The sequence below is a fragment of the Hordeum vulgare genome, chromosome 6H, assembly GCF_904849725.1.
Source record: "Hordeum vulgare subsp. vulgare chromosome 6H, MorexV3_pseudomolecules_assembly, whole genome shotgun sequence".
NCBI classification, from domain to species: Eukaryota; Viridiplantae; Streptophyta; class Magnoliopsida; order Poales; family Poaceae; genus Hordeum; species Hordeum vulgare.
The window spans coordinates 129049982-129122070 of record NC_058523.1 but is presented as its reverse complement, the minus strand read 5'-3'; the positions used below and the strand labels follow the sequence as shown (position 1 = coordinate 129122070).

The 72089-nt window shown below is 45.0% G+C and overlaps 2 pseudogenes; one reads left to right on the top strand and one right to left on the bottom strand.

Moving 5' to 3' along the window:
* Positions 1-22546: 22546 nt before the first annotated feature.
* LOC123405213 lies at positions 22547-60854 on the top strand (annotated as a pseudogene).
* On the bottom strand, positions 57672-58714 carry LOC123402632 (annotated as a pseudogene).
* Positions 60855-72089: the final 11235 nt, after the last annotated feature.

Genomic DNA, 72089 nt, shown 5'->3' with positions numbered 1-72089 from the left:
CCGTCGAGCATCAGGGGGAGATGTTTCATGGCGACATGGTCATCTCCGCCACCGATCTGGACCGCCACTCTGTAGTCGTCCAACCAAGTTTCTGGTTTGGACTCTCCTGTGAACTTGCTGATTCCCGTCGCCAATCGGAAGTTGGGAGGGATGTCAGCTGAGCGGATGGCGCGACTGAAGCACTCGGGGCCAGAGACAACGGTCCTGCTCCCACTCGGACGGTCTCTATCGTGACCATCACGGTGGGCTCGACTTCCGTCGACCTTCTTCTGGGCGATGTACCCTCTTGCATCAGGCCTTGGATCATGCGCGTCACCGCCCGAACGACGATCATCGTGATGCCGGGGCCCGTAAGGCACACCCCGCGGAGGAGTGCGGGAACGGCGACGATCTTCGGGGTGAGACTGAATGGGAAGCGGATTCCGACTCCGGTCCCTGGAACAGTTGCCCCCTCTGCGTCGCTGATGAGAGTCGGAACTGAAAACCGACCGATGCATGTTCGGGTGAACAGAACTGTTGTGGATCCTGTTGTGCGACTGGGAGACCGCCGAATTTTGCTGCTGCGCCGTATGCAACAGGGCACGGATTTGCTCGATTCCTCTACCAGCCTCTGAATCAGTCGGCTGGAGAGAATCGGCTATCCTGGCAGCCGCAGCCAAGTTGAGGATGGGTGTGCGGAACACCTCGACGTTGCTCTGGCGAGTGCGTCGACTGGAAGAACGATGGTGGTGACGACGAACGCCGGATGATTCTCCGAACTCACACACGTTCCGACCAGTCCCGAGGGGCCTTTCATGGGAATCGGCCATGAGAACTTCCGCTGCAGGCCCGCGACCCGGATACTCGGAAGGTAGCTCAGTCGGAACTGACTCCAAGCACTGGGATGGCAGCGGGACCACAACCGATTCGAGGACCACCACTTGAGAGGATGCGCTCTGTCGCGCTTGGGCGTGTCGCACCCAACGCAAGAGCCGCGGACGATGGGATCGCTTCTTGCGGCGCGCGACGGAGGCGAAGATCGACACCGGGGTCGATGGCTGGAGAAGAAGAACACCGCGGGTACTGGCCCGGAAGTGCGTAGCCCCGCGACTGGGAAGCGCCTCGACGTCGAGGGGCGCATCCCGAAGCCGTGCCGAATCATCGGCGATGAAGGAGAGGGCACCGACGAGGATCTGATGACCCACGCACAGATTTCCACCGGACGACATGACGAAAGTATGAAATCGCAAACTCGCCGGAAGTCGCTTAGACGCCTGCCCCAAGGTGGGCGCCAACTGTCGTGGGTTTAAGTCTGACAGTAGAAGTGTAGGGTACGAAAGGATGGGCAGAGCCTTAGCTACGGCGAGGATGTATGAGTTCAGGCCCCTCTACGGTGGAGGTAAAAGCCCTACGTCTCAGTGCTCTTGGGAGCTTTGTGTCGAGTGGATTATAGGATTACAGCAAGTGCCAACCCTTGCACCAGTGGGGAAGGGCAGCTTATATAGAGTGCGCTGCCCTTCATAATGGCCCGGTGGACAAGGGTGGAATAGTGGTGAATAAATGCCTATGTTACAGGTAACGTAAGCTTTAAATTCTAATGACGGTGTATGAAAACGTATGACCGTTGCCCTCCTGGGAGGTTACGATGTACAGAGTGGATTCCAGTCAGTACGCTAGATATGCTCCGAGTGGATCGTCGCCGACTGGATGATGGGGGCGTCCTTAGTTTAGTCGGAACTGTCTAAGGGCCTTGTCTTCTATGAAGGGTAGTCCTTGGGTAGGACCTATAGGGCAGACCTATTACCCTACCCTGGGACTATAACCCCATCAGATGGGCTTCCTCAAAATTGCCCTAGGTCTCCGTGAGCAAGCAAGTTGGATGCACACCCACTAGTTCTCCTTTTGAGCTTTCACACACTTATAGCTCTAAGTGCATCCGTTGCATGGTAATCCCTACTCATTCACATTGATATCTATTGATGGGCATGTCCATAGCCCTTTGATACGTCGAGTCATTGTGACCATCTCCTCCTTTTTGCCTCACAACCTCCACCACACTCTATTTCTGTTGGGGAACGTCGCATGGGAAACAAAAAATTTCCTACGCGCACGAAGACCTATCATGGTGATGTCCATCTACGAGAGGGGATGAGTGATCTACGTACCCTTGTAGACCGTACAGCAGAAGCGTTAGTGAACGCGGTTGATGTAGTGGAATGTCCTCACGTCCCCCGATCCGCCCCGCGAACAATCCCGCGATCTGTCCCACGATCTAGTACCGAACGGACGTCACCTCCGCGTTCAGCACACGTACAGCTCGACGATGATCTCGGCCTTCTTGATCCAGCAAGAGAGACGGAGAGGTAGAAGAGTTCTCCGGCAGCGTGACGGCGCTCCGGAGGTTGGTGATGACCTTGTCTCAGCAGGGCTCCGCCCGAGCTCCGCAGAAACGCGATCTAGAGGAAAAACCGTGGAGGTATGTGGTCGGGCTGCCGTGGAAAAGTCATCTCAAATCAGCCCTAAAACCTCCGTATATATAGGTGGGAGAGAGGGGACCTTGCCTTGGGGCTGAAGGAGCCCCAAGGGGGTCGGCCGAGCCAAGGGGGGAAGGTCTCCCCCCCCCAAACCGAGTTGGACTTGGTTTGGTGGGTGGGAGTCCTTCCTTCCCTTCCCACCTCCTCTTTTTTTTTCTTTCTCTTTGATTTTTCTTCCAATGCGCATAGGGCCCTTTTGGGCTGTCCCACCAGCCCACTAAGGGCTGGTGCGCCACCCTCAAGGCCTATGGGCTTCCCCGGGGTGGGTTGCCCCCCCCCCCTGGTGAACTCCCGGAACCCATTCGTCATTCCTGGTACATTCCCGGTAACTCCGAAAACCTTCCGGTAATCAAATGAGGTCATCCTATATATCAATCTTCGTTTCCGGACCATTTTGGAAACCCTCGTGACGTCCGTGATCTCATCCTGGACTCCGAACAACATTCGGTAACCAACCATATAACTCAAATACGCATAAAACAACGTTGAACCTTAAGTGTGCAGACCCTGCGGGTTCGAGAACTATGTAGACATGACCCGAGAGACTCCTCGGTCAATATCCAATAGTGGGACCTGGATGCCCATATTGGATCCTACATATTCTACGAAGAACTTATCGTTTGAACCTCAGTGTCAAGGATTCATATAATCCCGTATGTCATTCCCTTTGTCCTTCGGTATGTTACTTGCCCGAGATTCGATCGTTAGTATCCGCATACCTATTTCAATCTCGTTTACCGGCAAGTCTCTTTACTCATTCCGTAATACAAGTTCCCGTAACTTACACTAAGTCACATTGCTTGCAAGGCTTGTGTGTGATGTTGTATTACCGAGTGGGCCCCGAGATACCTCTCCGTCACACGGAGTGACAAATCCCAGTCTTGATCCATACTAACTCAACTAACACCTTCGGAGATACCTGTAGAGCATCTTTATAGTCACCGAGTTACGTTGCGATGTTTGATACACACAAAGTATTCCTCCGGTGTCAGTGAGTTATATGATCTCATGGTCATAGGAACAAATACTTGACACGCAGAAAACAGTAGCAACAAAATGACACGATCAACATGCTACGTCTATTAGTTTGGGTCTAGTCCATCACGTGATTCTCCTAATGACGTGATCCAGTTATCAAGCAACAACACCTTGTTCATAATCAGAAGAGACTGACTATCTTTGATCAACTGGCTAGCCAACTAGAGGCTTGCTAGGGACAGTGTTTTGTCTATGTATCCACACATGTAAATGAGTCTTCATTCAATACAATTATAGCATGGATAATAAACGATTATCTTGATACAGGAAGTATAATAATAACTATATTTATTATTGCCTCTAGGGCATAATTACAACAGTCTCCCACTTGCACTAGAGTCAATAATCTAGCCCTCACATCATCATGTGAATTACATTGTAATAAATCTAACACCCATACAGTTCTTGTGTTGATCATGCTTTGGCCGTGGAAGAGGTTTAGTCAGCGGGTCTGCTACATTCAAATCTGTGTGCAGTTTGCAGATATTTACGTCCTCTCCTTCGACGTAGTCGCGGATGAGGTTGAAGCGTCGTTTGATGTGTCTGGACTTCTTGTGAAACCGTGGTTCCTTTGCTAAGGCAATGGCACCCGTGTTGTCACAGAACAAGGTTATTGGATTCAGTGCGCTTGGCACCACTCCAAGATCCGTCATGAACTGCTTCATCCAGACACCCTCCTTAGCCACCTCCGAGGCAGCCATGTACTCCGCTTCACATGTAGAATCTGCTACGACGCTTTGCTTGGAACTGCACCAGCTTATCGCATCCCCATTAAGAATAAATACGTATCTGGTTTCTGACTTAGAGTCGTCCGGATCTGTGTCAAAGCTTGCATCGACGTAACCTTTTATGGCGAGCTCTTCGTCACCTCCATACACGAGAAACATCTCCTTAGTCCTTTTCAGGTACTTCCGGATATTCTTGACCGCTGTCCAGTGATCCACTCCTGGATTACTCTGGAACCTACCTGCCATACTTATGGCCAGGCTAACATCCAGTCTAGTGCACAGCATTGCATACATGATAGAACCTATGGCTGAAGCATAGGGGACGGAGTGCATATGCTCTCTATCTTCATCAGTTGCTGGGCACTGAGTCTTACTCAATCTCGTACCTTGTAAAACTGGCAAGAACCCTTTCTTGGACTGTTCCATTTTGAACCTCTTCAAAACTTTATCAAGGTATGTGCTTTGTGAAAGTCCTATCAGGCGTTTTGATCTATCCCTATAGATCTTAATGCCTAGAATGTAAGCAGCTTCTCCTAGGTCCTTCATAGAGAAACTTTTATTCAAGTAATCCTTTATGCTCTCCAAAAACTCCACGTTGTTTCCAATCAGCAATATGTCATCCACATATAATATTAGAAACGCCACAGAGCTCCCACTCACTTTCTTGTAAATACAAGATTCTCCAACCACTTGTATAAACCCAAATGCTTTGATCACCTCATCGAAGCGTTTGTTCCAACTCCGAGATGCTTGCACCAGTCCATAAATGGATCGCTGGAGCTTGCACACCTTGTTAGCATTCTTAGGATCGACAAATCCTTCGAGTTGCATCATATACAATTCTTCCTTAAGGAAACCGTTAAGGAACGCCGTTTTGACATCCATCTGCCAGATTTCATAATCGAAAAATGCAGCTATTGCTAACATGATTATGACGGACTTAAGCATCGCTACGGGTGAGAATGTCTCATCGTAGTCAACTCCTTGAACTTGTGAAAAACCCTTTGCCACAAGTCGAGCTTTATAAACGGTTACATTGCCGTCAGCGTCCGTCTTCCTCTTAAAGATCCATTTGTTCTGAATAGCCTTGCGGCCCTCAGGCAGTACCTCCAAAGTCCACACTTTGTTCTCATACATGGATCCTATCTCGTACTTCATGGCTTCTAGCCATTTGTTGGAATCCGGGCCCACCATTGCTTCTTCATAATTTGCAGGTTCATTGTTGTCCAACAACATGATTGATAAGACGGGATTGCCGTACCACTCTGGAGCAGCACGTGGTCTCGTCGACCTGCGTGGTTCGACAGAAACTTGAACTGGAGTTTCATGATCACCATCATTAACTTCCTCCTCAGTCGGCGTCGCAACGACAGAGGTTTCCCCTTGCCCTGTGCCACCATCCAGAGGGATGAGAGGTTCGACAACCTCGTCAAGTTCTATCTTCCTCCCACTCAATTCTCTCGAGAGAAACTCCTTCTCGAGAAAAGCTTCGTTTTTAGCAACAAACACTTTGCCCTCGGATTTGAGATAGAAGGTGTACCCAACTGTCTCCTTTGGGTAACCTATGAAGACGCGCTTTTCCGCTTTGGGTTCCAGCTTTTCAGGCTGAAGCTTTTTGACATAAGCATCACATCCCCAAACTTAAGAAATGACAACTTTGGCCTTTTGCCATACCATAGTTCATATGGCGTCGTCTCAACGGATTTTGATGGTGCCCTATTTAAAGTGAATGCTGCTGTTTCTAATGCATAACCCCAAAATGATAACGGCAAATCGGTAAGAGACATCATAGATCGCACCATCTCTAATAAAGTACGATTACGACGTTTGGACACACCATTACGCTGTGGTGTTCTAGGCGTTGTTAACTGTGAAACAATTCCACATTGTCTTAAGTGAGCACCAAACTCGGAACTCAGATATTCACCCCCACGATCAGACCGTAAGAACTTGATCTTCTTGTTACGATGATTTTCAACTTCACTCTGAAATTGCTTGAACTTTTCAAATGTTTCAGACTTGTGCTTCATCAAGTAGACATAACCATATCTACTCAAATCGTCAGTGAAGGTGAGAAAATAACGATATCCGCCGCGTGCCTCCACGCTCATCGGACCACACACATCGGTATGTATGATTTCCAACAAGTCACTTGCACGCTCCATTGTTCCAGAGAACGGAGTCTTAGGCATCTTGCCCATGAGGCATGGTTCGCACGTGTCAAGTGAATCAAAGTCAAGTGACTCCAAAAGTCCATCAGCATGGAGTTTCTTCATGCGCTTTACACCAATATGACCTAAGTGGCAGTGCCACAAAAATATGGCGCTATCATTGTTAACTCTAAATCTTTTGGTCTCAATGTTATGTATGTGTGTATCGCTATCAAGATTCAATATGAAGAATCCTCTCACATTGGGTGCATGACCATAAAAGATGTTACTCATAGAAATAGAACAACCATTATTATCTGACTTAAAAGAGTAACCGTCTCGCAATAAACAAGATCCAGATATAATGTTCATGCTCAACGCAGGCACTAAATAACAATGATTTAAGTTCATAACTAATCCTGATGGTAACTGAAGTGAAACTGTGTCGACGGTGATTGCATCAACCTTGGAACCATTTCCTACGCGCATCGTCACTTCATCTTTCGCCAGCCTTCGTCTATTCCGCAGTTCCTGTTTCGAGTTGCAAATATGAGCAACAGAACCGGTATCGAATACCCAGGCACTACTACGAGAGCCGGTTAAGTACACATCAATAACTTGTATATCAAATATACCTGATTTTTCTTTGGACGCCTTCTTATCTGCCAGATACTTGGGGCAATTGCGCTTCCAGTGACCCATACCCTTGCAATAGTAACACTCCGTTTCAGGCTAAGGTCCAGCTTTGGGTTTCTTCATCGGATTGGCAACAGGCCTGCCGCTCTTCTTTGAATTACCCTTCTTGCCTTTGCCGTTTCTCTTGAAACTAGTGGTCTTATTCACCATCAACAATTGATGCTCTTTACGGAGTTCAGACTCTGCGACTTTCAGCATTGCAAACAACTCGCCAGGAGACTTGTTCATCCCTTGCATGTTGTAGTTCAACACAAAGCCTTTATAGCTTGGCGGCAGTGATTGAAGGATTCTGTCAGTGATAGCCTCTTGCGGGAGTTCAATCCCCAGCTCAGCTAGACGGTTTGAGTACCCAGACATTTTGAGCACATGTTCACTGACAGACGAGTTTTCCTCCATCTTGCAAGCATAGAATTTATCGGAGGTCTCATACCTCTCGATCCGGGCGTTCTTCTGAAAGATAAACTTCAACTCCTGGAACATCTCAAATGCTCCATGACGCTCAAAGCGACGTTGAAGTCCCGGTTCTAAGCCATACAAGACTGCACTTTGAACTACTGAGTAGTCCTCCTTACGTGCTAACCAAGCGTTCTTAACATCCTGATCAGCCGTAGCGGGTGGTTCATCTCCTAGCGCAGCATTAAGGACATAATCCTTCTTCCCAGCTTGTAAGATTAGCTTAAGATTACGAGCCCAGTCTACAAAGTTGCTTCCATCATCTTTCAACTTAGCTTTCTCTAGGAACGTATTAAAATTCAGGGTGACTGTCGCGTGAGCCATGATCTACAACACAAATATATTCAAAGTGGACTTAGACTATGTTCAAGACAATTAGAGTTTAACTTAATCAAAATTATACGCTAAAATCCCACTCAAAAAGTACATCTCTCTAGTCATTTGAGTGGTTAATGACCCACTTACACTAGCTCAAGTCCGATCATCACGTGAGTTGAGTATAGTTTCAGTGGTAAGCATCCCTATGCTAATCATATCATCTATATGATTCATGATCGACCTTTCGGTCTCATGTGTTCCGAGGCCATGTCTGCAAATGCTAGGCTCGTCAAGCTTAACCCGAGTGTTCCGCGTGCGCAACTGTTTTGCACCCGTTGTATGTGACCGTTAAGTCTATCACACCCGATCATCACGTGGTGTCTCGAAACGACGAACTGTAGCAACGGTGCACAGTCGGGGAGAACACAATTTCGTCTTGAAATTTTCGTGAGAGATCACCTCATAATGCTACCGTCGTTCTAAGCAAAATAAGGTGCATAAAAGGATTAACATCACATGCAATTCATAAGTGACATGATATGGCCATCATCACGTGCTTCTTGATCTCCATCACCAAAGCACCGGCACGATCTTCTTGTCACCGGCGCCACACCATGATCTCCATCAACGTGTCGCCATCGGGGTTGTCGTGCTACTCATGCTATTACTACTAAAGCTACATCCTAGCAAAATAGTAAACGCATCTGCAAGCACAAACGTTAGTATAAAGACAACCCTATGGCTCCTGCCGGTTGCCATACCATCGACGTGCAAGTCGATATTATCTATTACAACATGATCATCTCATACATCCAATATATCACATCACATCGTTGGCCATATCACATCACAAGCATACCCTGCAAAAACAAGTTAGACGTCCTCTAATTTTGTTGTTGCATGTTTTACATGGTGACCACGGGTATCTAGTAGGATCGCATCTTACTTACGCAAACACCACAGCGGAGATATATGAGTTGCTATTTAACCTCATCCAAGGACCTCCTCGGTCAAATCCGATTCAACTAAAGTTCGAGAAACCGACACTTGCCAGTCATCTTTGAGCAACGGGGTTACTCGTAGCGATGAAACCAGTCTCTCGTAAGCGTACGAGTAATGTCGGTCCAAGCCGCTTCAATCCAACAATACCGCGGAATCAAGAAAAGACTAAGGAGGGCAGTAAAACGCACATCACTGCCCACAAAAACTTTTATGTTCTACTCGAGAAGACATCTACGCATGAACCTAGCTCATGATGCCACTGTTGGGGAACGTCGCATGGGAAACAAAAAATTTCCTACGCGCACGAAGACCTATCATGGTGATGTCCATCTACGAGAGGGGATGAGTGAACTACGTACCCTTGTAGACCGTACACCAGAAGCGTTAGTGAACGCGGTTGATGTAGTGGAACGTCCTCACGTCCCTCGATCCGCCCCGCGAACAATCCCGCGATCAGTCCCACGATCTAGTACCGAACGGACGGCACCTCCGCGTTCAGCACACGTACAGCTCGACGATGATCTCGGCCTTCTTGATCCAGCAAGACAAACGGAGAGGTAGAAGAGTTCTCCGGCAGCGTGACGGCGCTCCGGAGGTTGGTGATGACCTTGTCTCATCAGGGCTCCGCCCGAGCTCCGCAGAAACGCGATCTAGAGGAAAAACCGTGGAGGTATGTGGTCGGGCTGCCGTGGAAAAGTCGTCTCAAATCAGCCCTAAAACCTATGTATATATAGGTGGGAGAGAGAGGACCTTGCCTTGGGGCTCAAGGAGCCCCAAGGGGGTCGGCCGAGCCAAGGGGGGAAGGTCTCCCCCCCCCCAAACCGAGTTGGACTTGGTTTGGTGGGTGGGAGTCCTTCCTTCCCTTCCCACCTCCTCTTTTTTTTCTCTTTGATTTTTCTTCCAATGCGCATAGGGCCCTTTTGGGCTGTCCCAGCAGCCCACTAAGGGCTGGTGCGCCACCCTCAAGGCCTATGGGCTTCCCCGGGGTGGGTTGCCCCCCCCCCCCCCGGTGAACTCCCGGAACCCATTCGTCATTCCCGATACATTCCCGGTAACTCCGAAAACCTTCCGGTAATCAAATGAGATCATCCTATATATCAATCTTCGTTTCCGGAGCATTCCAGAAACCCTCGTGATGACCGTGATCTCATCCGAGACTCCGAACAACATTCGGTAACCAACCATATAACTCAAATACGCATAAAACAACGTCGAACCATAAGTGTGCAGACCCTGCGGGTTCGAGAACTATGTAGACATGACCCGAGAGACTCCTCGGTCAATATCCAATAGTGGGACCTGGATGCCATATTGGATCCTACATATTCTACGAAGAACTTATCGTTTGAACCTCAATGTCAAGGATTCATATAATCCCGTATGTCATTCCCTTTGTCCTTCGGTATGTTACTTGCCCGAGATTCGATCGTTAGTATCCGCATACCTATTTCAATCTTGTTTACCGGCAAGTCTCTTTACTCGTTCCGTAATACAAGATCCCGTAACTTACACTAAGTCACATTGCTTGCAAGGCTTGTGTGTGATGTTGTATTACCGAGTGGGCCCCGAGATACCTCTCCGTCACACGGAGTGACAAATCCCAGTCTTGATCCATACTAACTCAACTAACACCTTCGGAGATACCTGTAGAGCATCTTTATAGTCACCCAGTTACGTTGTGACGTTTGATACACACAAAGTATTCATCCGGTGTCAGTGAGTTATATGATCTCATGGTCATAGGAACAAATACTTGACACGCAGAAAATAGTAGCAACAAAATGACACGATCAACATGCTACGTCTATTAGTTTGGGTCTAGTCCATCACGTGATTCTCCTAATGACGTGATCCAGTTATCAAGCAACAACACCTTGTTCATAATCAGAAGACACTGACTATCTTTGATCAACTGGCTAGCCAACTAGAGGCTTGCTAGGGACAGTGTTTTGTCTATGTATCCACACATGTAAATGAGTCTTCATTCAATACAATTATAGCATGGATTATAAACGATTATCTTGGTACAGGAATTATAATAATAACTATATTTATTATTGCCTCTAGGGCATAATTCCAACAATTTCACCTATCGTGCTATATCCATGGCTCACGCTCATACATTGCGTGAGATTTGAAAAAGGTTTGAGAAAATAAGAGTGTGAAAACAATTACTTGGCAAATACCAGGGTTGTGCATGATTTAAATTCGTTGTGCGGGGATGATCGAGCATAGCGAGACTATATGATTTTGTAGGGATAACTTTCTTTGGCCTTGTTATTTCGAAAGTTCATGATTACCTTGCTAGTTTGCTTGAAGTATTATTGTTTTCTTGTCAATAGCAAACTATTGTTTTATATCTTACGGATCTGAACATTCATGTCACATGAAATAAGTTGCAAAGGCCAAATATGTTAGGTAGCATTCCACATCAAAAATTCAGTCTTTATCACTTCTCTACTCGAGGACGAGCAGGAGTTAAGCTTGGGGATGCTTGATACGTCTCCAACGTATCTATAATTTTTTATGGTTCCCTGCTATTATCTTGTCAACTCTGGATGCTTTGTATGCATTCTTATAACTTTTTTGGGACTAACCTATTAACTCAGTGCCAAGTGCCGGTTCCTGTTTTTTCCGTGTTTTTGACCTTTTTCAGAGGAGAATATTAAACGGAGTCCAAACGGAATAAAACCTCCTAAAATATTTTTTCCGGAATAGAAGATACGCCGGGAGCTTGAGAACCAAGGCAAAGGGCACCACGGGAGGCCACAAGCCCCCTAGCCGCGGCCTGGGGGCACACCTAGCAGGCTTGTGAGCCCCCCGTGGCTCCTTTGCCCTACTTCTTCTGCCTATAAATCCCCGAAAAATCTGAAAGCACGGGAGAGAGCCACGAAAATACTTTTCTGCCGCCGCAAGCTTCTGTCTCCGCAAGATCCCATCTGGGGCACGTTCTGGTGCCCTGCCGAAGGGGGATTCGGACACGAAGGGCTTCTTCAGCAACACCATTGCCTCTCCGATGATGCGTGAGTAGTTCACCACATACCTTAGGGTCCATAGCTAGTAGCTAGATGGCTTCTTCTCTCTCTTGGATCTTCAATACAAAGTTCTCCATGATCTTCATGGAGATCTATCCGATGTAATCTTCTTTTGCAGTGTGTTTGTCGAGATCCGATGAATTGTGGATTTATGATAAGATTATCTATGAATCTTATTTGAGTTTCCTCTGATCTCTTATATGCATGATTTCATATCCTTGTAATTCTCTTCGAGTTGTGGGTTTCGTTTGTCCAACTTGATCTATAATTCTTGGAATGGGAGAAGTGCTTGGTTTTGGGTTCATACCATGCACTGACCTCACCCAATGACAGAAGGGGTAGCGAGGCACGCATCGTGCTGTTGCCATCTTGGGTTAAAATATGGGGTTTATGTCTATTGCATGAATTTATCCCTCTACGTCATGTCATCTTGCTTAAGGCGTTACTCTGTTTGTTATGAACGCAATACACTAGATGCATGCTGGATAGCGGTCGATGTGTGGAGTAATAGTAGTAGATGCAGAAAGTATCGGTCTACCTGTCTCGGATGTGATGCCTATATGTATGATCATTGCCTTAGATATCGTCATGACTTTGTGCGGTTCTATCAATTGCTCGACAGTAATTCGTTCACCCACCATAATATTTGCTATCATGAGAGAAGCCTCTAGTGAACACTATGGCCCCCGGGTCTACTTCACATCATATTTTTAGCTCCAACTTTTACTTTGTTGCACTTTCCACCTTTAGATCTCACCTTGCAATCAATCGTGAAGGGATTGACAACCCCTTTGTAGCGTTGGGTGCAAGTTTGCTGTTTTTGCGCATGTACTTTGGAGCCTTGGCTTGATACTCCTACTGGATTGATACCTTGGTTCTCAAACTAAGGGAAATACTTACTCTACTGTGCTGCATCACTCTTTCCTCTTCAAGGGAAAAACCAAGTCAACCTCAAGAGTTAGCAATTGGCTATCCCATAACTTCATAGTTTTTTGGAGCATAAAAATATGAGATATGAAGATGCGAACACTAATATCTTTTACAATTAACTAAACTTTTCAAATATAAATAAAATAAATTTATATGTGTGTCATACTTCTCCCATTAATATATTAACACATAATATCGAAAACATATGCTTGCCCACTTATACCTAAGGATTAGAGAGATTCAAAACGAGGGCAAGAAATACATCCTTGTCATTCAATAAGAGAGGTACCATGGAATGAGTAACAAGCTAAGAAAAGCAAAGGAATGCAACATTCTAATTGTTAAGTATTAACAAGACAACCAATTGGCAAGTTATATACTATTAGATGCAAATCCCATGGACCAACCCTGTCAAGAAACAACACAACTGATTTTCCATAGAACATGAGGCATAATGCAAACTTTGGATGTTCATTAAGAAATGCTATAAGGTAACTCCAAGACCAATAAAACTGATGGCATATTGAAATACATCTACTAATCAAAACTACCCATTACGTGGCTAAAATTCCTTTTGAGAGATTGGTGGAAATGAAGAAGAAGTGGAAATTTTTGATCAGATTGGAGAAGATGGAGGTGATAATGACGATGACCCAAGTGAGGATTCTGGCAACAACAAAGATGAAGAGAAAGAATTCAAGGAGGATCCTGACCTGACTGACAAAGACAACATGGAAGAATTTGAGGATACTCTAATTGATGAGTTAGATGAGGTCAACCTATCTAAGAAGAAAACCCCTGCCTCTGCCACTAGTAGCAAACAAAAAGGAGCTATCTCTGCAGATGATTCCCACCCACCATCTCCGTTGGGCCATGTTCACAATGATTTCATTGAAGAAACCAGAATCTTTGGTATCCCTCTGACAGGTGCCCTTTCAGAGTTTGAAGAACGAGTTCATTCCCTTATGAGGGTTTCTTCCTCACCTCCTAGGGATGGAGAACCATTGTCTGTTCACATGGGGTATTGTTCTGAGTAGGTTAAAAAATTGACATGGCTGAATCTGATGAGGATGAGAACAATAACCTTACTGAAATGCAATGTTTGCGTGAAGAGTTGGTCAAAATCATTGGGTCTACTAAGAGATCCTTGCTGGAAACTTTGGAGAAAGCTGACTCAGATAAGAAAGTGAAATTCTAGGAGGAGGCTTCTACTAAGTGGGGTCGTGTGCTCTCTAACAGACCTGCCATGAAAGGGCATAGCAACATCAACAATATGGATAAGGCAAAAGCATATCAGAAGAGGAAGAATCTAGAGATCCCTAAGTGTTTCAAAGGTAATTCTTTTTCCTGCCTTGATACTGATAACCTCATTGCTCAGGCTGACAAAATTGATATTTGCATTGGTAATGATGAAAATGAACTGATTGATAGTGAAAAGATAGATGCCGTCATTTTGCTCATCTTAACCCGGAGATTATTCTCCCTAATGATTTAGATTTTGAGATTCAAAACACCCCAGATTGGTGATATCCCAAGTTATAAGGCAAATGGCACTACTATTTTAGATGGGGATAGCCCTACCCTTCTTACTAGAAGAAAGCCTTGTGGCTTATCCCATCCTTTTAAAATTAAATGATTGGGGCTTTTTCGAATATTGTGGGTCTATGTCAACATGGGAAACTCCAGTGCCTAGGATATTTTCTGGATAATCATAGAGTGGATTTGGTTAGTTTATTTGAAACTAAAAAACAAAACATTGACAATCATATGTTGAGTTCCATTGCGGGTGGCATTGACCTATGCTGGCATGTCCTACCTGCTAATAAGATGGCTGGTGGCATCCTTGTGGGCCTTAGGAATACCCTTTTTGAGATCATCGGATTTGTTGATAAAAAATATGTGCGATAGTTACTATTAGGACCAATGAAGATAGTTTTTATGGCATTTTGCAGCAGTATATGGTCCTACAAACAATGAACACAAGATTGAATTCATTGTTGAGTTGCATGATGTCATGCATAATCTGTCTTATCATGTACTTATTGGGGGGATTTTTACCTGGTCAGGTCTGCATCTTACATGAATAATGGTCTGATTAACAACCAATTTTCATATATTTTTAATGATTGGATTAATAAATGTGGGCTTATGGAAATTAAGATTGCTAACAGTAGTTATACCTACAGTAACAACCAGGAGATGCCAATATTTTCGATGATTGATCGTGTGTTTGTTTCTACTTCTTGGGATTGTCAGTTGTCACTACGATGCCTTGTGTTGGTAGTGACCATACCCGACCCCTTTTAGATACCAAAGCTCGGAGGTTTACCTCCCCGAAACCCTTTAGTTTTGAAAAGTGATGGCTTGACCAACCTGGCTTCAGAGAATTAGTAAGCAAAGTCTAGACGGACACGCCTTATGTGGCTGTGGCTGTTGACAACTGGTTGAATAAGACTAGAATCCTACGGAAAAAGATTAAGGGCTGGAGCATCAACATAGAGGTTTCAAATAAAAAAAGAAAAAGAGATCTTTTACAAGAGTTTGCCATTTTGGATGTCTTCTCTGAAACTAACCGTCTAGATGAGGCTGATAAGGCCCGGATGGAGGCGATGAAAAAGGACTATACGAGATTTGGAGGAAGGAGGAGACTGCCTTATGGCAGAGATCTATGGATAGGAAAATCAAAGATGGGGATAAGAACAATAAGTATTTCCACTCTCTTTCTAATCATCGTCATAGAAAAAACACTTATTTGAGTTGAATGGGTTATGTGGTCCCGTGCATTCTACCAAATAGATGTTGGAGGTTGCCACTTCTTTCTATAAGAATCTCTTTGTCTATGAACATAAACATAATATACATTTGAGTCTTTCCTTTTGGACGGAGGAAGAGATAGTCACCCTTGAGGAGAATGAATTTCTATAGAAAATTTTCTCTCAGGAAGAGATCAGAGGGGCCGTCTTTGGATGCTATGCTCATGGAGCCCCTGGTCCAGATGGCATGTCTTTTCTTTTCTATCAATCTTTCTGGGAGGTAATTAAGAATGACTTTATGGACATGATTAGGAACTTTGAGGAAGGGAAGCTAGATATATACAAGTTGAACTTTTCTTTGATTGTGTTAATTCCTAAGGAAGTGGATGCCGAAGATATGAATTTTTTAGACCTATTATTCTTGGTAATTGTGTTGTTGAGATTTTTACTAAGGCTATGACAAATAGAGTGTCCCCTCTTAGGGATAGGCTGATTTCACCAAACCAAACTATCTTCATTAAAGGGAGGTTTATTATTGAGAGTGTGGTCTTAGCTCCGAAGTGATTCATGGTATTTAAAGATCTAATAGCCTGGGGATTCTGCTCAAATTACACTATGAGAAGGTGTATGATAGAGTTAGCTGGGATTTCTTGTTTGAGATGTTGGAATCCAGGGGTTTTGGCCCCAAATGGATCTCCCGGATCAAGAGTGTTCTAGTTCGGAGTACTTTTAGCGTGAGGATTAATGATATTACTGGTGTCGTGGTAACGATTTCGACAATATAAAGGGGGTAGGATAAAGGAGCATGATCTATCGAGATGCAAACGGGTGACACGATGGTTTAGCGAGTTCGGGCCTCTCACAGTGGAGAGAACTGCCCTACGTCTCGTGCTCCGGAGAGGCTTTGTTTTATCTGTCATGGACATGAGTTACATGGTACTGAGAGAGAGACAGAGCTCTAGGAAAAGAATGAGCCCGCCGGGGGAGAAGAAGCTAGCCCCTAGCTATGTGGAGGGGGTGGCTTATATAGAATGCGCCACCCCCTCACCTCTTATGTTACAACATGGGGCATTGATGCCATAATGTCAGCCCACTACAGAACCTCATGTATGATTCGACTGCCTTGCCGATTGTTGGTATTTGCATACCCGAGTGAGTCATACAACCGAGTAGTTGACTGTCATCCGAGTGGATCGAATGTACTTGTCTGAGTGGACCCGTACCGAGTGGATTAGGTGTTGTCGGGATCCAACCAGAATTTCCCTTGTAGTCCTTAAACTAATAATGAGGTGCCCTTGGGTAGGACGTATAGGTCAGGCCTATGACCTATCCTAGGTCTATATCCCTATCATTAGCCCCTGAATGGATCAGGGTCCGAGTGGTGAAGGTGTGGATGTAAATCTTGTAGTAGCAGACCGAACTTGGACGTGCTTCAGGGCCTTGTAGAATAGTGCGTCGATTGAAGTCTTCATCATTCGCCCTGCTCGATTCTGCTGAGTAGTACGCCCGAGTGAACTAGAGAATTGAAGTAGATCCGAGTGACCAACAGGATCTTGAGACTCTGACTGATTGCTGGTAGTCGGTTGGAGTCTATTGAATCTATTGAACTTGAATGTTCTTGTTGGACCTGACCAAGCAGAATGCTTCTTTTTTTGTATTTCTCTTTCAGTGCGGGCACGCTCACTGCACCCACTGGGTGTAGTCCCCGAGCCTCTGTCCGACTAGATGAGTCTGGCAGAGGATTTAACTCTTCCAGTGCTCGTCATGTTGAATGTTTGTTGAATCTGCATTATATGATTTCTGGATCAAAGTCAAGTCTACGAGTGTATTTTTTAACTTAGGCGATACGGGGTCGCAGCTAAGTTCCCGAGTGTGGAGCGTGTTTGTACTCGGAGTAGTTTTAACTTAGGCGATACGCATTCACAACTAAGTCCCCAGTGTGGAGCATGTCCGCACTCAGAGTTGTTATTAACTTAGGTGATACGGACTCGCAACTAAGCTCTCGAGTATGGAGCGTGTCCGTACTTGGAGTAGTTTTAACTTAGGCGATATGGAGTCGTGGCTAAGCCCTCGAGTGTGGAGCGTGTCCGTACTCGAAGTAGTTTTTAACTTAGGCAATACGGAGTCACATCTAAGCCCCCGAGTGTGGAGCGTGTCCGTCCTCGGAGTAGTTATTAACTTAGGCGATACGGAGTCGTAGCTAAGTCCTCGAGTGAGCAGCGTGTTCGTACTCAGAGTAGTTTTAACTTAGGCGATACAGAGTCGCGGCTAAGCCTCCGAGTATGGAGCGTGTCCGTACTCGGAGTAGTTTTAACTTAGGCGGTACGCAATCGCAGCTAAGCCCCCGAGTGTGGAGCATGTCTGCACCCATAGTTGTTTTTAACTTAGGCGATACGGAGTCGCGGCTAAGTCCCCGAGTGTGGAGCATGTCCGCACTCGGAGTTGTTTTTAACTTAGGCGATACGGAGTCGCAGCTAAGTTCCCAAGTGTGGAGCGTGTCCGTACTCGGAGTAGTTTTAACTTAGGTGATACAAAGTCGCAACTAAGTTCCCGAGTGTGGAGCGTATCCGTACTCGGAGTAGTTTTTAACTTAGGTGATACGGAGTCGCAGCTAAGCCCCCGAGTGTGGAGCATGTCTGCGCTCAGAGTTGTTTTTAACTTAGACGATACGGAGTCGCAGCTAAGTTCCCGAGTGTGGAACGTGTCCATACTTGGAGTAGTTTTTAACTTAGGCGATACGGAGTCGCACCTAAGCCCTCGAGTGTGGAGCATGTCTGCACTTGGAATTGTTTTTAACTTAGGCGATATGGAGTCGCAGCTAAGCCCCCGAGTGTGGAGCATGTCTGCACTCGGAGTTATTTTTAACTTAGGCGATATGGAGTTGCAGCTAAGTTCCCAAGTGTGGAGTTCTGTTCGAATCGGCTTCCGGGAAAGAAGGAATTCCTTATTGAGTAGTCTATCATCCCTAATATGTCAGGCTATCACATACACCACCACTCAGAGGAACCGACATCCTCGTTGGGCAACAGGAGCGTTCCCTCTTGGTACAAACGTCTGTGCATCCAGTCCAGTACATATACCATGTTGTGTGCCACGACGGGTCACAAACGTCATGAACAACATGACCGCACACCTGTCCGCAAACATCCGTGTAACCGCGAGGGTCGGCTCTGATACCAAACTTGTAACGCCCCGGACACACCCTCCGGCGGTCGTTACTCCTGGCAGGATCTAGACTGGCCCCACATATCAATACTAGTCTTTTCTGCGCACTTTGTCCTCACTCGTGCGCACCCGGGATCAACTTCCCGATCGGTCACCCATCCTAGCACTACTACAAGCCAAGCACGCTTAACTTAGGAGTTCTGTTCGAATGGGCTCCCGGAAAAGAAGGAATTCCTTATTGATATGAGTTATCATCCCTAATATGCTAGGCTATCACACTAAGCCCCCGAGTGTGGAGCGTGTCCGTACTCGGAGTAGTTTTTAGTTTAGGCGATGCGGAGTCGCAGCTAAGTCCCCCGAGTGTGGAGCGTGTTCGTACTCGGAGTAGTTTTAACTTAGGCGATACGGAATCATAGCTAAGCCGAGCGGTGGCGCGCGGGGCGTCCGAGTGATGAAGTCGTGTCATACGGAGTGGCGATGCGCGGGGCATCCGAGTGAGGTAGAGGAGTCCGGCTGAATGGCAACGCGCGTGGCGGCCAAGTGATGTATGTCGAGCAGGCGTCCGACCCGCTAACGGCACGCGGGGCGGCCGTGTCCACTACGTCATCGAAGGGGCTTCCGAACACGTGAAAACGCAGGAATGATCGTTGCAGCGATTGAGCCTGAGTAGCGACGAAGATGTCGCACAGATGCGTTGAGTGATCGTGTAACCTGTGTGTGAAAAATAGTGCAAGCCAGCATAAAAATTATCAAAGTAATTTTTCCAAACACGTGAAAACGCACGAATGATCGTTGTGGTGACTGAGCCTGAGTAGCGACGAAAATGGCGCACATATGCGTCGAGTGGTTGTGTAACCTATGTATGAAAAATAGCGCAAGCCAGCATAAAAATTTATCAAAGTAATTTGATCTTTTTTGAAATAGTTTGTGTAAATAACACCCATAGACACCCAGTGGGTGTGCCAGGTGCTTGTACTTGTGCAGGATCCGACTGTACTTATGCAAGTGAAGGATCCGACTGAACTCGTTTGAGTACCGGACCCAAACAAAGCGGAAGTGAAGTGTTCCCACATAAAAATATACAACCAAGCGCAGAGCTACACTCGGAGGCGTGGCCTCCGAGTGAACGTCATGTGCGACTCCCTCGACACTCGGTGATGCGGAAACAACCATTTAATTGAATATAGCGTATGAAGAATGACTTAGCTGTCTGATGGCGCAGGAGTGGCCGAGTGACGAAGGAGCGTCCAACTGAGTAACGGTGCGCGGAGCAGCCAAGTGACGAAGGAGCGTCCAGTGGAGTGACGACGCGCGGAGCGGTCGAGTGACCAAGGAGCGTCCGGTCAAGTGACGACGCGCGGGGAGACCAAGTGTCGAAGGAGCATCCAGTCGAGTGGCAATGCGCGGAGCTGCCGAGTGATGACGACGTGTCTCGTCGAGTGGTGATGTGCGGGGTGATCGAGTGACGGCGCGCGGGGCAGCCGAGTCGAGAATGTTGTCGTGGAGGCGCCCGGCCAAGTGACGGCGCACGGAGCAATCGAGTCTAGCATGCCATCGAGAATGACGCACACAGGCGTCCAGGTAGCTTGTGAAAGTGAAGGATCCGACATGAAGATAAAGAACCGAGCGCAGAGGTACACTCTGTAGCGTGGCCTCCGAGTGCACGTCATATGTGACTTGACACTCGGTAATGCATAAATGATTATTTAACTGAATGCAGTGTGTGAAGAATGCCTTAGCTGTCTGACGACGCGCGGGGCGGTCGAATGAAGTAGATGCATCTGTCCGAGTGGCGGCGCGCGGAGCAGCCGAGTGACGAAGGAGCGTCTTGCCGAGTGGCGATGCGCAGAGCTGCCAAGTGATCATGACGTGTCCAGTAGGGTGATGGCTCGCAGGGCTGCCGGATGACGATGGAGCGTCCAGCTGAGTGGCTATGCGGGGCGCGGCCAAGCGACGAAGACTTGTCTCGCCGAGTGGCGACGCGCGGAGCTGCCGAGTGATAACGACGCGTCCAGTAGAGTGACGGTGCGCGGGGCGGCTGAGCGACGATGGAGCGTCCGGCTGAGTGGCGATGTGAGAAGCTGTCGAATGATGACGACGCGACTAATAGAATGACGATGCATGGGGTGATCGAGTAACGATGGAGCCTCCGGTTCAGTGACGGCGCCCGACGGCCAGTGGACATGGACTCGTCCAACTACAGAAGCACGCTGGTCGTTGTCGAGGTTGTCTGATCGATGCTGCTTCTGTCAGTATTAGCCATAATTTCCTAGTAATTAGGTGTGATTGTGTGGCTAAGAGCATGGTTAATAGTATAGCCAACTGCTGGCTATAAGCCATCTTATAGCCCATCTTATAGCTAGCTTGTACAATAGTTAGCTATAAAAGAGTACTACTTTTATCATATATGATCCATCTTTCATCTTACAAAGCATCTAGGAGCACGTGCTAGAGCTAGCTCTTCACGAAGAGCCCGCTTACCTTCTCTCTCCTCTTTTCTCTCATCAAACTCAGCAAAAATATAATATTTTAATCTTTACAGCCTACTGACTGTACCTCTCTCACCGATGCATCGAAAGAGTTGCCCGCGTCGAGATTTCACATGGGAGACTTGCATGCAAGAGACATAAATGCTAATTAGCCATGTATGGCATGGACGTTTCCCTTTTCCCATGGGCCATTCACTGCATGCAACTGATGAAGCTGCCCACGTCTGGAGCTAATTGACGTTGATTGGCCAGCGCCAACGCCTGCTGCATGCAGTGGCAGTTTGCTTCTCTTGGCCACACACCAATTGACGCTGATTTGGCAATCAAAACAATTTTCTTTCTTTTCCTTCCGTTCTTGACGTGTATGCAAGTGGGATATGCGATTAGGGTGCGACGGGCGCGATTCCACGCCAGCAGGAGGAGGCGACCGTGTGTTGGAGGCTTGGAGCCCGACGACGACGTCTTAGACGAAGCCGGAGGCGACGATGGGCGGACCGCATCGGTGATCGTGTTCGCGGGCTCGACGACGGCATCGCAGGTCACTCCGAAGACGACGGACCGGATCGTGCTGGTGGTCATGTACAGGAGTCCGACGGCGGCGTCATACATGAGGCTGGAGACGGCGGGACGGACCGCACCGGAGGCTGTGTGCACGAGCACGACGGCGGCGTCATACACGATGACGGAGACGACGGACCAGACCGCGCCGGTGGCCATGTGCAGGAGCTCAGCGACATCATATAGGAGGTAGGAAACGACAGGACGGGCCGAGTCGTTGGCCGTTTCTTTTGGTCGCCATTGAAGATGATCATGTAAGAAGGCAAGAAATATGGGAAATGACCTGTCCCTTTCTCTTTTTCCCCGATTCATGGTCAATCATGTATATGTGTGTCTGATCCTATAGGAGGAAATGACAAACTCATAGTTAAATCTCTACTATTAAAGCGGATCTGCCGTCGCGATGGTTCGACCACGACAGATCTTCCTCGCTAGCACTGTTACCGCTAGCAGTTTCATCGATTTTTTTCCGTCACTTCATAAACCGATCGATTAATTAAATACAGAAAAAAACGTCTCATCACTCATTGCTTACCCCGAACCGGCCGAACCGCACGCACGTCCCCGTCTCTATCTCCCCCCCCCTATCTCTCTGCCTCGCCCACGTCTCGCCTCTCCCGTTCAAACCCACGTTAGGTCGCCGCCGCCGCTCCCCTCGATCTATCGGCCGCGCCTGATCCCGCGCGATCCGCCCCCGCCGGCGCGGTAGAGATCCACCATGGAGGCCATGGAGGAGCTGTCGCAGCTCTCCGAGTCGATACGCCAGGCGGCCTCGCTCCTCGCCGACGACTCCGCGCCCAGGCGCCCCTCCACCTTCCTCAACGTCGTCGTCCTCAGCAACGTCGTAAGTTTTGGGCGGAGCCCCCCCCCCCCCCCGCGCGGCTCAGAACTGTCGTCTCGTGCCCCGTTCTGATCCGTTCCGATCTGTCTGTGTAGGGTTCCGGCAAGTCGGTCGTGCTGAACAGCCTCATCGGCCGTCCCGTGCTGGTGAGATTTTAGTCTAGCACCTCAGCTCTCCCCACTCCTTCCATGTATCTCCCTTGGCCTTGTTTGTTAATCGGATTGGATTGGATTGGATTGGGTGGCGTTGTGTGGTGCAGCCGACGGGGAAGAACGGGGCGACCAGGGCAAAGAGGCTGTTTGTATGATGGATTATGTGCAGGACAAAGAGGAGACCGATTTTTTTGTACCACCTGGCTTCTTCTGCAAGGGATTTGCGTTCAGTTTATGCTTGGTCATTGGGGTGCTGGATGATGCTGACGTGTAGGTGACCGATGCTCTCTCGGATCCATGGAACGGTAATAACTATCTCATTCACAAGGGATGGGTTTTGAATTGTTAGAATATAATCCAACAACGTATCCAATATTTTGCAAGATAGTTATTGAAGATTCTTTTCTGAAGCAATTATCCATGAGCAGCCTATGTATCCCAAATTATACAATTTTAATTTTTCTATGACAACAAGTTGGAGTTGGTCACGTGCCACAAACTTTCCACCAGACCATCAGTTCGTTTCATCCATATTGTATTTCTAGTTTGTGGATTCAACATATCTTACTTTCACATACAGGGTCATAACATTCTACTAGATGACTCTCTTTCGGTTGAGGTGGATAAGAACTTGCTAAATGCAGTAAAAGATTCAATTGTTTATGGGGAGGGCACTTTGTTCTGTTAATTCAAATTTCCTTCAGAATATTCGTGAGTTCCTCAAAAAATTATTTACTGCCCTAACCTCAGGTTTCAGTGGGGTGCCAGAGAAGGCCCCTTGTGTGATGAACCAATTAGGAATGTGAAGTTCAAGATCCTTAATGCAAATATCGCTCCAGAACCACTACACCGTGGTGGCGGACAAATAATCCCCACAACTCCTCGAGTTGTCTACTCAGCATTTCTCATGGCTAATCCTCGACTTATGGAGCATGTTTATTATATTGAGGTTAGTCATGGAATCATGGTTCTTGTACATAGACTAATCATCATTATCTAGAACATGTGTATTTGATGACCTGGTCTCACGAATGAGTGCATTTGGCATCGGCAGATCCAAACTCCAATTGACTGTGTATCTGCACTTTTTTGAACTGGTTTTTTCTTGAATTGGTAGAACATCTATTCGTAGTCAATAGACAGAGTGATCTTTTACATAAATCATGTGACATGCTGCATGATATTGAGAAGATGGGGAGGCACAACTCACGCTGTGAGCATAAATGTTTCGTACAGAATTTAATTTCATTTTATAAATACACGATAACATACATCAAGTCTATTAATAATATGCTCTCTTTTGAGTCGAGCGCCGACAACATAAATGAAGAAATTCCAGTTTTGGTTACTTGTTGTGTATCACTTTATAAGCAATCAAAGGAACATAATAGATATGTGATCTTATAAGAGGGTGTTTGGATCACTAGAGACTAGAGACTAGAGACTAGTAGTAGTCACATTTAATCAGTAAACCTCCAAACACCCCTGACTAATGGGTGACTAAAACTAGTTTAGTCCCTAGGCACCCCACCCCCAACTTTTACTCACTAAAGTCTCTTCTCTAATTAATTGGCGGGCCCATCCTGTTGCGGGCTCATCCTTTCATGCGGGCACGCCAATGGAAGGAAGATAAATGAGGAGATAAATGGAAGGAAGAGAGAATAATTTAATGCTGAGACATTTAATGCTGACTAGTAGTAGTCACCTTCCAAACAGGGCGTGACTATAAACTTCTAGTCTGACTACTACTAGTCACATGACTAGAGAGTATCCAAACATCCTCTAAATCCTGAAGATATTAAATTCTACTCCATCATATTAAATTCTGAATTAGTTTAGTTTTAGTTTTGGAGTACTTAATATTGTCAACATATCTCTACTATTAAAGGGGATCTGTCGTCTGTCGTGATGGTTCGACCTCCTCCCCATACGTCGTTAGCGATTTTATAAAAACGCTCCTGGCCATCTAGATATTGAACTCGTGGTCCCTGGTGAGTGAGAAATAACAGTTCGAGATATTATTATTTTTGGGTTGCAGATTAAGCGACGGCTCTCCCGATCCGATCGGGAGCAGGACGACAGCATGGCTCCGGGAGGCGGGGAATGCCGGCGCTCCACGGCCATGGCGGCATGGCTCCGGGAGGCGGGGAATGCCGGCGCTCCACGGCCATGGTGGCTCGGCCTCCTGGGAAGAACAGACGAGGGAGAGAGAGGAGGTGAGTTGGAGAGAAGGCATGGCTTCGGGAGGCGGGGAACACCGGCGCTCCACAACCATGGCGGCTCGGCCTCCCGGGAAGAACAGACGAGGGAGAGAGAGGAGGTGAGTTGGAGAGAAGAGAAGTAGAGCAGGGCGACACGGATTCCTTCTTCTGGTTCGGCGGCGGCTCCGGTCGGCTAATCCAGGTATGTGTCCCGACTCCTCTCCTCCTTGTAAAATTAGATCGAGCAACGGCTCTCCCGATCCGTGCGTCACTCGGTTGCGTGGTTAGATCTATATCACTCCTATGAAGGCATTGGTGCAGGAGAAGATGCGCGACTGGAAAGTGAAGCTGGGCTCGTTGGGGATAAATTGCTTGGAGATGACTGGTGATAGCGAATACTGCAAAGGCCATACATGATTCTGATTTGATCCTCACCACTCCTGAGGTATATGTCACTACTTGTTTTGCATCATATGATCTACATAAACCTCTGCTTCTGCAAACTATTTCCCTATTTTTCTCAAGCAACATTTGCGTGCAGAAGCTTGATTCTATGAGTCGTAATGGAATAAGGGGTGGAAGATTGGGTTTCTTCAGTGATATTGCTCTGGTCCTTATTGATGAAGTTCATCTTCTCAATGATCCACGTGGAGCTGCCCTGGAAGCAGTGGTCAGTAGAATAAAAATGCTTTCTCGACCTGGCAACATGAAATCTGCTCCATTGGCAAATGTTCGATTCATAGCAGTTTCTGCAACTAATGCTGAGGATATAGGTTAGTAAAAACGTGAATTAGATTGACCATGTAGAATTAACCACATTATCATGTGGGGAAGAAACTTATGAATTAACCTTGTGAAATTACAGCGGAATGGCTCCTAGCACCTCCTGAAGGAATTAAAAGGTAACTAAAGCAAGTTACTCATATATAATATGAAATAATAGTACTGAAACTTCCTTATTTACACTATGTTCCTTCTGCAGATTTGGAGAAGAGATGCGGCCAGTGAAGTTGACTACCAAAGTTCTTGGTATGATTCATGCTTCTCGTTATTTTAGTATCTCGATGAGCATATGAGTGCATAAAAAAGATTGATGATGTACTTTGGCAACCCATAAGGTTGTTTATCATGAAGCTACTTGAACTTTTCTTATGCTCTAGGCCAACTATTGTGCTGGTCCGACATAGTGAAAGTAATACTCAATCTATTCTTTTTTTGTCTTGCCTTAAAGAATAGATACCCTTCCAGATCTTATCAATTACTAGTTGAATGACCGTGCGTTGCAACGGGTTAACAAAAGATATACAAACACATTGGTCAAATGATGGTGCTGATTTAGAATTTCATGTGAAATATGATGGAATGCCAGAAATCGAAGACTGGCAATATGGAATGAGGGGATAGTAACAAAATACAAACCATGAAATTTAACAAAAACATTGAGTCTGACACAACATGGACATAAAGATACACATACACATACACCACCAAGGCATATTACCTCCAGTAATTCATCCTGATAAAAACACCTATCAAATAGACAAGGCAAGAAACAGAACTATCCTCCAGAATCTTGAAAAGGTGCTTATTGCTACAGTGGTTGTAGTATGTAAAGAAAAGCTCAAACACGAAAAGGTATCATCATCCCTGGAGATGTCATCGCATATCAAAATTGAACACCAATCTCAGCTCTCGGTCGATGGTTACACTAACTGATTAGACGTCGTTCATAGCAGCAATGCCCTTATGAATGATTTGCCTTCTTGGTTTTTCTCGCTCGATGGTCGATGGTTAATGGTCCTGATTCATAACTGTTGGAAATATGCCCTAGACGCGATAATAAAATGGTTATTGTCATATTTCCTTGTTCATGATAATCGTCTATTGTTCATGCTATAATTGTATTAACAGGAAGTAGTAATACATGTGTGAATAAATAGATCACAATGTGTCCCTAGTAAGCCTCTAGTTGGCTAGCTCGTTAGTCAATAGATGATCATGGTTTCCTGGTCATGGGCATTAGATGTCATTGATAACGGGATCACATCATTGGGAGAATGATGTGATGGACAAGACCCAATCCTAAACGTAGCACTAGATTGTATGGTTCGTATGCTAAAGCTTTTCTAATGTCAAGTGTATTTTCCTTCGACCGTGAGATTGTGCAACTCCCTGATACCGTAGGAGTGCTTTGGGTGTATCAAACGTCACAACGTAACTGGGTGACTATAAAGGTGCACTATGGATACCTCTGAAAGTGTCTGTTGGGTTGGTACGAATCGAGATCGGCATTTGTCACTCCGCGTGACGGAGAGGTATCTCTGGGCCCACTCGGTAGAACATCATCATGAGCTCAATGTTACTAAGGAGTTAGTCACACGATGACGTGCTACGGAACGAGTAAAGAGACTTACCGGTAATGAGATTGAACAAGGTATAGGCATACCGACGATCGAATCTCGGGCAAGTTCTATACCGACTGACAAAGGGAATTGTATACAGGATTGATTGAATCCTTGACATCATGGTTCATCCGATGAGATCATCGTGGAGAAAGTGGGAGCCACCATGGGTATCCAGAGCCCGCTGATGGTTATTGGCCGGAGAAGTGTCTCGGTCATGTCTGCGTGTCTCCCGAACCCGTACGGTCTACACACTTAAGGTTCGATGACGCTAGGGTTATAGGGAATTGTTATACGAGGTTACCGAAAGTTGTTTGGAGTCCCGGATGAGATCCCGGACGTCACGAGGAGCTCCGGAATGGTCCGGAGGTAAAGATTCATATATAGGATGGATGGTTTTGGACACCGGAAATGTTTCGGGCGTCACCGGTAATGTACAAGGACCACCGGAAATAGTCCCAGGGGTCCATCGGGAGGGGCCACCAGCCCCAAGAGGTAGCATGGGCCAAAATAGGGAGGGCAACCAGCCCAAAGTGGGCTGGTGCGCCTCCCACAAGAAGTCCCAAGGCGCAGGAGGTGGAGAGGGGGGGAACCCTAGGCGCTGGTGGGCCTAAGGCCCACCTAGGGGTGCGCCACCCCCTCCCCCTACCCTGGCCGCCGCACCTCCCATCTGAGGGGGCTGTCGCACCACCTAGGGAGGTAATCCTAGGGGTGGAACCCCCCTCCCCTCCTCCTATATATATTGGGGGTTTTGGGGTTGTTTTACACACAGTTTTCCATCTCCCTCGGCAACCCTGCCCCCCTTCTTCCTCCTCTCCCACGGTGCTTGGCGAAGCCCTGCCGGGAGACCTCGTCTCTCCATCAACACCACGCCATCGTGCTGCCGGAGATCTTCCCCAACCTCTCCCTCCTCCTTGTTGGATCAAGGTGCGGGAGACGTCACTGGGATGCACGTGTGTTGAACGCGGAGGTGTCGTGGTTCGGCACTAGATCGGAATCACACCGCGATCTGAATCGCCGCGAGTACGACTCCATCAACCGCGTTCTAGCAACGCTTCCGCTTAGCGATATGCAAAGGTATGAAGATGCACTCACCCCTCTCTCGTTGCTGGTCTCTCCATAGGAAGATCTGAATATGGCGTAGAAAATATTTTGAATTTATGCTACGTTACCCAACAGTGGCATCCGAGCCAGGTTTTCTATGCGTAGATTCTATGCACGAGTAGAACACAAAAGGTTGTGGGCGATGATTTGTCAATTCCTTGCCGCTACTAGTTTTATTCTTTTCCGGCGGTATTGTGGGATGAAGCGGCCCGGACCGACATTACACGTACACTTACGTGAGACTGGTTCCACCGACAGACATGCACACCGTGCATAAAGGTGGCTAGCGGGTGTCTGTCTCTCCTACTCTAGTCGGATTCGATTTGATGAAAAGGGTTCTTATGAAGGGTAAATAGCTTTGGCATATTATCGTTGTGGATGTCACGTAGGTAAGAAAGCGTTCTTGCTAGAAACCCAAATCAGCCACGTAAAACTTGCAACAACAATTAGAGGACGTCTAACTTTTTTTTGCAGGGTTTGACATGTGATGTGATATGGCCAAAGTTGTGATGTTGCATGTATGATGTATGAGATGATCATGTTATTGTAATAGGTTTCACGACTTGCGTGTCGATGAGTATGTCAATCGGCAGGAGCCATAGGAGTTGTCTTAATTTATTGTATGAGATGCAATGCCATGTGCTTACTACTTTTACTTCATTGCTAACGGTTAGCTATAGTAGTAGTGATAGTAGTAGTTGGCGTGAAAACTTCACGGAGACACAATGATGGAGATCATGGTGTCACGCCGGTGACAATAATGATCATGCGATGCCTGAAGATGGAGATCGAAAGAGCAAAGATGATAATGGCCATATCATGTCACTATATGATTGCATTGTGATGTTTATCTTGTTTTTCATCTTATTTCTTAGAACGACGGTAGCATAATAAGATGATCCCTCTTAAAATTTCGAGAACGTATTCTCCTAAGTGTGCACCGTTGCGAAGGATCGTTGTCTCGAAGCACCACGTGATGATCGGGTGTGATAGATTCTAACGTTTGCATACAACGGGTGTAAGCCAGATATACACACGCGAAACACCTAGGTTGACTCGACGAGCTTAGCATGTACAGACATGACCTCGAATACAAGAGACCGAAAGGTCGAACATGAGTCGTATGGTTGAATACGATCAGCATGAAGTTGCTCAACATGATGACTAATCCGTCTCACGTGATGAACGGACACGGGTTAGTCAACATGGATCATGTATCACTTAGATGACTGGAGGGATTTCGATTTAAGTGGGAGTTCATACTTAATTTGATTAAATGAACTCAATTGTTATGAACTTAGTCTAAAAGTTGTCTTTATAAATATTGTAGATGGCCAACGTCAATCTCAATTTCAACGCATTCCTAGAGAAAAACAAGCTGAAAGATGATGGTAGCAACTATGCGGACTGGGTTCGCAACTTGAAGCTCATTCTTGAAGCGGCTAAAAAGGCTTATGTCCTTGATGCGCCGCTAGGTGACCCTCCCGCTCCCGCAGCAGCCCAGGACATTCTGAACGTCTGGCAAACGCGGAGTGATGACTACTCTCTGGTTAGGTGTGGCATGTTATACAGTTTGGAAACGGGGCTCCAAAGACGTTTTGAGCAACACGGTGCATATGAGATGTTTCAAGAGCTGAAACTAGTTTTTCAAGCTCATGCCTGTGTCGAGAGATATGAAGTCTCCGACAAGTTCTTTAGCTATAAGATGGAGGAGAACAGTTCTGTAAGTGAGCACATACTCAAAATGTCTTGGTTACACGGTCGTCTGACTTCACTTGGAGTCGAACTTCCGGATGATGCTATAATTGACAGAATCCTCCAGTCTCTCCCACCAAGCTACAAAGATTTTGTGCTGAATTACAACATGCAAGGGATGGAGAAGAACATTCCCGAGTTGTACTCGATGCTCAAGTCTGCAGAAGTAGAAATCAAGAAAGAGCATCAAGTGTTGATGGTCAACAAGACCACTAGTTTCAAGAAGGGCAAGGGTAAGAAGAACTTCAAGAAAGACGGCAAAGCCGTTGCCGCTCGCAGTAAACCAGATGCCGGGAAGAAGAAAAAGAATGGACCCAAGCCTGAGACTGAGTGCTTCTATTGCAAGGGAAAAGGTCACTGGAAGCGGAACTACCCCAAATACTTAGCGGACAAGAAGGCTGGCAACGTTAAAGGTATATGTGATATACATCTTATTGATGTGTACCTTACCAGCGCTCGTAGTAGCTCCTGGGTATTTGATACCGGTGTTGTTGCTCACATTTGCAAATCAAAGCAGGAACTGCAGAATAAGCGAGGACTGGCCAAGGACGAGGTGACGATGCGCGTCGGGAATGGCTCCAAGGTCGATGTGATCGTCGTCGGCACGCTACCTCTACATCTACTATCGGGATTAGTTTTAAAACTTAATAATTGTTATTTAGTACCATCTTTGAGCATGAATATTGTATCAGGGTCTTGCTTAATGTGAGACGGCTACTCATTTAAGTCAGAGAATAATGGTTGTTCTATTTATATGAGTGATATGTTTTATGGTCATGCTCCGCTGGTGAATGGTTTATTCTTGATGAATCTCGATCGTGGTGTTACACATATCCATAGTGTGAGTACCAAACGATGTAAAGTTGATAATGATAGTCCCACATATTTGTGGCATGATATGTCTATTTTGCATCATGCTTTCATGTTGATATTTATTGCCTTTTGGGCTGTTATATTACTTGTGGTACCATATTTATGCCTTTTCTTTCTTATTTTGCAAGGATTATTTGAAGAGGAAGAATTCAGGCTGCTGGAATTCTGGACTGGAAAAGGAGCAACTCCTAGTCCACTATTCTGCACATCTCCAAATTCTCTAAAAAATTACGTGTATTTTTCTGGAATATACTAAAAAAATTATGCGAAAGAACTATCGGAGGGGGCCCACCAGGGCCCCACAAGCTTGCCCACTGCCACCACCCCCCTGGTGGCGCAGGGCAGGCTTGTGGGCAGACCACTGGCCCACTAGCCACCCTCTTTTGCTATATGATGCGTCCTGACCTGGAAAAAATCATACGGGAGCTTTTTCGTGGTTTCGCTGCCGCCACGGGGCGGAACTTTAGCAGATCCAATCTAGAGCTCCGGTAGGACGATCCTGCCGGGGAAACTTCCCTCCCGGAGGGGGAAATCGTCGCCATCATCATCACCAACACTCCTCTCGTCGGAGTGGAGGCATCTTCATTAACATCTTCATCAGCACCATCTCCTCTCCAATCCCTAGTTCATCTCTTGTAATCAATCTTCGTCTCGCGACTCTGATTGGTACTTGTAAGGTTGCTAGTAGTGTTGATTACTCTTTGTAGTTGATGCTTATTGGATTATTTGGTGGAAGAGTTTATGTTTAGATCCTTGATGCAATTCATTGCACCTCAGGTCATGATTATGATTATGTGTTGTGAGTAGTTACTTTTGTTCCTGAGGACATGGGATAAGTCATGCTGATAATAGTCATGTGAATTTGATATTCGTTCGGTATTTTGATATGTTGTATGTTTTTTTCCTCTAGTGGTGTTATGTGAACGTCGACTACATAACACCTCACCATATTTGGGCCTATAGGAAGGCATCGGGAAGTAGTAAGTAGATGATGGGTTGCTGGAGTGACAGAAGCTTAAACCCCAGTCCATGTGTTGCTTCGTGAGGGGCTGATTTCGATCCACTAGTTTAATGCTATGGTTAGACTTTGTCTTAATTCTTCTTTTGTAGTTGCGGATGCTTGCGAGAGAGGTTAATCATAAGTGGGATGCTTGTCCAACTAAGGGCAGTACCCAAGCGCCGGTCCACCCAAATATCAAACTATCAGAGTAACAAACGCGAATCATATGAACATGATGGAACTAGCATGACAAAAATTCCCGTGTGTACTCGGGAGCGTTTTTCCTCCTATAAGACTTTGTTCAGGCTTGTCCCTTGCTACAAAAGGGATTGGGCCACTTTCTGCACCGTTGCTACTACTTGTTACTTGTTACTTTTTGCTTGCTACGTTTCACCTCGCTACACAATCACTTGTTACCGCTAATTTCAGTGCTTGTAGTTATTACCTTGCTGAAATCCGTTTATCAGAGCCTTCTGCTCCTCGTTGGGTTCGACACTCTTACTTATCTAAAGGACTATGATTGATCCCCTATAATTGTGGGTCATCAAGACTCTTATCTGGCGCCGTTGTCGGGGAGTGAAGCGCCTTTGGTAAGTGGAAATTGGTAAGGAAACATTTATATATTGTGCTGAAATTTATTGTCACTTGTCACTATGGAAACTCTTCCTTTGAGGAGTTTGTTCGGGGTATATGCACCACGAACGGAAGCACGAGGAGTTGCTCCTCAACCTGAGGTACCTACTGAAAATATCTTTTATGAAATTCCTTTGGGTATGCTTGAGAAATTGCTGGCTAATCCTTTTACAGGAGATGGATCTTCACATCCAGACTTTCATCTAATCTATGTAGATGAAGTTTGTGGTTTATTTAAGCTTGCAGGTTTGCCCGAGGATAAGTTAAATAAGAAAGTCTTTCCTTTATCTTTGAAGGATAAGGCGTTGACATGGTATTGGCTATGTGATGATGCTGGATCATGGGGCTACAATCGGTTGAAATTGGAATTTCATCAAAAGTTCTATCCTATGCATTTAGTACATCGTGATCGGAACTTTATTTATGATGTTTGGCCTCGTGACAGGGAAAGCATAGGTCAAGCTTGGGGGAGGCTTAAATCAATGCTATATTCATGCCCCAATCATGAGCTCCCGAGAGAAATCATCACTCAAAACTTTTATGCTTGACTTTCTCATGAAGATCGTACCATGCTTGACACTTCTTGTGCCGGTTCTTTTATGAAGAAGGATATTGATCACAAGTGGAATTTATTGGAGAGAATCAAGCGCAACTCTGAAGATTGGGAGCTGGAGGAAGGTAAGGACACAGGTATGAATTTCCAGTTTGATTGCGTTAAATCTTTTGTTGAGACAAACACTTCTAGAGATTTTAGCGCTAAGTATGGACTTGACTCTGAGATAGTAGCTTCTCTATGTGAATCTTTTGCTGCTCATGTTGAACTTCCCAAAGAGAAGTGGTTTAAATATCATCCTCCAGTAGAAAGCAACATAGCCAAAACCAATCTAGTTGAGGAGAAAATCATACTTTTAGCGATCCTGTTGTTCCTTGTGCTTACACTGAGAAACCACCATACCCTGCTAGAATGAAGGATTATTCTAAAGCTCCAACTGTGATACGTAGGGGTTACATTAGACCACTTGCACCCCCTGAGGAGATTAGAGTTGAACCTAGTGTTGCTATTATCAAAGATCTCTTAGCCGAAGACATAGATGGGCATGTTATTAAATTCTATGAGGACTCCGCTAGAATTGCTAAACCTCACGCGAAAGACAAGCACGGACCTCTAGTTGGCCTGCTCGTTGTTTCTGTTAGGATATGAGATCACTGTTACCATGGTTTAGGTGATATGGGAGCTAGTGTTAGTGCAATGCCCCGTTCTCTCTATGATGAAATCAAAGATGAGATTGCACCTGCTAAGATAGAACCCATTGATGTCACTATCACGCTAGCTAATAGAGACACTATCTGCCCTCTCGGAATTATGAGAGACGTAGAAGTCGTGTGTGGTAAGACGAAGTATCCTACTGATTTCCTCATCCTTGGTACTGCACAAGATAGCTTTTGTCCCATCATATTTGGTAGACCCTTTCTCAACACTGTCAATGCTCACATTGATTGCATTAAGCAGACTGTCACAGTAAGTTTCGAGGGTGTGTCTCATGAATTTAACTTCTCCAAGTTTGGTAGAAAACCCCATGAAAGAGAGTCGTCTGGTAGGGATGAAATCATTGCTCTTTCCTCTATTGTTGTACCTCCTACGGATCCTTTAGAGCAATATCTGCTGGAGCATGAAAATGATATGCATATGGAGGAGAGAGATGAGATAGATAAAATTGTCTTAGAACAATATCCTATTCTCAAGAATAATCTGCCTGTTGAACTGCTTGGGGATCGTCCCCCACCAAAGGGTGATCCTGTGTTCGAGCTTAAACAGTTGCCTGATACTCTTAAGTATGCCTATCTTGATGAGAAGGAGATATATCCTGTCATTATTAGTGCTCTCCTCTTAGAGCGCGAAGAGAAGAAGTTACTAAAAACTCTGAGGAAGCACCGCGCTGCTATTGGATATACTCTTGATGATCTTAAGGGTATTAGTCCTACTCTATGTCAGCACAAGATTAAAACCGATCCTGACTTTAAACCAGTTGCTGATCATCAAAGGAGATTAAATCCTAAGATGAAAGAGGTCGTTAGAAAAGAAATATTAAAGCTTCTGGAAGCAGGAATCATTTATCCTCTTGCTCATAGTGATTGGGTAAGTCCAGTACATTGCGTACCTAAGAAGGGAGGTATCACCGTCGTTCCTAATGATAAGGATGAACTAATCCCACAAAGGATTATTACCGGCTATAGAATGGTGATAGACTTCCGGAATATGAACAAGGCAACCAGGAAAGATCATTATCCTTTGCCGTTTATTGACCAAATGCTAGAAAGGCTATCAAAGCACACACACTTTTGCTTTCTAGACGGTTATTCAGGTTTCTGGCAAATACCCGTTGCACAATCTGATCAAGAGAAAACCACTTTCACCTGCCCTTTCGGTACCTTTGCCTATAAACGTATGCCTTTTGGCTTATGCAATGCACCTGCCACCTTCCAAAGATGTATGATGGCTATATTCTCTAACTTTTGTGAAAAGATTGTCGAGGTTTTCATGGATGACTTCTCCGTTTACGGGTCTTCCTTTGATGATTGCCTCAGCAACCTTGATCGAGTCTTACAGAGACGTGAAGAAACCAACCTCGTCTTGAATTGGGAGAAGTGCCACTTTATGGTTAATGAAGGTATCGTCTTAGGGCACAAAATCTCTGAAAGAGGCATTGAAGTTGATAAGTCTAAGGTTGATGCAATTGAGAAAATGCCTTGCCCCACAGATATCAGAGGTATACGAAGTTTCCTAGGTCATGCTAGTTTCTATAGAAGGTTCATTAAAGACTTCTCTAAGATTTCTAGGCCTCTTACCAACCTCTTGCAGAAGGATGTTCCTTTTGTTTTTGATGAGGATTGTGAGGAAGCCTTCGAAATACTTAAGAAGGCTTTGATAACCGCACCTATTGTTCAACCACCTGACTGGAACTTGCCCTTTGAAATCATGTGCGGCGCTAGTGATTATGTTGTTGGTGCTGTTCTAGGACAAAGAGTTGACAAGAAGTTGAATGTCATTCACTATGCTAGTAAAACTCTAGACAGTGCCCAAAGAAACTATGCCACTACGGAGAAGGAATTTTAGCAGTCGTGTTTGCATGTGAAAAATTCAGATGTTACATAGTTGACTCCAAAGTCACTATTCACTCTGATCATGCTGCTATTAGGTACCTTATGCAGAAGAAGGACGCTAAGCCTAGGCTGATCAGATGGGTTCTCCTGCTACAGGAATTTGATTTGCACATCATTGACCGAAAGGGTGCTGATAACCCTGTAGCAGATAACTTGTCTAGGCTAGAGAATGTCTTTGATGACCCACTACCTATTGATGATAGCTTTCCTGATGAGCAAATAAATGTCATCCGCACTTCACTTAGTGCATCGTGGTATGCCGATTATGCAAACTATATCGTAGCCAAATACATACCACCCAGTTTCACCTATCAACAAAAGAAGAAATTCTTCTTTGATTTGAGACACTACTTTTGGGATGATCCTCACCTTTATAAGGAAGGAGTAGATGGTGTTATTAGACGTTGTGTGCCTGAACATGAACAGGGACAGATTCTGCAGAAGTGTCATTCCGAAGCCTACGGAGGACACCACGCTGGAGATAGAACTGCCCATAAGGTATTGCAATCAGGTTTCTATTGACCCACTCTCTTAAAGGATGTTCGTAAGTTTGTCTTGTCTTGTGACGAATGCCAAAGGATAGGGAACATCAGTAAGCGTCAAGAGATGCCTATGAACTATTCACTTGTCATTGAACCATTTGATGTCTGGGGCTTTGATTATATGGGACCCTTCTCGAGTTCCAATGGGTACACTCACATCTTAGTTGCTGTGGATTACATTACTAAGTGGGTAGAAGCTATCCCCACTAAAAATGCTGATCACCACACCTCTATTAAGATGCTTAAAGAAGTCATATTCCCAAGATTTGGAGTCCCTAGATTCTTGATGACTGATGGCGGTTCACACTTCATCCATGGTGTTTTCCGCAAGATGCTAGCTAAGTATGATGTCAACCATAGAGTTGCATCTCCTTATCATCCTCAGTCTAGTGGTCAAGTTGAGTTGAGTAATAGGGAGATCAAGTTGATCCTACAAAAGACCGTCAATAGATCTCGAAAGAACTGGTCTAGCAAACTTGACGATGCACTATGGGCTTATAGGACTGCTTATAAGAATCCCATGGGCATGTCACCGTATAAAATGGTTTACGGTAAGGCCTGTCATTTACCTCTTGAGCTGGAACACAAAGCTTATTGGGCAATCAAAGAGCTCAACTTTGATTTCAAACTTGCCGGTGAGAAGCGGTTGTTTGATATCAGCTCGTTAGAAGAATGGAGAGCCCAGGCATACGAGAATGCCAGGTTGTTCAAGGAAAAGGTTAAGAGATGGCAGGACAAACGAATACAGAAACGAGAGTTCAATGTAGGCGATTATGTCTTGCTATACAATTCTCGTTTGAGATTCTTTGCACGCAAGCTTATCTCTAAATGGGAAGGTCCCTATGTTGTCGAGGAAGTATATCGTTCCGGTGCCATCAAAATCAATGACACGGAAGGAAATTTTCCTAGAGTGGTAAATGGGAAAAGAATCAAGCATTACATCTCTGGTACTCCCATAAATGTTGAGACCAATATCATCAATGTCATAACTCCAGAGGAGTACATAAGGGTGTTTATCAGCCTGTTTCAGACCTTGAAAACGAAGATGTATCTGTTTTGGCAAGAAATTGGACTCCGATACTTTTCCAATAGGAAATTTCCTCAGTTTTGAAATTTTTGGAAAATTAGAAAAATAAAATGCAGTCCGGAGAGCAAACGAGGAAGCCAGAAGGGCCCACACCGCCACCACCCCCTGGTGGCGGTGGGCAAGCTTGTGGGCACCTCGTGTGCCTCCCGGACTCCGTTTTCTTGCGGAGGACTCCTTCTGGCCCAGAAAAAATCAGTATATAGTTGCCTGAAGGTTTTGATCTCCGTATCGCGCAGTTTTCCTCTGTTTTCGTTTCGAGCTTGTTTCTGCCGCAGATCTAGATCATCATGACTTCCCCAAACGCTCCTAAGGACAAGATCTTCGAGAAGGTCATCAATCCCTACCTCACGGAAGTTCTGAAACACACTCAATCTATCAAGGTGAGCGAGGGGATGTTGCACATCCGTGATGTTGAGGGGCCTAAGAAGACTAGTAGCATGGAGACGAGGCTCGAAGCAATGGAGCAACAAGTCTTCAAGTGCCAAGGGATGGTAGAGCGTGGACTCAACGCCAACCACACGATGATCACGGAGTTCACTAGCAATCACAAGATGGATGTCATTGATATTGGGAAACACCTCTCCAGGCTTTACGATAGGGTTGACCAACTTCAGGGCCAGATCTATGACCTGCAGAATCAAAACTGTGAGTATGAGTACATATTTAAATCAATAAGGTTGGCTGCAGATTTGAGGATTCCGACGACTCGTTCATCTTGCCATGATGGAGCACCTTGTTGGAAATATGCCCTAGAGGCAATAATAAATTAGTTATTATTATATTTCTTAGTTCATGATAATCGTTTATTATCCATGCTATAATTGTATTGATTGGAAACACAATACTTGTGTGGATACATAGACAAAACACTGTCCCTAGTAAGCCTCTAGTTGACTAGCTCGTTGATCAAAGATGGTCAAGGTTTCCTGGCCATAGGCAAGTGTTGTCACTTGATAACGGGATCACATCATTAGGAGAATCATGTGATGGACTAGACCCAAACTAATAGACGTAGCATGTTGATCGTGTCATTTTGTTGCTACTGTTTTCTGCGTGTCAAGTATTTGTTCCTATGACCATGAGATCATATAACTCACGGACACCGGAGGAATGCTTTGTGTGTATCAAACGTCGCAACGTAACTGGGTGACTATAAAGATGCTCTACAGGTATCTCCGAAGGTGTTCGTTGAGTTAGTATAGATCGAGACTGGGATTTGTCACTCCGTGTGACGGAGAGGTATCTCGGGGCCCACTCGGTAATACAACATCACACACAAGCCTTGCAAGCAATGTAACTTAATGTAAGTTGCGGGATCTTGTATTACAGAACGAGTAAAGAGACTTGCCGGTAAACGAGATTGAAATAGGTATGCGGATACTAACGATCGAATCTCGGGCAAGTAACATACCGAAGGACAAAGGGAATGACATACGGGATTATATGAATCCTTGGCACTGAGGTTCAAACGATAAGATCTTCGTAGAATATGTAGGATCCAATATGGGCATCCAGGTCCCGCTATTGGATATTGACCGAGGAGTCTCTCGGGTCATGTCTACATAGTTCTCGAACCCGTAGGGTCTGCACACTTAAGGTTCGACGTTGTTTTATGCGTATTTGAGTTATATGGTTGGTTACCGAATGTTGTTCGGAGTCCCGGATGAGATCACGGACATCACGAGGGTTTCCGGAATGGTCCGGAAACGAAGATTGATATATAGGATGACCTCATTTGGTTACCGGAAGGTTTTCGTGCATTACCGGAAAAGTTTCGGGCTCATCGGTAGTGTACCGGGAGTGCCGGGAGGGGTGCCGGGGACCATCGGGAGGGGTGTCACGCCCCAAGGGGTCTCATGGGCTATGGGAAGAGATAAACCAGCCCCTAGTGGGCTGGAATAAGTTCCCACTAAGGCCCATAAGGTTTGAGAAGGAAAAAACACAAGGTGGAAAGAGTTTCCAAGTGGGAAGGTGGAATCCTACTCCAAGTAGGATTGGAGTAGGACTCCTCCACCTCCAATTTCGGCCAACCCTTGAGGGTTTGAGGCTGCCTCTTCCCTCCCCCTCCCTCCTATATATACTGAGGTATTAGGGCTGATTTGAGACGACTTTTCCACGGCAGCCCGACCACATACCTCCACGGTTTTTCCTCTAGATCGCGTTTCTGCGGAGCTCGGGCGGAGCCCTGCTGAGACAAGGTCATCACCAACCTCCGGAGCGCCGTCACGCTGCCGGAGAACTCTTCTACCTCTCCGTCTCTCTTGCTGGATCAAGAAGGCCGAGATCATCATCGAGCTGTACGTGTGCTGAACGCGGAGGTGCCGTCCGTTCGGTACTAGATCGTGGGACTGATCACGGGATTGTTCGCGGGGCGGATCGAGGGACGTGAGGACGTTCCACTACATCAACCGCGTTCACTAATGCTTCTGCTATACGATCTACAAGGGTACGTAGATCACTCATCCCCTCTCGTAGACGGACATCACCATGATAGGTCATCGTGCGCGTAGGAAATTTTTTGTTTCCCATGCGACGTTCCCCAACAGTGGCATCATGAGCTAGGTTCATGCGTAGATGTCTTCTCGAGTAGAACACAAAAGTTTTTGTGGGCGGTAATGTGCGTTTTTCTGCCCTCCTTAGTCTTTTCTTGATTCCGCGGTATTGTTGGATTGAAGCGGCTTGGACCGACATTACTCGTACGCTTACGAGAGACTGGTTTCATCGCTACGAGTAACCCCGTTGCTCAAAGATGACTGGCAAGTGTCGGTTTCTCCAACTTTAGTTGAATCGGATTTGACCGAGGAGGTCCTTGGATGAGGTTAAATAGCAACTCATATATCTCCGTTGTGGTGTTTGCGTAAGTAAGATGCGATCCTACTAGATACCCATGGTCACCACGTAAAACATGCAACAACAAAATTAGAGGACGTCTAACTTGTTTTTGCAGGGTATGCTTGTGATGTGATATGGCCAACGATGTGATGTGATATATTGGATGTATGCGATGATCATGTTGTAATAGATAATATCGACTTGCACGTCGATGGTACGGCAACCGGCAGGAGCCATAGGGTTGTCTTTATAACTAACGTTTGTGCTTGCAGATGCGTTTACTATTTTGCTAGGACGTAGCTTTAGTAGTAATAGCATGAGTAGCACGACAACCCCGATGGCGACACGTTGATGGAGATCATGATGATGGAGATCATGGTGTGACGCCGGTGACAAGAAGATCGTGCCGGTGCTTTGGTGATGGAGATCAAGAAGCACGTGATGATGGCCATATCATGTCACTTATAAATTGCATGTGATGTTAATCCTTTTATGCACCTTATTTTGCTTAGAACGACGGTAGCATTATGAGGTGATCTCTCACTAAAATTTCAAGACGAAATTGTGTTCTCCCCGACTGTGCACCGTTGCTACAGTTCGTCGTTTCGAGACACCACGTGATGATCGGGTGTGATAGACTCAACGTTCACATACAACGGGTGCAAAACAGTTGCGCACGCGGAACACTCGGGTTAAGCTTGACGAGCCTAGCATGTGCAGACATGGCCTCGGAACACATGAGACCGAAAGGTCGAGCATGAATCATATAGTTGATATGATTAGCATAGAGATGCTTACCACTGAAACTATTCTCGACTCACGTGATGAACTATAACATATCAAGGATACATACAATGATCCTTGAGCGATTCGCGATGTTTGACACTGCAAAAGTAGAAATCAAGAAGGAGTATCAATAGTTGATGGTTTGTAAAACCACTAAGTTTCAAGAAAGGCAAGGGCTAGAAGGGATACTTCGTGAAACGGCAAAACAGTTGCTGCACTAATGAAGAGACCCAAGATTAAAACCAAACCCGAGACTAAGTGCTTCTGTAATGAGGGGAACAATCACTGAGGCGGAGCAACTCAAGATACTTGGTAGATAAGAAGGCTGGCAAAAGTCGAAAGAAGTGTATTTGATATACATGATGTTGATGTGTACTTTACTAGTACTCCTAGTAGCACGAGGGTATTGGATACCGGTTCAGTTGCTAAGTGATTAGTGACGCGAAATGAAAGCTACGGCATAAACGGAGACTAGCTAAAGGCGAGGTGACGATACGTGTTGGAAGTGTTTCCAAGATTGATATGATCAAACGTCGCACGCTCCCTCTACCATCGGGATTGGTGTTAAACCTAAATAATTGTTATTTCGTGCTTGCGTTAAGCATGAACATGATTGGATCGTGTTTATTGCAATACGATTATTCATTTAAAGAGAATAATGGTTACTCTATTTTCTTGAATAATCACCTTCAATGGTTTATTGAATCTCGATCGTAGTGTTACACATGTTCATGACATTGGTGCCAAAAGATACAAGTTGATGATGATAGTACCACTTACTTGTGGCACTGCCGCTTGAGTCATGTTAGTATAAATTGCATGAAGAGGCTCCATGCTGATGGATCTTTGTACTCACCTGATTTCGAATCACTAGTGACATGCGAATCATACCACATGAGCGAGGCCTTGTTTTCATTAAGATGAAATAAGATAGTAACTTGTTGGAAGTGATACATTTTGATGTATGCAGTCCAATGGGTGCTGAGGCACGCAGTGGATATCATTATGTTCTTACTTCACTCATGATTTGAGTAGATACAGGAGTATTTACTTAATGAATCACAAGTCTAAAATGTTGAAAAGTTCAATTCCGTTTCAGAGTGAAGTTCGTCGTAACAAGAGGATAAACTGTCTATGATATGATCATGGAAATGAATATCTGAGTTACGAGTTTTGGTACACAGTTAAGACAATGTGGAAATTGTTTCGCAGTTCATGCCACCTGGATAATCATAGTGTGATGATGTGTCTGAACGTCATAGCCACGCACTATTTGGTATGGTGCATACTATGATGTCTCTTATCGAATTACCACTATCGTTTATGGGTTATGCATTAGAGACAACCGCACTCACTTTAAATAGGGCACCGCGTATTTCCGTTGAGATGACACAGTATAGACTGAGGTTTAGAGAAATCTAAACTGTCGTTTCTTGAAAGTTTGGGGTTTCGACACTTATGTGAAAAAGTTTCAGTCTGATAAGCTCGAACCCAAAGCGGATAAATGCATCTTCATAGGATATCCAAAACAGTTGGGTACATCTCCTATCTCAGATCCGAAAGCAAAGTGTTTGTTTCTAGAATCGGATCCTTTCTCGAGGAAAGGTTTCTCTCGAAAGAATTGAGTGGGAGGGTAGTAGAACTTAATGAGGTTATTGAACCATCACTTCAACCAGTGTGTAGCAGGGCGCAGGAAGTTGTTCATGTGGCGCCTACACCAATTGAAGTGGAAGCTGATGATGATGATCATTGAGCTTCGAATCAAGTTACTACAAACCTCGTAGGTCGACAAGGTCGCGTACTGCTGCAGAGTAGTACGGTTACCCTGCCTTGAAGGTCATGTTGTTGAGCAACAGTGAACCTACGAGTTATGGAGAAAGCGATGGTGGGCCCAGATTCCGACAAATGGCTGGAAGCCATGAAATCCGAGAGAGGATCCATGTGTGAAAACAAAGTGTAGACTTTGGTAGAACTACTTGATGGTCATAGGACTATTGAGTAAAAATGGATCTTTAAAAGAAGACAGACGATGATGGTGATAAGTCACTATTAAGAAAAGCTCGACTTGTCGCAAAGATGTTTTTGATAAGATCAAACAGTTGACTATGATGAGACTTTCTCACTCATAGCGATGCTAAAAGTCTGTTAGAATTATGTTAGTTGTTGATGCATTATTTATGAAATATTGCACGTAGGATGTCAAAACATTGTTTTCTCGACGGTTTCCTTGAGCAAACATTGTATGTGATACAACCAGAAGGTTTTGTCGATCCTAAAGATACTAGCAAGTATGCAAGCTCCAGTGATCCTTCAATGGACTGGTGCAAGCATCTCGGAGTTGGAATATACACTTTGATGAGATGATCAAAGATTTTGGGTTTGTACAAGGTTTATGAGAAACTTGTATTTCCAAAGAAGTGAGTGGGAGCACTATAGAATTTCTGATAGGTATATGTGGTTGACATATTATGGATCAGAAGTAATGTAGAATTTCTTTAAAGCATACAAGGTTGTTTCAAAGAAGTTTTCAAAGGAGTACCTGGATTACACTACTTGAACGTTGAGCATCAAAGATCTATGGAGATAGATCGAAAGCGCTTAATAGAAGTTTCAACAAGATGCATGCCTTGACAAGTTTTTGAAAGAGTTCAAAATAGACCAGCAAAGAAGGAGTTCTTGGTTGCGTTGTGAGGTGTGAATTTGAGTAAGACTCAAAACCCGACCACGGCAGAATAAAGAGAATAGACGAAGGTCGTCTTCTATGCCTTAGCCGTAGAATCTAAAGTATGCCATGCTGTGTACCGCACCTGAAGTGTGCCTTGACTCAAAGTATGTTGAGAGGTACAGAGAGTGATCCATGATTGAATCACTAGCAGCAGTCGAAATTTATCCTTAGTAACTAATGGACTAAGGAATTTTTCTCGATTATGGAGGTGGTTAAAGAGTTTGTCGTAAAGGGTTACGTCAATGCAAGCTTTGACACTAATCCGGATAACTATGAGTAGTGAAACGGATTCGTATAGTAGAGTAGATATTTGGAGCATTTCCGAATAGCACGTAGTAGCACCATCTATAAGATGACATAAAGATTTGTAAAGAACGCACGAATCTGAAAGTTTCAGAACCGTTGACTAAAACCTCTCTCACGAGCAAGACGTGATCAGACCCCATAACTATATGGGTGTTGGATTCGTTGGAATCACATGGTGATGTGAACTAGATTATTGACTCTAGTGCAAGTGGGAGACTGTTGGAAATATGCCCTAGAGGCAATAATAAATTAGTTATTATTATATTTCTTAGTTCATGATAATCGTTTATTATCCATGCTATAATTGTATTGATTGGAAACACAATACTTGTGTGGATACATAGACAAAACACTGTCCCTAGTAAGCCTCTAGTTGACTAGCTCGTTGATCAAAGATGGTCAAGGTTTCCTGGCCATAGGCAAGTGTTGTCACTTGATAACGGGATCACATCATTAGGAGAATCATGTGATGGACTAGACCCAAACTAATAGACGTAGCATGTTGATCGTGTCATTTTGTTGCTACTGTTTTCTGCGTGTCAAGTATTTGTTCCTATGACCATGAGATCATATAACTCACGGACACCGGAGGAATGCTTTGTGTGTATCAAACGTCGCAACGTAACTGGGTGACTATAAAGATGCTCTACAGGTATCTCCGAAGGTGTTCGTTGAGTTAGTATAGATCGAGACTGGGATTTGTCACTCCGTGTGATGGAGAGGTATCTCGGGGCCCACTCGGTAATACAACATCACACACAAGCCTTGCAAGCAATGTAACTTAATGTAAGTTGCGGGATCTTGTATTACGGAACGAGTAAAGAGACTTGCCGGTAAACGAGATTGAAATAGGTATGCGGATACTAACGATCGAATCTCGGGCAAGTAACATACCGAAGGACAAAGGGAATGACATACGGGATTATATGAATCCTTGGCACTGAGGTTCAAACGATAAGATCTTCGTAGAATATGTAGGATCCAATATGGGCATCCAGGTCCCGCTATTGGATATTGACCGAGGAGTCTCTCGGGTCATGTCTACATAGTTCTCGAACCCGCAGGGTCTGCACACTTAAGGTTCGACGTTGTTTTATGCGTATTTGAGTTATATGGTTGGTTACCGAATGTTGTTCGGAGTCCCGGATGAGATCACGGACATCACGAGGGTTTCCGGAATGGTCCGGAAACGAAGATTGATATATAGGATGACCTCATTTGGTTACCGGAAGGTTTTCGTGCATTACCGGAAAAGTTTCGGGCTCATCGGTAGTGTACCGGGAGTGCCGGGAGGGGTGCCGGGGACCATCGGGAGGGGTGTCACGCCCCAAGGGGTCTCATGGGCTATGGGAAGAGATAAACCAGCCCCTAGTGGGCTGGAATAAGTTCCCACTAAGGCCCATAAGGTTTGAGAAGGAAAAAACACAAGGTGGAAAGAGTTTCCAAGTGGGAAGGTGGAATCCTACTCCAAGTAGGATTGGAGTAGGACTCCTCCACCTCCAATTTCGGCCAACCCTTGAGGGTTTGAGGCTGCCTCTTCCCTCCCCCTCCCTCCTATATATACTGAGGTATTAGGGCTGATTTGAGACGACTTTTCCACGGCAGCCCGACCACATACCTCCACGGTTTTTCCTCTAGATCGCGTTTCTGCGGAGCTCGGGCGGAGCCCTGCTGAGACAAGGTCATCACCAACCTCCGGAGCGCCGTCACGCTGCCGGAGAACTCTTCTACCTCTCCGTCTCTCTTGCTGGATCAAGAAGGCCGAGATCATCGTCGAGCTGTACGTGTGCTGAACGCGGAGGTGCCGTCCGTTCGGTACTAGATCGTGGGACTGATCACGGGATTGTTCGCGGGGCGGATCGAGGGACGTGAGGACGTTCCACTACATCAACCGCGTTCACTAATGCTTCTGCTGTACGATCTACAAGGGTACGTAGATCACTCATCCCCTCTCGTAGACGGACATCACCATGATAGGTCTTCGTGCGCGTAGGAAATTTTTTGTTTCCCATGCGACGTTCCCCAACACACCTCTGCCTTGGAATACGGAGGATCAGACTACGACAACAACACCACCATCACCACCAAAGGAAGACAACTAAGCATTGGTATGGGCAATCCCCTTGGCTTCTGCTAAGCTTGGGGGAGTTGCCCTGGTATCGTATCACCTTTATATCTTTTGCTTTTACCTTTGTTTTAGTTCTTTCCTTTTCATTTTTTATTTCTTCTTTTAGAGGAATAAGTCTTTAGTTTTTAGTTTGAGTCTTTTGCTTTTGTCTCTCCCCCGATGTATTCGAGCTTACGAGCTACATAATAAAGAGTGTCTTAGTCAAGGGCTCTGCTCTGTGCCATGATCAAAAGTATGAAAAGAACGATAGCATGAAAGATCACGAGACGATCTTATGGAAAGTGATAACTTCACTTATGACAAGTATGATGATTGAAACTTGTTGAGAATAAATTAACATAGACCTCAGTCATTGTTGCCATTAATAAGAAGTAATAAGGAAAGAGAGGTTCACATATAAATATATGATCTTAGACACTTTTTACAATTGTGAGCACTCACCAAACTATTACATGCCTAGGAGTAGATGTTGGACAAGGAAGACAATATAATGAATTGTGTTTGCTTAGTTCCAACCAATGTTATAAGATTAGAGATCCCTTAGCATGTGACGATTGCTTCCACATCATATTAGCCAAAACTCCCGCACCAAGTAGAGATACTACTTGTGCATCCATAAACCTCCAACCAATTTTTCCATGAGAGTCAAACGTACCTACCTATGGATTGAACAAGATCCTTCAAGTAAGTTGTCATCGGTGCAAGCAATAAAAATTGCTCTCTAATATGTATGACCTATTAGTGTGTGGAAAATAAGCTTTGTACGAACCTGTGATGAGGAACACATAAAAGCGACAGACTGCATAATAAAGTTCTTTATCACAGGAGGCAATACAAAGTGACGTTCCTCCGCATTAAGAGGACACGCATCCAAACCTCAAAAGCGCATGACAACCTCTGCTTCCCTCTGCGAAGGGCCTATCTTGTACCTTTACTTTTTACCCTTGTAAGAGTCATGGTGATCATCACCAATTCCCTTTTTGCCTTTTTCTTGGCTACCGTCACATGCTTGGGAAAGATCTATATTCATATATCAACTTGGAGTTGAGTACTCATGCTTTATTATTGTTGAGTTTACCCTTGAGGTAAACCGTTGGGAGGCAAAACTATAAGCCCCTACCTTCCTCTGTGTCCAGCTGAAACTTTGACACCATGAGTACCACGTGAGTTATAACAATTGTGGAAAACAAAAGAGATGATTGAGTATGTGGGTTTGCCTTACAAGCTCTTATTTGACTCTTTCTGATGTTGTGATAAATTGCAATTACTTCAATGACTTTGGACTATTGTTGGTTACTTCTTGGTAAGGTTTTTTGCTTCATGCTTTGCTTTGTGAAGGAATTGTTACTTTCCCATAAGAATCTTTATGATATATTGTTGTTCTATGTGTGATCATGATGCCCTCATGTCGTATTATGTTTTATCGACACCTTCATCCCCAAACATGTGGACATGTTTATGGAACTTGGTTTTCGCTTGAGGACAACCGAGGTCTAAGCTTGGGGGAGTTGATACGTCCATTTTGCATCATGCTTTCATGTTGATATTTATTGCTTTTTGGGCTGTTATATTACTTGTGGTACCATATTTATGCCTTTTCTCTCTTATTTTCCAAGGATTATTTGAAGAGGGAGAATTCAGGTAGCTGGAATTCTCGACTGGAAAAGGAGCAAATCCTAGTCCACTATTCTGCACATCTCCAAATGCCTTGAAAATTTACGTGAATTTTTTCTAGAATATATTAAAAATACTGGGCGAAAGAACTACCAGAGGGGGGCCACCAGGGCCCAACAAGCTTGCCCACCGCCACCACCCCCTGGTGGCGTAGGGCAGGCTTGTGGGCAGCCCACTGGCCCACTAGCCCCCCTATTTTGCTATATGATGCATCCTGAACTGGAAAAAATCATACGGGAGCTTTTTAGTGGTTTCGCCGCCGCCACGGGGCGGAACTTGAGCAGATCCAATCTAGAGCTCCGGCAGGACGATCCTGCCGGGGAAACTTCCCTCCCGAAGGGGGAAATCGTCGGCACCGTCATCACCAACACTCCTCTCAACGAAGGGGAGGCATCTTCATCAACATCTTGATCAGCACCATCTCCTCTCCAATCCCTAGTTCATCTCTTGTAATCAATCTTCGTCTCGTGACTCCGATTGGTACTTGTAAGGTTGCTAGTAGTGTTGATTACTCTTTGTAGTTGATGCTTGTTGGATTATTTGGTGGAAGAGTTTATGTTTAGATCCTTGATGCAATTCATTGCACCTCAGGTCATGATTATGATTATGTGTTGTGAGTAGTTACTTTTGTTCCTAAGGACATGGGATAAGTCATGCTGATAATAGTCATGTGAATTTGATATTCGTTCGGTATTTTGATATGTTGTATGTTTTTTTCCTCTAGTGGTGTTATGTGAACGTCGACTACATAACACCTCACCATATTTGGGCCTATAGGAAGGCATCAGGAAGTAGTAAGTAGATGATGGGTTGCTGGAGTGACAGAAGCTTAAACCCCAGTCCATGTGTTGCTTCGTGAGGGGCTATTTCGATCCACTAGTTTAATGCTATGGTTAGACTTTGTCTTAATTCTTCTTTTGTAGGCGGATGCTTGCGAGAGAGGTTAATCATAAGTGGGATGCTTTTCCAAGTAAGGGCAGTACCCAAGCGCCGGTCCACCCAAATATCAAACTATCAAAGTAACGAACGCGAATCATATGAACATGATGGAACTAGCATGACAAAAATTCCCGTGTGTACTCGGGGGCGTTTTTCCTCCTATAAGACTTTGTTCAGGCTTGTCCCTTGCTACAAAAATGATTGGGCCACTTGCTGCACCGTTGCTACTACTTGTTAGTTGTTAGTTTTTGCTCGCTACGTTTCACCTCGCTACACAATCACTTGTTACCGCTACTTTCATTGCTTGCAGTTATTACCCTTCTGAAATCCGTTTATCAGAGCCTTCTGCTCCTTCTTGGGTTCGACACTCTTACTTATCGAAAGGACTACGATTGATCCCCTATACTTGTGGGTCATCATGGCACTTCCGCCTTTGTCATATCGGTGTTAAGCGCATGAAGAAGCTCCGTACTGATGGACTATTAGAGTCTCTTGACTTTGAATCATTTGACACATGTGAACCGTGCCTCATGGGCAAGATGACTAAGACTCCATTCTCAGGAATAATGGAGAGAGCAACCGACTTATTGGAAATAATACATACTGATGTGTGTGGTCCAATGAACGTTGAAGCTCGCGGTGGCTATCGTTATGTTCTCACTCTCACCGATGATTTGAGTAGGTATGGGTATATCTACTTGATGAAGCACAAATCTGAGACATTTGAAAAGTTCAAGGAATTTTAGAGTGAGGTCGAGAATCAATGTGATAAAAAATTAAGTGTCTACAATCTGATCGTGGAGGAGAATATTTGAGTCACGAGTTTTGCACACACCTAAGGAAGTGTGGAATCGTTTCACAACTGACACCGCCTGGCACACCGCAACGCAACGGAGTGTGTGAATGTCGTAATCGCACTTTATTAGATATGTTACGATCTTTGATGTCTCTCACCGACTTACCGCTATCATTTTGGGGATATGCATTACAAACTGCAGCATTCACTTTAAATAGGGCACCATCTAAGTCCGTTGAGACGACACTGTATGAACTATGGTTTGGCAAGAAACCTAAGTTGTCGTTTCTTAAAGTTTGGGGATGTGATGCTTATGTGAAGAAACTTCAACCAGAAAAGCTCGAACCCAAAGCGGAGAAATGCATATTCATAGGATACCCTAAGGAAACTATTGGGTATACCTTCTATCTTAGATCCGAAGGTAAAACCTTTGTTGCCAAGAACGGATCCTTTCTAGAGAAAGAGTTTCTCTCGAAAGAAGTAAGTGGGGGGAAGGTAGAACTTGATGAGGTAATTACACCCCCTCTCGAACAGGAAAGTAGAGCAGCGCGGGAAATTGTTCCTGTGGCGCCTGCACCAACTGAAGAGGAAGTTAATGATAATGATCATGAAGCTTCGGATCAAGTTACTACTGAACCGCGAAGGTCCACAAGGGCACGCTCCGCACTAGAGTGGTACGGCAACCCTGTGATGGAAATCATGTTGTTAGACAACGGTGAACCTTCGAATTATGAAGAAGCGATGACGGGCCCAAATTCCAACAAATGGCTTGAAGCTATGAAATCCGAGATAGGATCCATGTATGAGAACAAAGTATGGACTTTGGTGGGCTTGCCCGATGACCGGCGAGCTATAGAAAATAAATGGATCTTCAAGAAGAAGAGTGATGCAAACAGTAATGTAACCGTTTATAAAGCTCGACTTGTCGCAAAGGGTTTTCGACAAATTCAAGGAATTGACTACGAAGAGACTTTCTCTCCCGTAGCGAAGATAAAATCAGTCCGAATCATGTTAGCAATTGCCGCCTTTTATGATTATGAAATTTGGCAAATGGACATCAAAACAGCGTTCCTTAACGGGAACCTTAAGGAAGAGTTGTATATGATGCAACCAGAAGGTTTTGCCGACCCTAAGGGTGCTAACAAAGTGTGCAAGCTCCAGCGCTCCATCTATGGGCTGGTGCAAGCATCTCGGAGTTGGAACATTCGCTTTAATGAGGTGATTAAAGCGTTTGGGTTCATACAGGTTTACGGAGAAGCCTGTCTGTACAAGAAAGCGAGTGGGAGCTCTGTAGCTTTCCTCATACTGTATGTGGATGACATATTATTGATGGGGAATAAGATAGAGATGTTGGAGAGCATAAAGGCCTATTTGAACAAGAGTTTTTCAATGAAGGACCTTGGAGAAGCTGCATACATATTAGGCATCAAGATCTATAGAGATAGATCGAGACGCCTCATAGGTCTTTCGCAAAGTACATACCTTGACAAGATATTGAAGAAGTTCAATATGGAAAACTCAAAGAAAGGGTTCTTGCCAGTTTTACAAGGTATGAGATTGAGTAAGACTCAGTCACCGGCCACGGCAGCAGATAGAGAGAAGATGAGTATTGTCCCCTACGCTTCAGCCGTAGGCTCTCTAATGTATGCCATGTTGTGTACCAGACCTAATATAAACCTTGCCATAAGTTTGGTAGGGAGGTACCAAAGTGATCCCGGTATGGAACACTGGACAGCGGTCAAGAATGTCCTTAAGTACCTGAAGAGGACTAAGGAGATGTTTCTCGTTTATGGAGGTGACGAAGAGCTCATCGTAAAGGGTTACGTCGACGCTAGCTTCGACACAGATCCGGATGACTCTAAGTCACACACCGGATACGTATATGTTTTGAATGGTGGGGTAGTGAGCTGGAGCAGCAGCAAGCAAGAAGTCGTGGCAGCATCTACATGTGAAGCGGAGTACATAGCTGCTTCAGCAACAGCTCATGAAGGAATTTGGATGAAGGAGCTCATCACCGACCTTGGAGTGGTTCCAAGTGCGTCGGGTCCAATGACACTCTTGTGTGATAACACTGGGGCCATTGCCATAGCCAAGGAGCCCAGGTTTCATCGGAAGACGAAGCACATCAAACGCCACTACAACTCCATCCAGGACCATGTCCAGAGTGGAGTAATAGAGATTTGTAAAGTACACACGGATCTAAATGTTGCAGACCCGTTGACTAAACCTCTTCCACGAGCAAAACATGATCAACACCATAATGCTATGGGTGTTCGATACAACACAATGTAACCAGGTTATTGACTCTAGTGCAAGTGGGAGACTGTTGGAAATATGCCCTAGAGGCAATAATAAAATGGTTATTGTCATATTCCCTTGTTCATGATAATCGTCTATTGTTCATGCCATAATTGTATTAACAGGAAACAGTAATACTTGTGTGAATAAATAGATCACAATGTGTCCCTAGCAAGCCTCTAGTTGGCTAGCTCGTTAGTCAATAGATGATCATGGTTTCCTGGTCATGGGCATTAGATGTCATTGATAACGGGATCACATCATTGGGAGAATGATCTGATGGACAAGACCCAATCCTAAGCGTAGCACTAGATCGTATTGTTCGTATGCTAAAGCTTTTCTAATGTCAAGTGTCTTTTCCTTCGACCGTGAGATTGTGGAACTCCCGGATACCATAGGAGTGCTTTGGGTGTATAAAACGTCACAACATAACTGGGTGACTATAAAGGTGCACTACGGGTACCTCTGAAAGTGTCTGTTGGGTTGGTACGAATCGAGATCGGGATTTGTCACTCCGCGTGACGGAGAGGTATCTCTGGGCCCACTCGGTATAACATCATCATGAGCTCAATGTTACTAAGGAGTTAGTCACACGATGACGTGCTACGGAACGAGTAAAGAGACTTACCAGTAACGAGATTGAACAAGGTATAGGCATACCGACGATCGAATCTTGGGCAAGTTCTATACCGACGGACAAAGGGAATTGTATACGGGATTGATTGAATCCTTGACATCGTGGTACATCCGATGAGATCATCGTGGATCAAGTGGGAGCCACCATGGGTATCTAGACCCCTTTGATGGTCATTGGCCGGAGAGGTGTCTCATTCATGTCTGCCTGTCTCCCGAACCCGTAGGGTCTACACACCTAAGGTTCGATGATGCTAGGGTTATAGGGAATTGTTATACGAGGTTACCGAAAGTTGTTCGGAGTCCCAGATGAGATCCGGACGTCACTATGAGCTCCGGAATGGTCCGGAGGTAAAGATTCATATATAGGATGGATGGTTTTGGACACCGGAAATGTTTCGGGCGTCACCGGTAATGTACAGGGAACACCGGAAATGGTCCCAGGGGTCCACCGGGAGGGGCCACCAGCCCCAAGAGTTAGCATGGGCCAAAAGAGGGAGGGAAACCAGCCCAAAGTGGGCTGGTGCGCCTCCCACAAGAAGGCCCAAGGCGCAGGAGGTGGAGAGGGGGGGGGAACCCTAGGCGCTGGTGGGCCTAAGGCCCACCTAGGGGTGCGCCACCCCCTCCCCCTGCCCTAGCCGCCGCACCTCCCATCTGGGGGACTGCCACACCACCTAGGGTGGGAACCCTAGGGGTGGCACCCCCTCCCCTCCTCCTATATATAGTGGGGGTTTTGGGGCTGTTTTACACACAGTTTCCATCTCTCTCGGCGCAGCCCTGCCGCCCTTCTTCCTCCTCTCCCACGGTGCTTGGCGAAGCCCTGCCGGGAGACATCGTCTCTCCATCGACACCACGCCGTCGTGCTGCCGGAGATCTTCCCCAGCCTCTCCCTCCTCCTTGCTGGATCAAGGTGCGGGAGACGTCACCGGGCTGCACGTGTGTTGAATGCGGAGGTGCCGTGGTTCGGCACTAGATCAGAATCACACCGCGATCTGAATCGCCGCGAGTACGACTCCATCAACCGCGTTCTAGCAACACTTCGCTTAGTGATCTCCAAAGGTATGAAGATGCACTCACCTCTCTCTCGTTTCTGGTCTCTCCATAGGAAGATCTAAATATGGCGTAGGAAATATTTTGAATTTATGTTACGTTACCCAACAATAAGGGCATCTAAGAAAAAAAAATACACATTCAGGGTAGAAAATACACATTTTATATGACAAGAATCGAATAAATAGGCCAATTTTACACACTGCAATCACAAACCTAGTATTACACATCAATTTTCAAATATTCCGATCTACAAGGCTAGTTCCAAATTGATCAAAGCAGGAAGTAAAAGAAAAAGGCATTGTTGAAACAAACAAAAAGTAAGATGTTGTATCCAGACCTCACCCAACCACACTTCTGTTCATTCTCTTGCAAAAACTCTATATATTCAACAGCCTGCAATAGAAAATGGTGTCAAGAAAACCAGCTTAATTAAATGGGTTGCAGCATATAATCAATAACCTTCTAGGTTTGTGCCTTGTTTGTTTTATGATACCCGGAACCAAGTTATTTATGTGCATCTCTAGTTAGAACCCAACCGAAATTAATACAATATCTGAGGTGAAAAAAAAACATAAAAATTAATAGACAAAAAATAATTAGCAGGATTAAGCACCACATCGCGAGTGTTGCATGTTGGAAAGGGTAATCGTTAAGACTTCAAGGTCGGCCCATCATGAATGAAAGCTTGCACGAATGGACAAATTATGTAACAGAAAATCAATATTCAGAGGACTGTTAACTAACACCCCAGGGAGCATTTTGAAGCAAGAAAAATATCATGACAGATTGATTAACATGATTGTACCTTTTTTAGGCTCGACCTCCTATATGAAGTATCTTATAGTCCCTTACACCATACCAAGGTAGCCTATATGAAATAACAACTTGGACACTATAAAGAATTACTACTCAAGCTAACTGGGACACTATAAAGAATTACTACTCAAGCTGACAGACCAAAAACTAATTGAAATATGTGATTTCATAATCTGCTCCATTTGCCAAAAAACGAAAAGCAAACAATGGACTATATCAATAAATCTTGTAATGGTTGTGTTAGATGATAACTAAGAACTACTTAAATTAGCACAATGAATTTAGATGGTCAAATCTCCAGCTTGCTAGTTCTCTCTTTTGGTTGTTAATAGATCTCAAAGATTGCAAGAGTTCACCAACAATTGATGCCCAAAAATCCTAACTCTGCTTAGCCGGGTGATACATGCAACTCCTAGGCTGTATCACCCTGAGTTGAAGAATTATAAATAGCAAATACGTTACATGTGAGTGTGTGTGCGTGTGTTGTTAACTGATTCAATCCATCTCAAGGCAACCAAGGCAACAATTAAGCACCAATTTATTGCTGAACCCAATGTAAATTCTGATCAACCACAGACATTTGTATACCTTGCATCATTTTATTTGTTTGTAAAGTAGAAATTTGAGCAGTTAAACATTTCCAACTTTGTATATATTATAAAGTTTATGTTTCTCCTGTAGCCGTCCACATTTTCACACATGAAGATGCATTCGACAATAATTTAGAAGAGATAATACGTCTCGGTTAAACAACCCACTGCATAATCTTTTATGGATTCGATGACTGTAAGGTCTGGTCTCCCAATTTGCATAGGAATTCTGAATGTATAGTGTTTACCATGGCTTTAATTAACATGCTGCCATGTCTTCCAATGCATAAACTTTGTCATACAACAGTACGTCTCAGTTGAACAACCCATTGAAATAGTGTTTATCATGGATGTAATTAATTAGGTTGCTTCAATAAACATAACCCCACTGCATACGTCTCAGTTAAATAACAATACACTACAGAACAAAGAATACTCATGTATTCTCCACCTAATCTAAAAACCATTCGATCTTCACTAAAACTATTTTTTGAACACAATTAATGCCATAACAAGGAGAATGAAGGGGAACAAATCATGTTGTCCTCACCGTCGCAAAGAAGATGTTACGAGAAGGCAAGCAATAACTGAGTTAGAAAGAACAGAACCCATCGCGTACTGAAAATTCTTTTAAGTGCGAGAGCACACCTGCTACACACACGGCTAAGGAAGACAATGGCAATGGAGGAGAAGATTGAGATCGACGCACCTGTAACGGCGTCCTCTAAGGAGCCGAACTTCCGGTCGTTGAATCTCCACACGACCTTGTAAGCCACCTGCTCTTCCGAACGAACCCTTGCCAACGCTTCCCGCCACCTGCATGCGGGGCTGCAATAAGTATCAATCTTTCTTGAATGCTTTCTCTCTAACCTTTGAGAAATAAAGTAGGGAAAGGAAAAGCTAGTACGATCCTATAAATAACACATCATTTTTCTAACTAAGTTATAAAAAGCTAACTAAGAACTAAAGCTGTTCTCAGCTCTTATTTCCTTTGTTACTATTTTAACCGATGCCTCAAAATTTTCAACAAAAGGATTTACTCCAACTTCTTGTATTGTTGAAGTAGTCGCTGAACAATGCAAATATGAGCATCCGAACAAGAACGGCAAATAAAAATGCAGAATAAATTGTTCAGGGAAAGAGGGTATTAAAATCAATTTTTAAAAAAATCGGAAGATGTTGAAACCACACAGAATATTTGCTCTAGTTATGTTCCACCTAGAAGAATAGTGCATATAGAAGCAAAACATATCTCGGGATCAAGAATATGTGAGCATTTACCACTGAACCCCACTATGTAATAACATTCTTTTTCTTTCATTGGAGTAAAGAACTGTCAATTAGATGTTGCATCTGAGAATCCAATGCCACCAGAACCACTGAATCAAATCAAACCAGTCAGGTTCTTGCGAAGCCAAGAATGTACAGGGAGGAGGATGACCTCCTCAACGAGCAAACTCCGCTCGTCGGCCGCCACCGTCTTGACCCGGAGCTCATGGTGGGCTGAGTGCGGCATCCCCACAACGTCTGCTGTCATACTCCTTTGACCGGCAATGGCAATCACGTCCATACAACCATCAGTGCACAAGGTCAATCCTATCTTTCTTCTTTCCATACAAGAATATGCAAATGAGTCAACATTATTCAAAAATCAGTAGCTCACTTCATTCATTCATTCACCACACTGAGCTCTCCCGACGCAGGCTGCGGCCGAATGCGCGGGGAAGGGGGCGGCACCGAGCGGTGTGGGGGCGGGGTCGGCACCGAGCGGCACAGGGGCGGGGGCTAGCGCACGGGGGCGGCCGCGAGCTCATGGGGTGGAGGCGAGGGTTGGCGACCGAGCGGCGCCGGGAGCGGCAGCTAGCGCGCGGGGGCGGGGGCGAGGGCGGGCGACCGAGCGGCGCCAGGAGTGGCGGCTAGCGCGCGAGGGCGGGGTGAGGGCGGGACCGAGCGACGCCGGGAGCGGTGGCGAGCGCGCGGGGGCGATGGCGGCACCGGGCGGCGTCGGGAGCGGTTCCAGGCTAGGGAGGGTTTACCATTTTTCGTTAGCGAGGGGAGCGGTTCTAGCGTAGACGAGGCCTATGGGTTTGATTTTCTTTATTAAATCGTTTGGTTTTCGAAGGGTTGGAAAAAATTCTATGGGAGGAAAAAAATTGTGGGAGGAGAACGTGGGCGGGAGGGCTTCCAGCATAGAAGGGGGATCGCTGGTGGTCGAACCATCACGACAGGCGGCAGATCCCCCTTTAATAATAGAGATTATATAACTTATGACTACATGCATGACTTGACGATGTGGCATAGTTGTATGAAGAGAAAGAATAAATAATAGATTGCAACTATTTAAGAATAGAGGGTTCCATGTGATGTCCCTTCAATCCAACCAATCACCAAATTACTTGTTTTGTGATATCATATGTTTTTTTCATACACATTGTGATACCATATTGTTCCTCTCACCAATCACTTAAGTAAAACGGTACCTCTTCATTCAATTAATTCAAACCTTTCAGAACAGTTCAATTCCATTTTACTTGAAAGATGAACCAGCGTATACGGAGTCCTGCAAACTGAGACCTAAGTAGTAGTACACTGTTTCTTTTTCTTCAGATAAACCAGGAACATCGCCGCCCTCGCAACGTCCTCCGCACGCAGCACGATGCCGCCGCCCATCTCGTTGATGTCCTCATCGAACAGCCGCCTGATCATCTCCTCGTCGCCGGCGCCCCCGGGCGGAAGCCCCAGCATCTCCCTCCCGGACCGTGCCCCCATGGGCTCCGCGATGGGGTAGGGGGAGATGGCGTTCACCCTCACGCCACGCGCCGCCAGCTCCGCCGCTGCGGACCGCACCATGCCGACGACGGCCGTCTTGGAGACGCTGTACGCGTGGGGGCCCGACCCGCCCAGCACGCCCGCGGTGCTGGACGTGCAGAGGATGCACCCCGCGCCGCACGGGACCATGGCACGCGCCGCGTGCTTGATGCCAGCGGCCAGCCCGCGGAGGTTGACAGCCATGACGCGGTCGAATTCGGCCATGTCCAGGGACTCAATGGCGGTCCCCGCGTAGTTGCCGCCCGTGATCCCAGCGTTGTTGAACATGACGTGGACTCGGCCGGGCCGCGCCACGGCGAGGTCCATGGCGGCCGCGACCTACGCCTAGTCGGTGACATCGCAGCGGGTGTAACAGGCCGTGTCCGGGTCGCCGAGCTCGGCGGCCACGGCGCGGCTGAGGCTGTCCTGGATATCGGTGAGCATGACCTTGGCGCCGTCCCCATGCCGCTCGCGCCGCCGGTGATGACGGCCACCTTCCCGGCCAGCCTCCGAGAGTCGGCGGAAGCGAAGAGGAGGTGTCACGGGCTTCCTGCCCTTCCGGCCGCTCCACTCTTGGCCGTGCTACACTCGTAGAAGTCAGAAGTCAGAACACCACACCAAATGAGGAGCAACGTAGCAAACAACAGTGGGCACTGGGCAGTGGCGTCTTTCCCCATCTATCAATTACACCACACCAAAAGAGAAAAAGAAATCTTCGTACCTGAGAAGGATGCGCATTGCTCGGAACATCTTCGACGGCGGACAAATCGTGAGCTCCTTTCTCGGAAGAGATCTGGGATTGGGAGGAGCAAGGAGGTTGCCGGGAGATGGGGGCGTGGGACGTGAATCCTGGACATGGCCCTTTTTTATTTCGTGGCCTTTTTCTCATTTCTTTTTTTGTCTCACGGGGAAAGTGGGATCACAGGAGGGAAGCGAGGCTATCCTGGGAAGTGGCCCATCGCTTACGATAGGAAAGGGATGCGGGTTGTCGTAGGAAGGATGCTCGGTTGAACCATCACGACGGCAGATCCCCCTTTAATAATAGAGATTTTGATAGCTTTGTATACCATGTACTTCAATTTTTGGTTTAATCGTGTTAAAGCCAGAAAAACATTTCTCGTGGCTGAGTCCATCCTCTGCATTGAAGGGGTGCAAATTTTACCAGTCATAAAATGATGTTAAAATAAATCTTTACTTTGTGCTGCTAAAAATTCAGAAGCATGTGGATTTTCCATAACAATTTGATGGAAGTTAACATCTCTGATGATATTTAGTACTGTCAGCCATTGATGTGTTTTTCCTAATTAATAATTGTTTCATGATGCTATTTAGGTTATGCTCCAGCGAAAAATGACTTCCTCTTCAAGAGAGTACGCATAATTCCTGTCCTATAATGTTTGTTTTTTCAAAATTCTAGGGACGGATTAAGGAGGGGTGTTGAGATATATTCTATCATACTTTCTGCACAATGTTTTCTTGTGAAAAATATTGGACACTGTTTGGATAATTTTTTCAAACTTAATTTCCTTTGTTTCTTTCACTTTCAGAGGCTACAAAGTTTCATTTTTGGTAAGTCATATCTCCTCATCTGTCAATTACACTGCCTACTGCCCATAAGTTAAATTGTCAAAATTGAAGTGCTCAAAATAGAAAGTGAATATTGAATACAAATATACTGATGCAACACTCGAGAGGGAAGTCTGCACTTGTTTTCTGTTCTACAAGAAAAGGTGCACAAGAAGCATCACAGTGCTTCTCACAAACTGCAAGGTCTCTTGGCTATTCAAATCCATTCATGAAATCTATGTAGCAGTATGAACATCTACGAGAGGCTTCCTTAACCTGTAGTGACAAGCAATTGTAGTCTTGTATCGTACATGGAGGTCATGTTGAATCTTGTTCTCTGGGACATGACCTTCCTAATTTTGCTACCGATTACAGTGTTTTTGTCTTCTTATCTGGACACTCATGTTAGGTGTTGCCTAAATTTACACTGACATAGTCGTATTTCCAAATTTTAGTTGGTTTCATAATGATGGTCTTTGCTTAAAGGATTGGAGTCTTGTTGAGGGGCTTTTCCGAAGGGTGATCTTCAAATTCTATGCACGACAAATAATTTGGCACGGCATCAACTTACCTTCACATACAGTAGTGATAAAGTCGTCACAATTTTTGTGAGAACTTTTTTTAATGTGAAAGCATTTGTACCTACCCTCTGATCTTTTTTTATGATATTTTCTGATTTTTATACATTTTGTAGCAACAAAGCGAAGGGGTCTTATGTAGAATATGAGAGATCCATGGTTCTTTAGGTGTGCTATTAAGTCTCAGTTGCTCCTGCAAAATAACATCTTAACAAACAAAGGATATGCACCATCAAGCATTTATTTGCTATGCATTTTTTTCCTTCCAGCCTATTGCCTAAGGTGTTCTGACTTGCTTACCTGATTAATAAATGAAAAAAAAAATAGACAGGTTAACAAATTTAGCTCAGGCCTCATTAATATCCATATAATTATATGTGAACTGTCCTTTGAATAACATAAGTTGGTTCTGACTTTGTTCCCGCAAATGATCGGATATGCTAAATTATTTTTCATGTATACAAGGATTTGGTTATCCTGTAATGCATTACCGTATTTATATAAAATTAACACGTATTTGAACTCAACTGTCAAAGTTATTTACATTTTGTAATTGAAATAGGAAACGATGGTATGTGATAATGCCCTTGCTTCTGATAGAGCCTCTTTTTTTGGTCACCACACAGTTGTGTGGGAGGGCTGTCCGTCCACCATTTGATGATACCGGAATAGTCGTAATTATGACAAGAAGAGAGACAATATTTTTTTTGTGTTTTTCTCTCTTGTTAATTCTGAAATACCATTGACAGGAAAATTATTGATTGTACAAGCACATATGTTGAAGCATATACAACATTGTTTCTTACCGCATAAACTTAGTTTCCCCTCCTGTTGTTGACCTTTAGTGTTGAACCTAAATAAGTTTTACAATCTACCGATTATAGTTACAAGCTAAAAAAGCTTCAAGAAGGTATTTTACAATAATATTCATGTGATGATCTAGCGACAGTCCAGTTTCAGATTATTCTCTGTGCAACTGTTTTTTAAAAGAATTATATGTGCACATGTTGGTTCACTGCACTCACTAACAGTGTCCTACATAGAAACCTGTGCTGCACACTCAGGTTCAGAAGACAGAGCCAACCTTCTGTTCTACGCCTTCAGAAAATAGAGCAATCAGCAGTACCCATGAATACGATAGGAATAAAGAGTAGAGAAGATGATACACGCTTTTTGTGATGTTTCATAGAGTTGCACGTGCATCTCTGCCTAAATTTATAGTTACATAAAAATGTTGAGCATTTATTTGGGGGCCAATATACTTCAACTTGTATGAGTTTTGATCAAGAACGTACCTGTATAAATTATTATTGACTTGCTTATGTTCAACTCAAATTTAAGTATGAGTCGGATGTATTTTGTTTTAGTGATACGTTGTATAGGACACGAAAGTATATGGTGATATTTTATGTGATGGACGCTTTCAGTGGAGGGATTGTAATGGAGGGGTTGCTAGGGTGATAGAACCCATGTTCCATTGGTTGACGACGACGAGGAACAAGGGATTTATTACGATGGCGGCGAGACAACTGATAAGGTTGGGTCGGACTCAATAGCTAGAAATAACGGTGAGCAACATAAGTTTGTTGTCCCATGGCAACACACGGACGCTCAACTAGTAATTTATTGTAAAAAGACTATACGGGATGGATACTTCCCTGATCCTCTTGTTTGTATGAGTGGCGTGGTGGTAAGAACTCCAACGGTGAATATCTCCGACGATGGTCCTTGATCCGTTGCTTTAGATTGAAGAAAAAACCATTTGCACCATGGCTCAATAGACGCGATGCCCCATGGTGGGCGCCAACTGTCGTGGTAACGATTCCGACAATAGAAAGTGGGTAGGATAAAGGAGCATGATCTATCGAGATGCAAATGGGTGACATGGTGGTTTTAGCGAGTTCGGGCCTTTCACAGTGGAGATAACAGCCCTACGTCTCGTGCTCTGGAGAGGCTTTGTTTTATCTGTCATAGACATAAGTTACATGGTATAGAGAGAGAGCCAGAGCTCCAGGGAAAGAATGAGCCCGTCGGGGGAGAAGAAGATAGCCCCTAGCTATGTGGAGGGGTCGCTTATATAGAGTGTGTCACCCCCTCACCTCTTATGTTACAAGATGGGGCATTGATGCCGTAATGTCAGCCCACTACAGAACCTCCTCTATGCTTCGACTGCCTTGCTGACTGTTGGTATTTGCATACCCGAGTGAGTCATACGGCCGAGTGGTTGACTGTCATCCGAGTGGATGGAATGTACTTGTCCAAGTGGATCGGTACCGAGTGGATTAGATGTTGTCGTGATCTAGCCGAAATTTTCATTGTAGTCCTTAAACTAATAATGAAGTGCCCTTGGGTAGGACATATAGGTCAGGCCTATGACCCTACCCTAGGGTTATATCCCCGTCAACTAGCCCCTTCTTTGTGGGGGGGGGAGGTCTCAAGAAGGGTGACCCATTCTCACCCATCATCTTTAACATAGTGGCTGATGTTTTTTCTAAAATGCTTATCAAGGCTTCTTGTAATAATTTTATTTCGGGGCTTCTGCCTCACGTTATCGAGGGGGGATCACCAGTGTGCAATGTGCAGATGATACCCTACTTTTCTTGGAAAACTGTTACGAGAAAGTGAGGAACTTTAAATGGATTCTGGGGTGTTTTGAAAACCTATCTCATATGAAGATTAATTTTCAAAAGAGCAATCTGTTGACGATTAATATTGAGGAAGGAGTAGCTAAGTCGTTTGCTAAGATTTTTAGCTGTAAGCTTGGCTCCTTTCCCATCAAATACCTAGGAGTGCCTATGTACTATGATAAGTTGCGCAGATAGGATATTCAACCCATTATTGATATGATTATTAATGGCATTTCTGGTTGGCTGGGCAAACACCTTACTTACAAAGGGAAGTTGATCCTTCTCTATGTGTGTATTCTTAGTATCCCAGCATATCTTATGGCTGTCATCAAATTCCCCAAGTGGGCAATTGATGCTATCAACTCACAGCTGGTCCATTTTTCGGAGGTAATATGGAGGATCAACACAAATATCATTTGGCCAACTAAGGCCTCGTTACTAGGAAGAAATGTTGTAGTGGTCTAGGAATACCTAACGTGAAGGAATTCAATATGACCTTGTTGGCCTCGTGGGGAAGAGATTCTTTGACCTTAGTAAGAAAGATTGGAAGAACGTTATCTCTTTTAAATATAATATTGATTTCTGCGATGCCATACAAGAGAGAACGCTTCAACAATTCATCAGCGAGCTGGACAAGTGCCATGGGGAAGTGCTCCGCATTGCCTGGAATAATTTCGTAGTCTTTTGTAGTGATGCTGGTAGCTATCCCCTTCCGTTTGTCTTAAGTGTCTAGTTTGTGTTGCTCGTTGAGCTGTGGGCCCTTTTACTGGGGATGCTCTCGGTTATAATAATGCTTAGACCTGCACTCTTTTGTTTGCTGTTTTGCTTCGTCAGACTGCTCATAGTGGAGAGTAACATATAATAGTATCATGCATATGTTACTATTGTATGATACTACCTTCATAGTGCATAGTATCATAAACTAGTATCATAGGTGATCTCATTTATTGACATGCATGACACATAGTAGCATAGCATTTAACATGTTATGGTATCTACCTATGTTACTCTAATCCTCTCTCTCTTCTTTAATTACTTGACACATCACCATGTTTGACTATGTTACTAGCTATGATACCTCCACTATGGTGAACCTCAATAAAAAGATGGAGCACCGGGGGGGGGGGGGGGGGGCTTTTATTCAAAAGAAAATCTGCCTTACTATCTCAACTCATAGTCTTTACAAGATGAACAACAAACCACATAGTGCCATTATCAATGATCGTATTCATGATTTTCTTCTCCAGTAAAATTAAAGTTTATCCTAAAGTAATCACCTCGAAACTGCATTTCGTAGACAATGAAATCAACCGAATGGCAAATGGTACATCCAAAAATCTTTCCTCACAGAAATGGAAAACCAATCGAACTAAATCCAATGGCAAAGTGCCATCAGTTCATCATAATGTACATCCCAAAATCCTTCCTGGTAGTAATGGAACATTTATTTATAGCATCCATGTAGCGCCAAATATTGCATTCTAAATCTTGTTTTCAAACTCTCCAATCCTCTTTCTGGGGTAATGCGGATTGTGGTCTTCCCAGTCTATCTGAATTTCACAGAAAAGAAAGTCAGCTAGCTGTCTTCCCAATCTACTCCTATCTGAAGGCCTTCATGTGCGCCCGATGTGGGCTAGATCCTTGTTCGTGGAGCCAGCGTTGACGACGAGTAGACGTGGTGGTAGTAGACCTTGGTGCCGACGGATTCATGGATGGCGTCGCCGTGCTCATTGGTGAAAATGGTGAGCGACGTCGTGTCGTCCTTGAGTGCGGCGACGGCCAGGTACTGGAGGAAGGAGATGGTGCGGCATCCTTGGAGGTTGAGGATGGACATGTGGGAGACGTAGAAGAGGTTGTGTTGGTGCCTCGTCGGCATGTATCTCCAGATCGAGCACAACCCCGTCGTCGCTGCTGCTAAATTTTTAGTGTAGGGGGGAGGGAACGGGGGAGCTGCACGGGGGAGTGGGCCAGAAGGAGGCGCAGGGGAGCTTCGCGGCACGGTGTGGTGGAGCTGCACGGCGTCACCGGCGGGCAGGCAACGATCAGGGTGGACACGGTCCGGGCTGGTCCGGTCCCGGTCCGAGCCGACGTTTGGACCGGCCGCCGGCGGTCCGGTCCGGACCGGACCGAGCAGGCTGGCGGTCCTCTTTTCAGGGACCGCACCGGCGAGGCAAAACCCCAGGCCGTACCGGTGGACCAGCCAACAGCTCACCGACGGCGAGGTGGTGACCATGCCATCGGCTATCGAAGGCTCTAGGCCGTAATCGGAAGCGGGGACAGAGGGAATAGGTGCGGGCACTCATGTAGAGCTCGATACCGAGGTCGTGGAGGCCGGAGAAGCAGCGACGGCGAAGTAATCGACGACAAATGACGACGGCCGGAGCTGGAGATGGAGCAAGATCCCGACTGATTCGTGGTGAATCCGATCGATTTGTTGCGGGGGGTAGGAGATCCGATGCTTGCGAAGCTCCTGGACATGGTGGTTCGTCCTGGAGAGGACGGTGGCCACGTCCACGAGATCTCGTGCTCTGGACGGCGGCGGCCACGGCACAGGTACGTCTCCCCCACCATGCCTCGAGCACGCCCCCGGCACTCCTCCAGTACGTCCCCGGCACTCCTCCGGCACGCCCCCAGCACTCCTCCAGCACGTCCGCGGCACTCCTCCAGCACGTCCCCGTCATGCCTCGCCATGCCCCGGCCATACCCTCGCCACGCCGCCGGCTGCTTGTTCGGTCCGCTCGGTCAGACCGGGCTTTAATCGGACTAGACTGAGCGATTTTCGAGCTTGTTTGGAGGGACCGGACTGGCCTGTTTTTGTTGTCGGGCCTGGACCGAGCGGGCCAAGACCGAGCGGGCCACGAGCGGGCCAAGAAGCCCGCTCGGTACGTCCAGACCTAGGCAACGAGATGGCGCATGGGATGTGCCGGTGTCGGAGGGGAACGGAGGGTGACTGCGGGTTTGGTTGGGCAAAAGTAAAAGGGGTTTCCAAAAATTGCCACTGTACACTTACCTACAGACGTCTGATGCAAAAGCATTCGTCAGGTCAGTTGCATGCCGTCTATTCCTAATTTGATCCCATGGCTAAGAGGCTAGAGTCATGCGCTAGAAGCCCACAAGCCACCCGGTCTTTTGGTCCAAGCCCATAATCTCGCCCCGAATTAATCACCCCAAATCAGCTCTTCCCATCTCTCCTGCCCGTTCGTGCTTAAAACGGAGCTTGCCATACGTGTAGGCTGTAGCCGCCCCTACTCTCTCCCACTACACAAGTTCCTGAACTGTCCATCTTCAGCGTCCACTCTACCTGGCAAGTGTGTCATGCCATCCGGCGACACACGCGGTCTGGTAGGTACTTTTTTACCGGCAAGGTTGTAACTTTCCTCACCATCATGCTTAACTCCACCGGGATCGGCCTGTCCTTTAGCTACAGTTTTGGCCTCTGATCCACCTCACTAAAGCACTGTCTCAGTTGAAGAATAAGGCCCACACTACACGAGATTCCCCACCCCATCCTTGTCTGATTTAGGGTTTGGATCATCCCCTTTTGACGTCTTTTATTTCCCGTATTACTAGTGATTCCTAGCATATTTTTTCCTGAGATCTGTGTTATATCTCCTCTATCTTATAACTTTATTTTTTAACCACTAAAACACTAGTCCAATTTCTTTGAAATTTGTATGTACATCACTCAAGTACGCCTCCCTAGTTGGCATTTTTAGCTTGTTCCTTTTTAGTTTTTCAAGGTTCCAAGTAAGAGTAGTTATGAACTTATGATTCAAATTTACTCCTTTTGTGCTTCTTACCATAATGCATCCACATAAAGATATGTTTGCTTCTTTTGAGATAGAAGATTGCTTTCACTGGCAAAAGAAAATTGGTAATGATTCGATGGTAATGATTTTTTCTTCAACCATTGTAACTGTGTGTTACTTCTATTGTATAGACATTTTCTTCAATCATCATCAGATTAGTGTATGCTTCAATCACTATTAGTTCTAATTCAACCATTGCTAGTATTGCTTCTGTTTGAACATTTTATTATACAACTATTTCGCTTCTTCTAGTGACTTTTTGTATGAGTCACTGACTTGTGTGCTCCCTTCTTTCTCAGAGAATGCTTCAATTATACAGATTCCCAATTATATGTAATGAGTTTAGTGCAAGAATAACAAGGCACTATCCTAAGTTGTCGCTTATATGTACAACTCATGGCACCTGGATCTTGTCATGATAAGACTGTCTAGCGCGGGTCGTTATGTCGACCATGACGAGATAAAAGTAGTGTTGTAATAGTATTTTACTCTTGTTGCAAAATAGATTTGTAAATCTTTGTTCAAACTGGTTTAATATGTTCAATGCTTCCACTAGTAGAAAACAGGGCATTGAGCCAACCACATTGGACCCGGATTGGATATAAACCGGTTCTAAAGGGTCTGTTCGCTGGGCCCCCTCCCTGCAGCAAATGGCCGCAAGGCCTTTAGGACCGGTTTGTAACACAAACCGGTCCTAAAGGTTTTTGGACCGTTTGCTGCAGGGAGGGGGGCCCAGTGGACAGACCCTTTAGAACCGGTTTGTATCACAAACCGGTGCTAAAGGTTTTCTCATTTTTGCAGCAACTGCGGGGCCCCGCTGTCAGACCCTTTAGCACCGGTTTTTGACACAAACCGGTCCTAAAGCCTCCTCTCCTTCCTCCCCGAGCCCCCCTATATTCCACCCCATTTTTTCTAGCTCCATTTTTTCTAGCTCGAGCTCAACTCCATTTTTTCTCTCTCCTTCCTCTTGGGAGCTCTAATCCATCCCCATTTTTCTCCACCATTTGTCAAGATTGTTGGCACCCATCGGTCCTACGGTTAGCATCAACATTCCCTCTTCCGGTATTGCAAGTTTTGCTCGTTTTCTTTCTCATTTCATTTTTGTTGTGCTATCTAGGTGTTTGATGAAATGCCTAAGCTAGAGAGAGTTCATCATTTGTTATGTATACATATGCAATTTGAGCTCAAATTTCATTATGATTTGTGGTTTTTTTTAGTGTCGCGCGCCTTGTCCCCTTCCTCACCGCCGTCGATCGCCCCGTCACCGACACAACCTTGGTGAGCCTATTGTTTTTATTTACCAAAACAAATTTTGATTTGTATGATTTACATATTTACTTGTATATAATTTTCTTATTGTGTAAGATTTTTTTATATGTATAGCGCCATGGTTTTGATATCCGTCCCCGTTGGCCCTCGTCCAGTCTATGATTCGGATGTGGTATATTATCTTTTATAACTACATATTTTCATTTCCTGATTATATGACAATTAATTACGCCGACCAACTTGACATCGATATTTTTATCTAGGAGGTAGTGGAACCGGAAATGCCAATCGACCCTATTGTTGAGAAGTTACACTTAGTTGAACAAGAAAATGTTGGCCTGAAAGAAAGATTGAAAAAAACTGAAGAAAGGTTGGAAAAAACTGAAAGAGAGAAGATGACCTTGGAAAAGGTTCTTGCCGGTGTCGTCGATGGTCACAAGAGCGAGATGGACGCAATGCGTCTGAAGATTAGAAAGATTAGAAAATATGCAATTAGTAAAGAGGCTTGGTATCATTATGCCGTCGGGTCAATTGTTACCTTTGTTGCGATTTTGATAGCATTTGTTGTTGTTTTAAAATGCATTAATTAGAGAGAGTTTTATGGTTGGTTTCAGTGTGTGTTTTTATGAGAACTATATATGTATGGTCACTACGCTACTTTGGTTTTAACGTGTGATGAACTTTTTGTATTAATTAATTAATTTAGTCATGATGATTTAGCATAATGGTTTTTGATAAATTTATATAATGCAGATGAACCGGCAATGGATGTACAGTGATCGACGTCGTCCCGAATTCCTTAATGGCATGCATAGTTTTCTCAATGTGGCTGAGAAAAACAGGCAGAATGGATTTATTTTTTGTCCATGTAAAAAATGCCAGAATAACAGGAATTTCCCTAACTCAAGAACCATACACACCCACCTGTTGCAAGAAGGCTTCATGCCAAGTTATTTTTGTTGGACCAAGCACGGAGAAAGAGGGGTTGTAATGGAAGACAATGAAGAAGAAGAGGATAATGATAACTATCCTATGTTCGGTGAACACGGTGATACTGAAATGGGGGAAGACGAGCCTGAACTTGAGGACATTGTTGATGAGTCTGATGATGATCTTCGTCAGGTCATTCGTGAAGAACATATAAACTGCGGAAGTGAAAACGAGAGGTTGAAGTTGGAGCGCATGTTAGAAGATCACAAAAAATTGTTGTACCCAAATTGCGAAGATGGCCAGAAAAAGCTGGGCACCACCCTGGAATTGCTGCAATGGAAGGCAAAGAATGGAATATCTGACAAGGGATTTGAAAAGCTGCTGAAAATAATGAAGAAGATGCTTCCAAGAGATAACGTGCTGCCCTGCAGTACGTACGAAGCAAAGAAGGTTGTCTGCCCTCTAGGATTGGAAGTGCATAAGATACATGCATGCATCAATGACTGCATCCTCTACCGCGGTCAGCACGAGAATTTAAATGCCTGCCCGGTATGCGGTGCATTTCGGTATAAGATCAGGCGAGATGACCCTGGTGATGTTGAGGGCGACGACCGCCCCAGGAAGAGGGTTCCTGCCAAGGTGATGTGGCATGCTCCTATAAACCACGGTTGAAACGTTTGTTCCGAAACAAAGAGCATGCCAAGTTGCTGCGATGGCACAAAGAAGACCGGAGGGAAGACGATATGCTGAGACAACCCGTTGATGGGTCGCAGTGGAGAAACATCAACGATAAGTACGAGGACTTTGCACGTGACCCAAGAAACTTAAGGTTTGGTCTAAGTACAGATGGCCTGAATCCGTTTGGGGAGCAGAGTAGCAGTCATAGCACCTGGCCCGTGACTCTATGTATCTATAACCTTCCTCCTTGGTTATGCATGAAGCGTAAGTTCATTATGATGCCAGTGCTTATCCCAGGCCCGTCGCAACCCGGCAACAACATTGATGTGTACCTGAGGCCACTGGTTGATCAACTTTTAGAGTTATGGGCTGACGAAGGTGTATGTGTGTGGGACGAGTACAAACAGGAGGAATTTGACCTACGAGGGTTGCTGTTTGTAACCATCAATGATTGGCCCGCTCTTAGTAACATCTCAGGACAGTCAAACAAGGGATACAGCGCATGCACACACTGTTTATTATCAAGAGAACCCGGTACATGGGCAGACAAGATCCACTTTCAGATTAACAAAGTAAGTAGTACTACGTACCCTCGTTTCAATACCATTACCATTCTCTTGATTATTATTAATTTGACTGAATTATGTTCTCGTATATAGGGCGTCCCGCAACAACCACAGGGCACTGATTATTGTGGATACTACGTTTGCGAGTACATTCACAGGATTATCAATGAGAAATCCCGTACTTCCAGAAATCTAGAGGTACGTAACCGGATCTTCACAACTTTATTTATGTTGCCATCAATTATGTTAGTTTTGTTCATAACTTAATTGTTTTCATCTACTTCTTTTAAAGATGCAACGAAAGCGGGCGATGCTAAGACCAATCCAACGTTGCAAGGCAGTTGCAGAGGAATTGGCAGGATTTCTCCTCACGCAAGTCATAGATGAAGGCGGAGAATTTTTCCATCCTATGAACCAATAGCAAGCTCCCTTCTCTATGCAAGTATAGAGCTATAGGAAACGAACTTCAAATTATGTAATGATAATCGGTCCAGTACTTCGTGTTACATGTATATATGTACTTTTATTTGGTGCATCAACATTTAACCGCAAACACGGAATCGGAAACACTTAACCGCAAACACGGAATCGGTGTTTCCGGATACGTGTTTCCGATTCCGTGTTCGTAAAAAACGGAACACGGACACACGGAATCGGAAAGACGTAAACGGAAATACGGAACCGGAAACACGGAATCGGAAAGACGTAAACGGAAATACGGAACCGGAAACACGTAAACGAAAACCCTGAAAATACGGAACACGGAAACACCGAAATACGGAATCGGAAACCCTGAAAAGAAAAGAAAAAAAAAGAAGAAAAAAGCATTAGGACCGGTTGGTGTTACCAACCGGTTCTAAAGGTCCTCCGCCTGCGCGCACTCATCGGCGCCCACGTGGAGGCCTTTAGCACCGGTTTGTAAGAGACCGGTGCTAAAGGGGGGGCCTTTAGTCCCGGATACGTAGCACCGGATGTGTATCCGGGTCCAAAGGCCCTTACCAACCGGTTCTAATACCCCTTTCTCCACTAGTGTTCATCATTCATGGTGTGCTTCCACGTGTTTCTTTGAGAGGCAAAAAAATCATTCTATGAAAATATCATTTCGTTTGCACCACAAATTTTTATTTGGATGGAAGCAATTCTATAGTCGATGGAAGCAAGAGATTGCCGCTTATGAAACAAGTGAAAATATGTTTTCTGTTGCGATGAAGACAAACCATAATTTGGTTGGATGCAATTCTAGTCAACGAAAAAATGATAACAATGTCTTTGATGCAAAATATGTTGTTACTAGGAGTTCGTTTTTATATGAAAGCAAATATTAAAAATGAAGTTGGAAGCAAATATTAGTGTAGAGGATACGAAATATCATACATCATGCTTGCTTCCACGTAAAAAAAAGTGTCATGCTACTTGGATAGGGAATGAATCTATTGACATAGGACAAATACATCAGGAAGACACGCAACGAGGGATCAGTTACCAGAACCACGTAATTAGCGGAGACAAGTAACTACCCAACTCCCATCCTCCTTCCTACTAGATCGCATGGTCGGCATGGTTTTAATCCTACGACCATCGACTAGTTTAACAGGAAGCAACCTACCAGTAGTCTGATTGCTAGTGCTCCCCATTTCAATAAGTCGGAGTTTGACTAATATTGTTTTATACTTCCTCCGTAAATTAATATAAGAGCATTTAGAACACTATTTTAGTAATCTAAACATTTTTATATTAATTTACGGAGGAAATATAAATTTATTAGTTTTAAATAAAAGTGAACGTGAAAATTAAAGGACATGGTTACGTATCCGATTTTTATATAAGTTAATAGTTTTAAATAAAAGTGATCGTGGAAATTAAAGGACCTGATTACGTATCCGATTTCTATATAAATTATTAGTTATATAAATAAAAGTGATTGTGGAAATTAAAGGATCTGGTTACGTATCCGAGTCGAGTCGGCTGTGCCTACGTAATAGTGTCTTCTTATTTATATATATGCACGTTTCCCTCGCAGCATGCAGCAGCGTCATCGAGGAAGGTATCGAATCCCATCGGATCGATGGTGCAGCGAAGGCGCGTCCTTCCCTCGTCGTGGA